The sequence below is a fragment of the Phyllobates terribilis genome, unplaced genomic scaffold (assembly GCF_046119375.1).
Source record: "Phyllobates terribilis strain yellow unplaced genomic scaffold, ASM4611937v1 Scaffold_1__5_contigs__length_1240528914, whole genome shotgun sequence".
NCBI lineage: Eukaryota > Metazoa > Chordata > Amphibia > Anura > Dendrobatidae > Phyllobates > Phyllobates terribilis.
The window spans coordinates 1,211,375,490-1,211,447,578 of NW_027362761.1; positions in this window are offsets into that span (position 1 = coordinate 1,211,375,490).

Genomic DNA, 72,089 nt, shown 5'->3' on the forward strand with positions numbered 1-72,089 from the left:
GAGCTTGAGGGACTGGGGAGAGTGGACAGCCATTGACGTTGATAGATAGGTCAGGTGGGGGGGATGAATGAGATGGCGGAAAGATGATGAATTCTGTTTTATCCATGTTAAGTTTTAGAAATCTGTCAGAGAAGAAGGATGAGATAGCGGACAGACATTGTGGGATTTTGGTTAGTAGGGAGGAGATATCGGGTCCAGAGAGGTAGATCTGTGTGTCGTCAGCATAGAGGTGGTACTAAAAGCCATGAGACTCTATGAGTTGTCCCAGGCCAAAGGTGTAGATGGAGAAGAGTAGGGGTCCAAGGACTGAACCTTGGGGGACATCGACAGATAGGGGGTGAGATGAGGAGGTGGTGTGTGAGTGGGAGAGACTGAATGTCCTGTCTGTTAAGTATGAGGAGATCCAAGATAGAGCAAAGTCTTTGATGAAAAGAGATGAGAGAATCTGTAGTAAGAGGGAGTGGTCCACCGTGTCAAAAGCAGATGAAAGGTCTAGGAGGAGGAGGACAGAGTAGTGTCGCTTAGATTTGGTGGTTAGTAGGTCGTTGGTGACTTTAGTCAGGGCAGTTTCAGTAGAATGATGTGGTCAGAAGCCAGATTAGAGGCCGTCAAAGAGAGAGCAGGAGGAGAGGAGGGAAGACAGTTGAGAACGGACGTGTTGTTCCAGTAGTTTTGAGGTGTAAGGGAGAAGTGATATGGGGCCATAGCTAGTCAGTGAGGATGGGTCAAGGGGGGGCTTTTTCAGGATGGGCGTGATCAAGGCATGTTTTAAGCATGAGGGGAAGACACCAGTTGTTAATGACAGGTTGAAAAGGTGGGTAAGGGTTGGGATGAAGACTGTGGAAAGGTTGGGGATGAGATGGGATGGGATTGGGTCAAGTTCACAGGTGGTGAGGTGTGATTTGGAGAGTAAAGAGGAAAATTGGTCTTCCGTAATGGTGGAGAAGCTGGTTTTGGAGGAGGAGCATTGAGTAGGTGTGAGGAGGGGCTGGGGGACTTTAGACAAAAGCTTTGTCTGATGGTGTCAATCTTCTGCTTAATGAGGCAAAGTCTTAGGCTGAGATGAGAGGAGGGGGCAGGCGCTGGGGGACATAGGAGAGAATTGAAGGTGTTGAATAATTGTTAGGGGTTGTTAGACAGGAAGGATATGAGAGATGAGAAGTATGTTTGTTTTGAAGCAGTGAGTGTGGATTTGAAGGTAATGAGGGACTGTTTGAATGCGATCAAGTGCTCATTGGAGAGGGACCTTTTCCATCTACGCTCACCACCCTGGAGGCACGTCGCAGCTCTTTGGTTAGGCTGGTATGCCAGGGTTGCCTGTTGATTGTGCAAGCTTCGGTATGTGTGAGGGGGCGACCGAATTGAGAGCTGCAGCTGTTGTGGTGTTGTATAGAGCGGCAGCAACATCCACGTCATGTAAGGAATTGATGTCTGTAAGAGGGAGGAGTGATTCAGAGAGAGTGTAGATCAAGGTGTTTAAGATTTCTGTGAGGATATGCAAGTTTGTGGAGTGGGGATTGTTGCCCTGGAAAGGAGAGGGTAGAGAATGTAAGTAGGTTGTGGTTAGATAGTAGGAGAGGTGAATTAGAGAGATTAGATAGGGAACAGAGGCGGGTGAAGATGAGGTCCAGTGTGTAGCCATCTTTGTGGGGGCAGAAGACCATTGAGCAAGGCCGAAGGAGAAAGTGAGAGATAGAAGCCTAGAGGCAGCTGAGAGAGAAGTGTCAATGGGGATGTTGAAGGCACCCATGATGATAGTGGGGATGTCAGCGGAAAGGAAGTGAAGTAGCCAGGTGGTGAAATGGTTTTAGAAGGTGGTGGCAGGTTCAGGGGGATGGTAGATGACAGCCAGTTGGAGGTTGGAGGTGGAGTAGATGCGCACACAGTGCACCCCAAAAGAGGGGAGAGTAACGGAGGGTGGCAGTGAGATTTGGTTGAAGGAGCAGTTGTCTGACAGGAGAAAACCTACCCCTCCACCATGCTTGCCATTGGAGCGGGGTGTGTGGGAAAGGTGGAATCCACCATACGAAAGTGCAGCAGGAGAGACTGTGTCAGAGGAGGTGAGCCAGGTTTCAGTGATGCCGAGGAAGGAAAGTTTGTTATTGGTGAAGAGATCATGGATGTAGGAAAGTTTGCTACAAACAGAGCGAGCATTCCATAGAGATCCTGATATTGGGGCTGGGGATGGGGGGGCTGGGCGGATGTGTATGAGGTTAGAAGGGTTGTGAGAGTTTGTGATGGATCGTGGATAGGAGGTGGAAGTGACTATAGGTATGTGGTGAGGAGGGCCAGGATTAGGGGAGATGTCAGCAGCATTGAGGAGTAGAAGAGAAAGTGTTAGTAGGCGGGAGCAGGAGAGACCATGAGATGGCTGTCTGTGCTTAGAGACACAGGATTGAATGTTGTGGAACAGATATGAGAAGGAGGTGACATGAATGGGGAGAATGGAGGGAGATATGAAGAGTTCGTTGCTGGGTGTAGGTGGTTGTAAAAAGTGAAGGATTATAAAAGAGAGAGTGAAAACAAAGACAAACATTGTTTACAGTGTCCAAGTATCCAGTTACCTTCAGTACCCTTCAGCTTCAATTCAGGAATAATTCAGATCTCACACTTAAGCAATACACACTAAAGGCAATGCACAGTAGACTACCTGCTCCATATCTGCTTCCCGGTGTCCTGTCTGTCTGTGGCCTCCAGTGCTTCCAATATCTGCTCCATATCTGCTTCCCGGTGTCCCGTCTGCCTGCATCCTCCAGTGTTTGCAATATCTGCTCCATATCTGTTTTCCAGAGTACCATCTGTCTGTGGCCTCCAGTGCTTCCAATATCTGCTCCATATCTGCTTCCCAGTGTCCCATCTGTCTGTGGCCTCCAGTGCTTCCAATATCTGCTCCATATCTGCTTCCTGGTGTCACGTCTGACTGCGTCCTCCATTGTTTGCAATATCTGCTCCATATCTGCTTCCCGGTGTCCCGTCTGACTGCGTCCTCCATTGTTTGCAATATCTGCTCCATATCTGCTTCCCGGTGTCCCGTCTGACTTCTTCCTCCAGTGCTTCCAATATCTGCTCCATATCTGCTTCCCAGTGTCCCTTCAGACTGCTTCCTCCAGTGCTTCCAATATCTGCTCCATATCTGCTTCCCAGTGTCCTCTCTACCTGTGGCCTCCAGTGCTTCCAATATCTGTGTCATATCTGTCTTCTCTAACTGCGGCCTCCAGTGCTCATATCTTCTTCCTGATGTCCTCTCTTACTGTGGTCTCCAATGCTTCCAGTACCTATTTCCAGCTGCACCGCTGCCCATGGGCCTTGTGCCCACCCGTGCCAAGGACTTGGAAGAGCCACCTCACTAAATGATCTGAAATATATAGCATTGCATTAACAGAGTCTAACATTTTGTCTATAAATGTATAGCATCATTCAAAATAGTTGGTATAGGCCACTAAAAAAAATAAAAAAATAAAAATGTACTGTTTTTTATTACATTTTGCAAAAAAAAGACAAAACTGCTAAAATTGATTTCTCGTCTGCATTATAGACTTCATCTATAGTAGACATGTCCAAACATGAAAGGGTAAAAGTGAACCAAAATCATAATTTGTCAGTGCAAATAGTGGCAAACTATAAAGTCAAATTTTCCAAATTGAATGTTGGGCTTCTTAACTGGAGCAGTCCTATAAAAGTCAGATAAGTCCTTCTCCAACTTAAAGGGTACAAATATGGTTACTAGTGCGATTGTTTTATATGCACAAATACCTAAATCACCTGGAGAATAGAAATAAAGGTAACATCTGCGTGACAGTGTGGCAAATCAGGGATGTTCATGGGCGAAGCCGATTTTTTGTCGCGAACAAGCCGAAACCCCAAACACAAACTCGAATTTTGAAATGCCAAACAAATTCGCTCAACACTAGTGGTCGCTACGCGAAATCAATACTCTCTAGGCGCATGTCAAGGTCCTCTCACCCAGTCAACCAAAACAATTATTTGACTAATGAGGGGCAAGAACCCTGAAACAGTTAACTACAGAAGTCTTTTCTTATTGAGGAAGGACTTTGGTTTGGTCAAATATCCAAAATCATGTGGCAAAGTTTGTTAAAGGGTCAATGTTGACTTTTACAGTTTCTACGTCAATGAAGTAAATTGTTTTCTGGAAATGTTAATATTGTTGATATTTCAGCATAATATGGGGCAATCCTGTTCTTGTGAAATCTTAAGTGTTTATGATAAACTATATGATTAAGGTGATGTAAGATGTAACGTGGCGTTCCGTCTTGGAGAAAAGTGCATGTTTCTGCAAAATTGTACAAATCCATCCAAGTGAGAACATCAGTTAAGTCTTTAATCTGTCGAAGTACATGAAGCTTCTAAGCCTTTCATGGTTTCTTCAGTGTGTAGGCTTCATGTTCGGTGCAACCATCAATTATCTCATAAGTTTGCGGTTTTGTTTAGAGAAAAAAGAAGTCATATTCATGGCATTGTTACATTTCATTTCCACTGTTCAATTCTCCTATTCCAGTTGGATTAATGCTGACTTGGATTAGCAAACTGCTAAAGAATGTTGGCCACCGAATTTGCTCTGTAATTTCTTGCTGTGTTCTGAAGTCTTAACTATTGGTTGCAAACCACCTTTGGAATTCAATCTTGAAAGCTTTTTTTTTCACCCTATTCCCAACAAGTGCACCAAGGCCAAGCAGAATGAGCAAGAAAGCAACTAAAAATACCACAGTTCAAGAGGTCAACGGCTGAGAAAACACTAAAATGTCCATGGAACTCATGATGCGCTACTCAAGTAATGCCGAGATGCCGTAGATCCAAGTCGTAAGTATAGGGTTGTCTTCCAACTAGCATTATATTTAATATCTCTGTAGTCGGATTCAAAAATTACATCTTCTTTATTAGACATGGAGCCATATGGATTGCATAGAAGACTTGGAGTGCAAAAGAAAGGCTCCTCAACAAGCAAAGGAAAAGAATAAGAACTGTCATTGGTAAACTTTATTGTCAATGTTTTTGAGGATCCTTAGTTATTTTTTCAGAAACTTTTCATAGAGGGTGCATTTTTTGTTATAGTAATCCACCGCTAAAATAGAACCTTTTTTAAGAGCAGAGGTTGACATCTATCGCTGGTTAACCTGGCAGAGCATCCATTCACTACTAAGTGTCATGCGTCTGGATTCAAACCCTTGATCCTATGTTCTGTGGTCTGCGTCTCTTACGCTGAGCCATAGCAGATTCACCTATTCTTTGGATATTTTAGTTCTGTTATTTTTGTTTCTGTCGGTTTTTTGGTAACAGGTGTTTTTCATTTACTCTGTCTGTCTGTCCTACCACCTTTCGGGTGCAGTTTTATATACCTTCCTCTGTTGGTGTTTACTGCTGGTAATAGTCTTTACTTCACACACAAGCTCAAGCTATATCGGCTCAGCTTTTAAGGAAGATACATAAAACTGCCACTAAAAATTAAATTTTATTTCAAATCTTAAAACCGACAGTAATAAAGGAAATTAAAAAGCAGAGGCCTTCGGGTTCCATCCATCGAATATTTCATGTAATATTGACAAAGAACACAACTCGGTCACAGACCTGAATGAGGTTCCCAAATTAGCACAAGTATATTACAGAGTCTAATAAATTACTACATCAATTATAAAAAAGTGTACCAGCAAAGAGATCTCCAAAACAGAAAGAAGAAGAATAGCTCTTGCTACTATGCCCAAATTATGGACTGCTTAAAGATGCTGGATCTGATTGTCCCCCAAATAAATATGTAAAGTGCAAAGTGCATGTGTAAAAGAAATCTCTTGTCTTATATAGGGACAATTAGATACACTGTGGTAAGCAATGAATTAATGAGGGCTATGCATGTATACTTACATGAAAAGGACTGGTATAGAACCTGCATACCAGTCCTTTTCATGTAAGTATACATGCATAGCCCTCATTAATTCATCGCTTACCACAGTGTACCTAATTGTCCCCATATAAGACAAGAGATTTCTTTTACACATGCACTTTGCACTTTACATATTTATTTGGGGGACAATCAGATCCAGCATCTTTAAGCAGTCCATAATTTGGGCATAGTAGTAAGAGCTAGTCTTCTTCTTTCTGTTTTGGAGATCTCTTTGCTGGTACACTTTTTTATAATTGATGTAGTAATTTATGGGGCTCTGTAATATACTTGTGCTAATTTGGGAACCTCATTCAGGTTTGTGACCGAGTTGTGTTCTTTGTCAATATTACATGACATATTCGATGGATGGAACCCGAAGGCCTCTGCTTTCCTTTATTACTGTCGGTTTTAAGATTTGAAATAAAATTTAATTTTTAGTCGCAGTTTTATGTATCTTCCTTAAAAGTTGAGCAGATATAGCTTGAGCTTGTGTGTGAAGTATTGTGAACTTGGGAAGCATTTATATTGACCTTTGTAATTTGTACTGGTGATAGTCTTTGTTGGATTCATTCACTTTGCTGTAGTTTATGTTGGTTTCAGTTGTTTCATGTGTGATTCTTTTATTTCTTAGGGAATTGCTACTCTAGCGATTCCCAATGGGGCGCCATTGAGTTATTTTGGGGTGCCACTGTAAGGCAGTGATTAATCAGGGTCAGAGGAGGACTTTTTCCCAGTCTGAACAGGGATCTGTCAGGTTAAGGTATTTGTCCCCCTGGTTTGTACGCTGTTACGAGGTAACATTTTACAGCGAAGAAGGTGAGCTATTACACAAACTGTGGCAAACAAAAACTTTTTGAAAATAGAAATGGGTGCATTAGCGCATGACTTTGAAACTCACTCTTTCTCTTGAAAGAGAGGTTTCGCACGCGGACACAGTTGAGGTTTGCATTACATCAGATTTAGAATACCTTGTGAAAGGATGAATGAGATTTATGCTAAAGTGGTGTTCTTTTGCTATTAAACTAATCTGAAAAAAAACAAAAAAAAAAACAATCTTTACCACCAGAATCCATACCCTGCTCCAAATCTGACAATGAAAATTTTAAGTTGGCTCTTGTTTCTATGAGATCAAAGAATTTTCCTCCTACTGCTACATGTAATTAATGCATAAAAGTTTCAGTACTTTGAAACATTATTACTTTTGCAAATATAAAGATACAGAATATTTTGTTATGCCAATTTTCTGATATTTATTTAGAGGAAACTTAGCAACAATTCAAATAACTAAAACCTGTCTAAACACTATTGCGAATTACAGAAATTACTCTACAACATTTGCTCCTCATTCAGTGACAACTTTTTTGCTCGTCTCTTGTCCTCCTGGATCGGATCATCTGTTACAATTTTCCAACATTGATCTGCAAGCATTGATGGATTCCAATTTCCTTGATATCTTTTCTCCATAGTCGCAATATCTTGGTGAAATTTTTCACCTTTCTCGTCATTCGCTGCTCCGCAGTTTGGTGGAAAAAGTCTAGATGCAAATGTAAGAAATTAATCTTTTTAGGATATGTTACAGCCAAGATATGTTTTGAGGAGATTTTCCACCAAGTCTTCATAGTTATCGCTCTAGAGTTTCCCAAAAAAATTGTTACCACTAATGTAAAGGCTACCCACGCAGCCCTGCAACAAACGGCAAAACTTCTCTTCTTGAAGAAGCTTACAAATCTGAGGACCAATAAAGACTCCTTCCTTTATCTTTGCTTCATTCAAACTGCCTTGTCAAAAGTCTTCATTAGGCCCAACTTGATATACAATGATGGTAATAAAATTTTATGTGGGTCACCAAGTGCTGGATGCCGGACATTGTAACTCCCTGGCTGAATTGAATGTCACAGAGGCTAGTCTCTTATTGTAGTGATGTTCTCTTGAATGACTATCCCACTCACACAGAAAGCAGCAGTTGTTTGTGTGTTCACCCTGGAGACCAAGTAAGAGGTCAACCACCTTTAAGTTACCACAGAGGGGCCACAAATGTTGGCCATAGTTCAGGTCCCTCAACAGCTGTTTCATGTTGTCATAGGTTTCTTTCATGTGGACGCATAACCAACTGGAAGTGAAGGTAGCGTACTGCCATTATGCAGCAAGACAGCTTTTAGGCTTGATTTGGATGAGTCGATGAAGAGTCTCCATTCCTCTGGATTATGCGTTATCTTCAGACCTTTCGTTAAACTGTTGACGTTGTTGCCACAAGATCACCCTCCATGAAGAAGTATTGGACAACATCTTAATCACGGTTGCGGAACAAAGAAATCCGAACATCGCATGCTAGGAGTACCCGGGAACCTAAGAGCTCAGCCTTACTCTTGGGAAGATTCAAATCTTTAAGAAGATGGTTCAGTTCACTTTGTCTTATAAGGTTTGATACAGTTGAGTTTGCTGACAGAAAGTATGAGCCGTGAGAGGAAGATGCTTCATGACACCAAGCGCCCTCTTCTTCCTCACTTGACTCGACTGAAAATATTTCTGGTGTTTTGGAACCAGTAGTTCTTCTGTATGTGGTACTGGGTGTATTGCAGATGGAAGGTTTGGATACTGTAAAGTCCATCTCTTCTTCCTTGAAACTTCTTTCTTAATGGGGACACCATGCAGGAATAGCAATTGGTCATGTCATCTGTCTGCTCTCTCCAGATCATTGGGACTGTAAAAGGCATAGATTGCCTCTTCCCATGCAACCACTGTGTAAGATGTGATGTACATCTTCTGCAGCATATGTGTGGAGTCAAACTCTCGTCCGGATCTACTATTCTGCTAGCAAATTACAGGTTGTAGGCTTTCCTTATCATAGTAGTCAAGTTTCGCCTTTCTAACGCAAAAGTGACTTCTCCGCTTATGTAGCAAAAACTATCCGCTTTGTTAATGCAAGATCGATGCATAACTGAAAAAAACATATAGAAACATGTCAATATGCTACAAAACTAAGCAAAGAAATCTTAAAAGTGTATACTTTACTCAGAGAACATTTATAAAAGTAGGTGATACAACTGTAATTAGGATGACCTCATCGGAACTGAGTTGGCGGTTTTGGATTGGTCACCCTAAGATGATAGAATTCTGAAGGCTCAATAGTCTAAATAGATGATATAATACACGAACTACTAACAATGCAATAATGATGAGGAAATAATAACACAGCACACAAAACCACTTTAAAAATTGAACTCCTATTAAAATTACCAGGAGTAGTCCACTAAGCTGACCACACTACCCTTTGAAGTGATTTTCTGAACTGGTCAAAACTTGTCAGAAGTCAGAAAACCTAAGACAAAGGGGCCACTGCATCAAAGTGCTTACGTCAGGAAACTGGGGTAAAAAACTTTGAATTAGATGTAAAATGTTTGTGCACCAAGAAGTTCTGAAAAAAATATTGCTACCTTTGGTGCTTTCACACTAGTTTGATTAAAAAAAAGTAAAAAATAAACCAAAATTACGGTCGTGAAGCTTGAAATCTACGTGGATCCTGAAGTTTTGGCCTCTGATTTATGTGAGGAAGCGGGATACAGATCTTGTGCAAATAAAATGAGGAGAGATAACAGAGCACCATAGTTCGCCAACAAAACTTCTGTATTCAGCTACCGCGTATGAAAATGATCATACTGTATCAACATAACAAAGCAACGTTGGCCCTAAGACTGGAAATAATGAGTCCAGCAAAGTCACGATCAATGTCTTAGCCAATGCAAAGTCTACTACAGCCAAAAAGATGGCTGTCATTGTGTATAGAATCCATACTGTACATAGCTGGGACACATCCAGCTTTCATTAAATCTTTAATAAAATTGTAAAATAAAAATCATAAAATGAAATTATTTCCATTCCAATATTTATCCAATGCTCACGAATTTGAGCACAATTATAGATTTGCTTTCCAGAATACCCCATATTCTAAAATGGTAGTAACTATCCCACTGTATCTAGTTGTACAGAGTTTACTTATTACAAACTTAATAACACTTCAGTGCCCCATATCTGAATAGTTATTTCCTGCCCAAGACAATCCCCAAAGTCCACAGGTATCTTCTGCGCCACTTGCTTGTTGGCACTGCAGAATACAGCCAGGTCCTTTCCATATTACAGCGCTAGAAATCCAGCTATTTATCTGTTGTTTATCTGTCACACAGATTGCATATTATTGCGCTGCAAATACTGCCATCTCTGGCCTTCAGTAAAAATTAGTTTCAGTGTGTCAGTGAAGCAATTGACATCAGTTTGCTGTTCAAAATAGTTACGTACAGGCCAGGTATTTAAAACATTTAAAACTGTGGTTTGTCCATCACACGGATCACATATAAGTTCGCACCAAATTCAGCCATTTGTAGTGGACGTGGAAGATATTGTCCTCCATTTAAAATAGGCAAGGCACGTGGCAAGAGACGGGGAGCTGGACGTGATGGTGCATGCAGAGGCCAAGGCCGCGGGCAAGCTGAAATTGTCCAGAACAAACACCCACATCTTCTTGCTCAACCTTCCTGTCTCAATTAATAGGGGACTACAGAACACCACTATTGAACACAGAGCAATGTGAAAAAGTTATTGGTTGGATAGCAGATAATGCTTCCAGTCACTTAGCCACCACCACCACCACCCTGTCTTCCACTCGGTCAAATCTCAGTAGCCGTGAGTCTGGACCGCATATTCCTCACCCTGAACCTTTTTCCTCCCACAATGCCGAGTGCCCAGAGACAACTGATCCCACAATTGGACACTCTGAAGAGCTGTTCACTCTTCCATATATAAATTCGGGTCAACTTTAAGTGGTGCAAGAGGAGGTCGCATGTAGTGATGCCCACATATTTGAGCAGCCACGGTCACATGAAGGTGATGGTGGGAAAGTGTCACAAGAGGTGGACGATGATGAGACACAATTGCCAGAAAGTCAGGAGGAGGACCAGGGTGCGGAAGTGAAAGACGAGGTGGTGGATGATATAGTAAATGACCCAACCTGGCAGGAGGACATGCAGAGCGAGGAGAGCAGCACACAGGGGGAGGGAAGCAGAGCACCCCAACAGACAGGAAGAAGCAGTTTGGTGGCCGCAGACAGAAGGCAGGCAACCGTTCCCCAGTGGCCAGTACAACTGTTTGGTCTTCCCGAGTCTGGTTGTTTTTAAAGACCTTGCTATGACCCCAAAAAGGCCATTTGCACCACCTGCCAGGCCAGCATCAGCAGGGGTAGAAAAACTACCAGCTTGACCACTACCAGCATGATTAGGCACATGGCAGCAAAGCACCTGACTTTGTGGGCCGAACCCCAGGGTCCAGGAATAGTGTCTGCGGGTTGCACCACTGCTACTTCTGCTGTTGTGCATGCAAGCCAATACCCTGTCCATGGTGCATGCGAAGATGCCTCCTGACCTGCACCTCTCATTGCACACTGTCAAGTAGCAGCGTTCAGTTGTCCATACCCCAGTCCTTGGAACGCAAGTGCAAATACGCAGCCAACGCTCCACACGCCACGCTACTAAATTCCCACATTTTGCGACTGCTTGCTCTAGAAATGTTGCCTTTTAGGCTCGTGGAGACGGAAGCATTCCGCAACCTGATGGTGGCGGCCGTCCCTCGGTACTCGGTCCCCATCCGCCATTATTTCTCCTGGTGTGCCATCCCCACATTACACAAGCACGTGTCCCAAAATATTAGCCGTGCCCTCAACAACGCAGTTACCGGGAAAGTCCGCCTAACCTCAGACACGTGGACAAGTGCTTGTGGGCAGGGACGGTACATCTCACTGACGGCACACTGGGCTAACATAGTGGAAGCCGGGACCCAGTCGGACCTTGGGATGGAACATGTCCTCCCAACGCCAAGGATTGTGGGCCCTTGGTCAATCAGGATTGCACCCACAGTCTACAGCTCCTGCCCCTTATCCTCCTCATCTGCCTCCCCCTTCTCTTCAGCCTTCATCTCCGAAATGACCACATCACTCACAAACTGGAAGCACTACTGCACTGCCTCGGTCAAGCGGCAACAGGCTGTTGTGGACAGCTATGAAAGAGCAGCCAGATCTGTGGCTCACACCACTGGACCTACAGCCAGGCATGGTAGTGTGTGACAATGGCCAGAACCTGGTGGCGGCTCTGAGGCGAGGCGAGCTCACACACGTACCATGCCTGGCCTATGTGCTTAACCTCGTGGTTCAGTGGAGCTGCCAGATCTGCTTGTTAAAGTACACCGCCTGTGTGCCCATTTTAGAAAGTCACCTTCCGCCGCACTTACCGTGTTTCAGCATCGAATGCAGGTTCTGGCTCATAGACTGATGTGAGATGTCCCAACGCATTGGAACTCTACACTGCAGATGTTGGGAAGGATTTGTGAGCAGAAGAGGGCAGTTGTTGAGTACCAGCATCAACAAGGCCATCGGAATTCAGTTCAGACTCCACACATAAGACCTCAGGAGTGGACATGGATGTCAGACATATGTACCATCCTCCAAAACTTTGAGGACTCCACCAAGATGATGAGCCGTGATGATGCCATAATTAGCATCACCATCCCACTTTCTGTCTTCTGAAACATTCTCTGCTCACAATCAAAGAGGATGCATTGCAGGCGGAGCACAATGAGATGGAGCAAGGAACCATACAGGGTGATTACACACAGCCCAGCCTCATCTCATCCCAATGCGGATTGGGTGAAAATGAGGAAGAGGAGGAGGAGGAAGGACAGGAGCTAGTTTCATGCGCTATAGACAGTACTACCTGCACAACTGTCATACCGTCTGTTCAGCGTGGATGGCCTGAGAACAGAGTGGAGGAGGAGGGGGAGAGCATGGTCACTCATCCTCTTGGTGAGGACACGTAAGTCTTGCCTGTTAGTTGTCTGGCACGCATGGCTGAATTTATGTTACCCTGCCTTTCTCATGACCCTCGCGTTCTCAAAATTTTGGGTGACAGTCATTACTAGTGTTGAGCCACCCCCGTAGTGTTCGAGTTCGGTTCGGTTCGTCGAACACCCGTGTGTTCGCCGAACTGTTCGTCGAACTGTTCGTCGAACACCTTCGAACACCGTTAAAACCAATGGCAGGCAAACAAAAACACATAGAAACACATAGAAAACACCTTCAAAGGTGTCCAAAAGCTGACAAACTGCTCAGAAGACACAACTAACACATGGAAAAGTGACAAGTACATATAGTCATGCGAAAAGAAAAGAGGTGGAGGAGTAAAAGGAGGGGGAGACACAGATATAGGCATGTCATGCCCTTCTAAAATCCAAAAAGTGAGAAGCCGAGACGGCCAGTCCGCTCCTGCCCGTGCCACCTCCGTGTCGCCGGGTTTGTGCCAGAGCCGCGGTGAACCCTGATGGCCAGCCCCCCTCTCCCAATACTGGTGCCTGTCCGCTGGTGGGTCGAGAGAGCCCCCCTGTGGTGGAGGCAGCTCTAAGCTTTTTAATTTAAATTGTCCCTCTAATTTGAATGAATACACTTTAAATCCATTTACAAGGATCTATTGGAGGGCAAGTCTCATGCCAGCAGCCGCGTAATTCCAGCTCCAGTAGCGTCCACTAAAGCTGCTGCAGTTAAAAAGCTTTTATAAGGATCGAGCTCGGCTGTCCACCGCAAGGCATCCTAGTGCCAGTCCCAGCCCCTATGCCTTGGGGTGCCTCCTGATGCTCTTCACTAAGTATCCCGTGGTCCCGAAGCATTTCCTTTGAAAAAATTAAGTGTCCAAACTACAGGTGGTGTAGCTTGCTTAACAGCCGGGATAATCCGCTGACTAGCAGACACTGCTACTAGGCACAAAGTATTTCCTGGGCTAGATGCAGTTAAAAATTTGTAAGTAGATACTCTCGTTGGATGCTGAGAAAGCATTCCATAGAGTCTCCTGGCACGCCATATATGATTCTCTTAAAAAGCTTGGGGTAGGGGTCTAGGGGACCCTTTTATAGCCAAAATCACGGCCCTGTATCACAATACGTCACCTAGGCTGAAGATAAATGGAACTGTAGCACCGAGGGCTCGGTTGCTACAGACGTATTGCACCTCACCCAGAGGTGTGATATCTCACTCTCAGATAAGGATGGAGTGTGGATCAGGACCCGACACCTGCATGCATTACACCACATTGCCGTGGGGCAGGGCGACCAATATGCCCCTGAGATGGGCACGACAGTCCCTGTCCCTGGCTGGAGTGGGGGGAGGGAACACTGAGGAAGGGGAACCCTGCAGTGCAGGAGCAGGGAGGAAGCAGTTCCTGGGTGCAATGAGAAGGGAGTATAAAAGGTGGGCACCATCTTAGTTCAGTGCAGAGAAGTCTGAGCAGAAGTGGCAGGGAGCAGGGGCTCTGCATGAGCTCTGCTCCGGAGGCGGGCCTAGTAACAGAGGCCCAGGCCTGCAAGAGGGAGAAGGAAGGAAGAGGAGCGGAGAAGGCTACAGGAACGAGGAATGAAGGGATCCCAGGGGTGCGGACGGGCGAGTCGCCACCGCACGCCCGAATCCACCTGCGTGGAGGGGTCAGGCCAAAGGGGGAGACCGGTCCCCGAACTAGTGGAGGCAGGAAACGACCCTCAGCTAGAAACCGGAGGCTCTGACATTTTATGTGGCGCAGCCCCTTGCTCCACCCGCTAGGAAGGCACCACATAGGGTCAGGGAAACTGGCGCCAAGTTTACCAAGAGGAGGCCCGAGGCAGCCGGACAGAAGTGTTGGTAAGAAAGGCCAGACAAAGGACACACAAAGGGGGTCCTGTGAAGCGCTCCAAAGTTATCTGGGAGTTGTCTGAGCCCCTCACCTGGTGAGCACAGTACGACGTGGGCAGCCGTTACCTGCAGACGTGGTCTGGATAATAAGAACTGTGAGTAAAGGCCCTGAACTGCATCACTGACTCCGTGTCGTTACTGCTGCTGCCCTGCACCATCACCCCCATCCTCCGCATACACTGCCCTGAGGCTATACTCCTCCCGTGGGGAGTTATGCTACGCTCTGCTGCACCCACAACACCAGCCTTAGCGGTCTGCCCTGTAGCGGCGGTTCACTCTGACCGCAATCCACGGGTGGCGTAGTCGGACATTTAAACATCAAAACCACATAAATAGTTCCGCCACTGGTTTGACCGCCCTGAGCCACGGAACCGGATCGCCGCCACGAAGACTACAACCACCAGCATCCACCAAAAAGGGTCCGGCTCCGGGTGTCCCAAGGCCCAGGGGGTGCGTCAGAACATTTTCATCACCTTTCACAATCACCAATGGGACAAGGCAGGGATGTCCTCTGTCCCCTCTCTTATACATCCTAGTGACGGAGCACCTGCTCTCATCAATTCGCCATAACCCCAATATTAGGTGGATTGAGGTGGGAGGCACCGAGTACAAGTGCTCTCTATTTGCTGATGATGTCCTAGTATATATCACTCAATCACATATATCCATCCCTGCTGTTATGGCTGAAATAGATCACTTTGTTACATGGTAAAATTTTAAAATCAATGCAGCGAAGTCTGAGGCCCTCGATGTCTCCCTCCCTAAATCCATATAGGATTCCATCCAGTCCAACTTTCCCTTTGCCTGGCCCTCACAGGGTATCAAATACTTAGGAATTCCTATTCATAGAGACCTCTCCCATCTATGTTATCTTAATTTTGGGCCCTTTATTGAACAATTCCATACAGACCACGGTTGGCAAGTTAGAACTGTAAGATTCACTACGTGAACCACTGGTGTTTTGTGGAAAAGCACATGTACACCGCGTTCCAAGTTATTATGCAAAAAGTGTTTAGGAGTGATAAGGGAAGAATTTGTTTGTTTGTCAGTTAAACTCATTGATGGTGATGTGTGTCAGGGCTCTTTATATCACTGTAAGCAATTGCAGACACCTGTGCTAATTAGTTTGGCAGGTGTGTCCAATGAAAGGCAAGACTACTTAAGAAGGCTCTCTCACATTATTAAGCAGCCTACATTTTCTGCCAAAATGGGAAAGAAAAAGGATGTGTCGGCTGCTGAGAAGCAACAAATTGTGGAGTGTTTAGGTCAAGGCATGACTACAATCAACATTGTGCGATGATCAGGATGAAGTGTCTTGGCAATCAAGAAGTATGTAGCTGATTCACAGTACACACGTGTGCGTGCTGATAAGGGCAAATTGAGGACTCTTTCCTACAGGCAATTACGTCAGGTTGAAAGAGCAGCGGCAAAAAAGCCTTGTCATAGCAGCAGACAAGTTTTTGAAGCTGCTTGTGCCTCCAACGTCCCCCGAACAACAAGATGCAGGGTCCTTCAGAGGTTTGCAGCTGTGCATACGCCATCCTGTCGACCTCCTCTATCCACTTCACACAAGCAGAAACGGCTCCAGTGGGCCAAACATTACATGAAGACTGATTTCAAAACTGTTTTGTTCACGGATGAGTGCCGTGCAGCGCTCGATGGTCCAGATGAATGGAGTGGAGGATGGCTGGTTGATGGACACCCCACGCAAACACGGCTACAGCGCCAACAAGGAGGAGGTGGAGTAATGTTTTGGGCTGGAATCATGGGGAGAGAGATTGTCGGCCCCTTTAGGATCCCTGAAGGCGCTAAAGATGAACTCCATAATGTATGTGGATTTTCTCAAACAGCACTTCCTGCCATGGTTCAAGAAGAAGAACCGTGTATTTCACAGCAAGATCATTTTTCTGCATGATAATGCACCATCTCATGCTGCACATAAAACATCTGCATCTCTGGCTGATATGGGCATAAAAGGGGACAAACTTATGGTGTGACCCCCATGCTCCCCTGACCTCTACCCCATTCAGAACCTTTGGAGCATCATTAAAAGGAGTGTCTATGATGGCGGGAGGCAGTTCACATCTAAGCAACAGCTCTGGGAGGGTATTCTGTCCTCATGCAAAACAATTGAAGCAGAAACCATCCAAAACCTGACAAATTCAATGGACGAGAGAGTTCAGAAGCTCCTTTCGAACAAGGGGTCCTATGTGAAAATGTAACATCACCTAGAATAAAGTTTTGAGTTGAAAACTGTTTGATTTCAGTTTCTAACAACCTGCTAATGCTTATAATTTCAAAAATGACCATTTTTTTGGTCTTTATTAAAATGAAAAGGTTGATCGAAAAGTTTGGGGGATCTAAGAGTGTGGCAACCCAGTAGTCATGATTACTTCGAATTCTGACAATATGAGGGTCATGCTGCAGGTAGTGCAGCAAGAAGGCACTTATGTGTCTTGCGCATCTCGGAGCCCCAAAATTATTTTCCGGGCTAGATGCAGCTAAAAATTATTTTTAATTTTAAATCTGGTGAAGCTTATTATAGATGGCCTAATAGGATCAGTGCTGCACACTGCTACAAAGCCCAAATTATTTTCCAGTCAAGATACAGATAAACATGATTAGTAATTTGAAAGCTTAAAACGGTTGGTAGGGTGATTTTAACCAATCATCAAGCTTTTACTCTCCCCAGGATGACACAGGGGTAGAAAAGTCGTTTCGGATCCATGATTTGTTCATCTTTATGAACGTGAGTCTGTCTACATTATCAGTGGAGAGCCGCGTGCGCTTATCTGTCAGCACACCACCAGCAGCGCTGAATACACGTTCAGACAGAACGCTTGCTGCGGGGCATGACAAGATCTCCAAGGCGTAAGTGGCTAGCTCCGGCCATTTATCCAGATTGGAAGCCCAAAAAGAGCAAGGGTCCAGTGACACAGTCGTGGCTTCAATGTTTACTTGGAGATACTCCTGTACCATCGTCTCTAGGCGTTGACTATGTGTCAGACTTCTTGTCTCCTGTGGCCTTGCAAAGGATGGGCTAAAAAAGTGGTGAAATGATTCCGCAAAATTGATGTTACCAGCAGATACTGTGGTTCTGTTACGGTTTGAGTGCTGAACACTTGACGGTCCCACGGTTGGCAAGTTGGAACTGTGAGATTCACTACGTGCACCACTGGTATTTTGTGGAAAAGCACATGTAAGATTCTGCAACAGTCTCTGCTGATACTCCTGCATGCGTGCATCCCTTTCTATGGCAGGAATAATTTCTGCAAATTTACTTTTGTACCGGGGATCTAACAGTGTGGCAACCCAGTAGTCAGGATTATTTCAAATTCTCACAATTCGAGGGTCATGTTGCAGGTAGTGCAGCAAGAAGGCACTCATGTGTGTTGCGCATCCAGGAGCACCAAGTCCCTGTTGTGTTGGTGGCGAGGTAACAATCATGCTTCCTTCCTCTGTCCTCTCACCCCAACCTCGCACAACAGAAATGTGATCAAGGTCTCCCTCATCTGATGAGTCTTCCATCAGTTCGTCCTCCACTTCTTCCTGGGCTCCTGCACCTTCCTCACTAGTTTGGCTGCTACCATGCGCCCTGGTAAAATCATCTCCCCCACCCTCACATGCCTGCCGCCCTGGTGCTGCCGACCGTCTGGACCTTGCAGATGTTAGCCCTTCCGCATACAACTCCTCCTCCTCTACTTCCTCCACCTCCTCTTGTGCCACCACCTGACTCCGAATTCTGTTTAACATGTGCTCCAGCATGTAAATCACCGGAATAGTCATGCTGATAATGGCATCGTCAGCACTAAACATCTTCGTCGCCATTTCAAAACTGTGCAGAAGGGTGCATAGGTCCCTGATCTGAGACCACTCCTCCAGCGTGATTTGCCCCACCTCTGAATCTCGTTGGCCCAGGCTATACGTCAGAACGTATTGCACCAGGGCTTGTCGGTGCTGCCACAGTCGCTGCAACATGTGCAGAGTTGAATTCCACCGGGTAGGCACATCGCATTTTAGCCGGTGAAGTGGCAGGCCCAACGACTTCTGTAGAGATGTAAGTCGCTGAGCTGCGGGATGCGAACGGCGGAAGTGAGCACACAGCGACCGTGCCCTCTGCAGAAGGCCATCTAGTCTGGGATAGTGGGCTAAAAATTGCTGGACAACCAGGTTCAACACGTGAGCCATACAAGGCACGTGTGTGACATTGCCCTGGCGAAGGGCTGCACCCAGGTTTGCAGCATTGTCGCACACGGCCTTCCCTGGTTTCAGGTCCAGTGGAGACAACCATTCATGAAATTGGTTCTCCAGAGCTGACCACAACTCCTCAGCTGTGTGACTCACATTTCCCAGACATTTCAATGTAAAAACCGCCTGATGACGTTGAGCCCTACTGCCAGCATAGTAAGGAGGTGTGCAGGATCCCTTCTGCGCAGTTAGAAAGCTTGTGGCATGACCAGACAGGCTTTGGGTGCAGGTGGAAGACCGAGAGGAGGTTGAGGAGGCAGAAGCAGTGGAGGAAAAATGACATAAAGAGGATTGACGCACAACTCGTGGGGACGGCAAGACTTGGACAGCAGCCCCTTGTCCTGCTGTCACCATAGTTACCCAGTGCCCAGTCAGCGACATGTAACGCCCCTGTCCATGCCTACTCGTCCAAGTGTCTGTGGTGAAATGCACCCTGTCACACACAGAGTTTCTCAAAGAAGCGGTGATGTTGTGTGCGACATGCTGGTGGAGCGCAGGCACACCTTTCTTTGAGAAGTAGTGCCGACTGGGCATCTGGTACTGGGGCACTGCGACAGACATAAGGTCTCGAAAATCCTCTGTGTCCACCAGGCGGAAAGGCAGCATTTCTGTAGCCAAGAGCTTGCAGATGGTGAAATTCAACCTCTTAGCTTTCTCATGGCTAGGAGGAAATGGTCTTTTACTTGTCCACATCTGAGGGACCGAGGGCTGGCTATTGTGCTTAGACGGGGTTGATAAGGGTGTCCCCGGCAAACTGCCGGTCTGTGAGGAAGATGCAGGCGGACATGTTAGGTTGCCTTGATCCAAAGGTGGTGCTATCGATGTCGGACAGCGCTCAAGACCAGCTGGTGTTACCACCTCCAAAGAAAATGATGACCTGCCAATCACGCTGGCTGTTGCGGGTAAAGAGGTGGCAGGTCTGCGCCCCAAAACAGGTGTGACTGCTGTCCCCCCAGTCACAGAGGATGAAGAGGCCGCGGATGCACAAGATATGGCAGACGGTGGTTGGCCCGGCCGGCTAGACCGCATTGTAGCACACTGAGCTTCCCACTGCAACTTATGCTTCATGTCCATGTGCCGGTTCATGCATGAAGTACTCAAACTATGTATTTTTTGGCCTCTACTTAGCTTTTGCTGACAAATGTTACAGATAACACGAGTTGGGTCATCTTTATCGATCTGAAAAAATGCCCAGGCTATGCAAGGCTTAACACCCATGCGACCTGAAGAGCCACCACGACTTGTGGTGAGAGGCAGAGTTGTGTTTGAGGATGCAGTTGTTGACGTGCTTCCAGTACTACGTCTCTGTCCAGGAAGGCGCAACCTGACCTCGTCGTCACTAGCATCTTCCTCCACCTCCTCTGCTGACCTCATCTCTTGGCTGACTGTGGGTTGACAGTAAGTGGGATCTCCGACCTCATCATCATCACCCTGTGCGTTATCACACCCGTCGTCCTCAGAGCCAACCTGTTCCTGCCCTGACAAAAAACTAAAGTTGTCGCTCCAATCAGGTATTTGAGTCTTATCATCGTCTTCCTCATTGTCTCCACCAACAGGAGTTACAGTTTGGGAATGAGGGTCTACATTATGGTCAGAACCTTCTGCGTCTGGTCCTGGATCCGACTCATAAAGATTCTGGGCATCAGTGCAGATCATTTCCTCGTCTGGATTCACAGAAGCGCTGGAGTCGACCTCTGATTCCCAGGCTATAGTATGAGTAAACAGCTCTGCAGACTCAACCATCTGTTCTACCTCATACTCAGACGGGCAGCTGGAGATTTGGGAGCTGTGAGGAAGCAAGTGCGATTTGGGTGACACCTTTGAGGACTGGAGTATTTGTGATGTTGAAGTTGATGTGGAGGAGAGCCCACTTAAAGGAGCACTTGATATCCGTTGAAGCACCTGCTGTTTTTGTGCCTCATCTGGAATTTGTAGCGATTGGCGTGGCCGTAAGAAAGGGATCTTATCACATTGTCCGCTAAAAGAAGTAGACATTTTAGTTTGGCTGGAAGATGGTCTTTCTTCTGCACCTACCCCACGGACACAACCTTTTTTCCCCTTCCCAACACGCCTATTCCCCTTTCCACCAGCAGCAGGCCTTTTTCCACTCATTTTGGTGGTTAACTAATTCACAACTCTGGAGTTGTTTGCACAAAAAAACAATGGATGGTAACCGAGCAGAGCTGAGTGGCCAAACTGTGGTATTAGGCCAAAACTATTGGCTGGGTTAGATGCAGAAAAAAATTATTTTTAATTTGCAACCTGATGGAGGTCAGTATAGATGGACTAATAGACCAAGTCCCACACACCGCTAGAAGCCCAAATATTTTTTCAGAGCTAGATGCAGAAAAAAATTATTTTTAATTTGCAACCTGATGGAGGTCAGTATAGATGGACTAATAGACCAAGTCCCACACACCGCTAGAAGCCCAAATATTTTTTCAGAGCTAGATGCAGAAAAAAATTATATTCAATTTGCAACCTGCTGGACGTCAGTATAGAAGGACTAATAGAACAAGTCCCACACACTGCTAGAAGCCCAAATATTTTTTCAGAGCTAGATGCAGAAAAAAATTATTTTTAATTTGCAACCTGATGGAGGTCAGTATAGATGGACTAATAGACCAAGTCCCACACACCGCTAGAAGCCCAAATATTTTTTCAGAGCTAGATGCAGAAATTTTTTTTATTCAATTTGCAACCTGATGGAGGTCAGTATAGATGGACTAATAGACCAAGTCCCACACACTGCTAGAAGCCCAAATATTTTTTCAGAGCTAGATGCAGAAAAAAATTATTTTTAATTTGCAACCTGATGGAGGTCAGTATAGATGGACTAATAGACCAAGTCCCACACACTGCTAGAAGCCCAAATATTTTTTCAGAGCTAGATGCAGAAAAAAATTATTTTTAATTTGCAACCTGATGGAGGTCAGTATAGATGGACTAATAGAACAAGTCCCACACGCTGCTAGAAGCCCAAATATTTTTTCAGAGATAAATGAAGAAAAAAATTATTTTTAATTTGCAACCTGATGTAGGTCAGTATAGATGGACTAATAGACCAAGTCCCACACACTGCTAGAAGCCCAAATATTTTTTCAGATCTAGATGCAGAAAAAAATTATTTTTAATTTGCAACCTGATGGAGGTCAGTATAGATGGACTAATAGACCAAGTCCCACACACCGCTAGAAGCCCAAATATTTTTTCAGAGCTAGATGCAGAAAAAAATTATATTCAATTTGCAACCTGCTGGAGGTCAGTATAGAAGGACTAATAGAACAAGTCCCACACACTGCTAGAAGCCCAAATATTTTTTCAGAGCTAAATGAAGAAAAAAATTATTTTTAATTTGCAACCTGATGGAGGTCAGTATAGATGGACTAATAGACCAAGTCCCACACACTGCTAGAAGCCCAAATATTTTTTCAGAGCTAGATGCAGAAAAAAAATATTTTTAATTTGCAACCTGATGGAGGTCAGTATAGATGGACTAATAGAACAAGTCCCACACGCTGCTAGAAGCCCAAATATTTTTTCAGAGATAAATGAAGAAAAAAATTATTTTTAATTTGCAACCTGATGGAGGTCAGTATAGATGGACTAATAGACCAAGTCCCACACACTGCTAGAAGCCCAAATATTTTTTCAGAGCTAGATGCAGAAAAAAATTATTTTTAATTTGCAACCTGATGGAGGTCAGTATAGATGGACTACTAGACCAAGTCCCACACACTGCTAGAAGCCCAAATATTTTTTCAGAGCTAGATGCAGAAAAAAATTATTTTTAATTTGCAACCTGATGGAGGTCAGTATAGATGGACTAATAGACCAAGTCCCACACAACGCTAGAAGCCCAAATATTTTTTCAGAGCTAGATGCAGAAAAAAATTATATTCAATTTGCAACCTGATGGAGGTCAGTATAGATGGACTAATAGAACAAGTCCCACACACTGCTAGAAGCCCAAATATTTTTTCAGAGCTAAATGAAGAAAAAAATTATTTTTAATTTGCAACCTGATGGAGGTCAGTATAGATGGACTAATAGACCAAGTCCCACACACTGCTAGAAGCCCAAATATTTTTTCAGAGCTAGATGCAGAAAAAAATTATATTCAGTTTGCAACCTGATGGAGGTCAGTATAGATGGACTAATAGAATGATGCTATGCCCAAAAGATTTTACTTCACTAGGTGCAGTAAAAAAATTGGTATTCTATACACAGGTGGTATATCTTGCAACACAGATAGGCTACTCCACTGACTAACACACTCTGCAATAGGCCAAAAAGGATTAGCTTTGCTAGATTCAGCCAAATGCTGTGAAAAAAACTTGCACAGCACTGGCACAGACCTGCCTGGCAAAAACTGATAGGAACTGATGTAACCTAGTCCTGAAAAGGACTCCAATTACAATTAGTCTTTACTCCCACAATCTATCTATTTAAGAGCACAGACCTGCCTGATAAAAGTCGTAGGAAATGCTGTAACCTAGTCCTTAAAAGGACTGCAATCACAACTATTCCCTACTCCCAAGCTATCTGTATATTTGTGCGAAAATTGGCTTGAAATTAACAAGGTATAGCGCACACAGCAACAGCGGTGCCGTCTAACATGCAGCTGCAGCAGTGAGAAAATGGTGGCGACGGGGAAAATGGCTTGGTCTTATAGGGCAAGGACATGTGACATACACTGCCAATGACACATGCCCTTGCTTGTGTGAAAAAAAGCACTTCGCTCCGTGTGTGCGCTGCTGATAGGCTGACAGATTGCACCTCCCCACTGCAAATGCGGGAAAGAGGAAAAAAAATGGAGATCTTTATTGTTCCTGCAGAGATCCATCCCCTGACCCTCCCCCCACCCCGCTGTACACTCAAACTGCGGATTAACATTAATTTTCATCATTACTGAGAAAAAATCCAGTTATGATTTTGGTGCACGAACAGTTATCGAACATAACCTCGAACAGCCGAATTTTTCTCAAATTGTTCGTGTTCGCCGACCGGCTCGAACACCGCCCAAAACAGCTCGAATTTGAGATTGGCGAACAGTTCGAGTAGAACAACGCTCATCTCTAGTCATTACTGATTGGTGACACTTCAAGACCCACGCTACAAGGAGAACTTTATATCTCTTATTCCTGAGGCGGACAGGTCTACAAAAATGGGGCAGTACCAGAAGGTCCTTGTTTCGGAACAAGGAGTGCAAAGTTTGGGAAGATGCTGAGGGAGTACCTTGCCGACCGTACCAATGTCCTCTGTGATTCCTCTGTGCCTTATAATTATTGGGTATCCAAGCTGGATACGTGGAATGAACTGGCTCTCTACACCTTGGAGGTCCTGGCCTGCCCTGCCGCTAGCGTTTTATCAGAGCGGGTTTTTAATGCCGCTGGTGGAATTATAAATGATAAGAGCATCCGCCTGTCAACTGAAAATGCTGACAGTCTGACTTTTATAAAAATGAACAAGGGCTGGATTGGGCCAGACTTCTCAACACCACCGAATTATAGCAGCGTAACATAAATTCAAATCCAGTGTGTTTTTTTAGGAGGTGTATTCCCATGCACCTTTTCACACCCACACATGGGTATACGCTTCATGATTTGGGCTATTTGCTCTTGTCCTCCCCCTTCTCCTTATCCTCATCCTCCACCACCATATCACCAGGGTGACCGTGGTCCGTGATGCAACACCCACATAATTTTTTCAAAGGATGATTATGATGCCTGTAAAAATTTTTTTTATACAGTATGTTCATGTATATCCCCCAGGGGTAAATGTTTGTCAGCCCATACACTTAGTGCATGGGCATTACAAGTATAGGAGGCCCGCTCCTTCCTAATGAGAACATTTTTTTATGAGGCCCTCCTCCACATCTCTTCCAAGGGGCATTGGAGTGCCTCCCAATTTTTGGCAGCCCTCGCATTCACTGCATAGGCCAACACTATGGGAGACCCACTTCTTAATAATGGGAACATTTTTTCATGAGGCCCTCTACATCTCTTCCAAGGGGCATTGGAGTGCCTCCCAATTTTTGGCAGCCCTTGCATTCACTGCATAGGCCAACAGTATGGGAGACCCACTTCCTAATAATGGGAACATTTTTTCATGAGGCCCTCTTACCTCCACGTCTCTTCCAAGGGGCATTGGAGTGCCTCCAAATTTTTGGCAACCCTTGCATTCACTGCATAGACAAACACAATGGGAGACCTACTTCTTAATAATGGGAATATTTTTTTTCAGGAGGCCCTCCTCTAAGTCTCTTCAAAGAGGTATTGGTGTGCAAATTTTTGGCAACCCTTGCATTCACTGCATAGGCAAACAGTATGGGAGACCCACTTCCTAATAATGGGAACATTGTTTTCAGGAGGCTCCCCTCTAAGTCTCTTCAATGGGGTATTGGGGTGCGTCCAAATTTTGGCCAGACCTGCCACTGACTGCATACGCAATAACAGTATAGGAGACCCAATCTTTAGTAATGGGAACAACAAAGCATAGCTGGCTGATGGATCTATAAGAATAGTGAGGGCAGACTGCTGGCCCTTTAAGAATGGTAAAGGCCACCTGATGGCCCTATAAATATAGGCGTTGTGACTTTCAGAGTCCCTCCTTCATAAATGAAACCGGATGTGTCTGATCATGTCTCACACACCACATGGCCAGATAAGGTTGTAAAATGTTAAAATGACATTTCCTGGTGAATGCATTTGTCTTGGTTGAAAGCAATGCAAAAGTGCAAAAACGCATCAAAAATGCTACGTGTGAACATAGCCCAAGGTGTGAAGGAGTATTTTTGGTTTTAGTTGTTTATTTTGCCTTATATACAAGTCATTACCCTGGAAAGGATGTTCCTTAACATACAGTACAGACCAAAAGTTTGGACACACATTCTCATTTAAAGATTTTTCTGTATTTTCATGACTATGAAAATTGTACATTCACACTGACGGCATCAAAACTATGAATTAACACATGTGGAATTATATACTTAACAAAAAAGTGTGAAACAACTGAAAATATGTCTTATATTCTAGGTTCTTCAAAGTAGCCACCTTTTGCTTTGATGACTGCTTTGCACACTCTTGGCATTCTCTTGATGAGCTTCAAGAGGTAGTCACCGGAAATGGTTTTCACTTCACAGGTGTGCCCTGTGAGGTTTAATAAGTGGGATTTCTTGCATTATAAATGGGGTTGGGACCATCAGTTGTGTTGTGCAGAAGTCAGGTGAATACACAGCTGATAGTCCTACTGAATAGACTGTTAGAATTTGTATTATGGCAAGAAAAAAGCAGCTAAGTAAAGAAAAACGAGTGGCCATCATTACTTTAAGAAATGAAGGTCAGTCAGTGCAAAAAATTGGGCAAACTTTGAAAGTGTCCCCAAGTGCAGTTGCAAAAACCATCAAGCGCTACAAAGAAACTGGCTCACATGAAGACCGCCCCAGGAAAGGAAGACCAAGAGTCACCTCTGCTTCTGAGGATAAGTTTATCCGAGTCACCAGCCTCAGAAATCGCAGGTTAACAGCAGCTCAGATTAGAGACCAGGTCAATGCCACACAGAGTTCTAGCAGCAGACACATCTCTACAACAACTGTTAAGAGTAGACTTTGTGCAGCAGGCCTTCATGGTAAAATAGCTGCTAGGAAACCACTGCTAAGGACAGGCAACAAGCAGAAGAGACTTGTTTTGGCTAAAGAACACAAGGAATGGACATTAGATCAGTGGAAATCTGTGCTTTGGTCTGATGAGTCCAAATTTGAGAACTTTGGTTCCAACCACCGTGTCTTTGTGCAACGCAGAAAAGGTGAACGGATGGACTCTACATGCCTGGTTCCCACCATGAAGCATGGAGGAGGAGGTGTGATGGTGTGGGGGTGCTTTGCTGGTGACACTGTTGGGGATTTATTCAAAATTGAAGGCATACTGAACCAGCATGGCTACCACAGCATCTTGCAGCGGCATGCTATTCCATCCGGTTTGCGTTTAGTTGGACCATCATTTATTTTTCAACAGGACAATGACCCCAAACACATCTCCAGGCTGTGTAAGGGCTATTTGACCAAGAAGGGGAGTCCAGTCACCAGACCTGAACCCAATCAAGATGGTTTGGGGTGAGCGGGACCGCAGAGTGAAGGCAAAAGGGCCAACAAGTGCTAAGCATCTCTGGGAACTCCTTCAAGATTGTTGGAAGACCATTTCCGGTGACTACCTCTTGAAGCTCATCAAGAGAATGCCAAGAGTGTGCAAAGCAGTCACAAAGCAAAAGGTGGCTACTTTGAAGAACCTAGAATATAAGACATATTTTCAGTTGTTTCACACTGTTTTGTTAAGTATATAATTCCACATGTGATAATTCATAGTTTTGATGCCTTCAGTGTGAATGTACAATTTTCATAGTCATGAAAATACAGAAAAATCTTTAAATGAGAAGGTGTGTCCAAACTTTTGGTCTGTACTGTACATAATGTGGATTATCTCCTGAAAACAAATGAATCAAATGAAACAGTTTTTTGTATAGAGACTCGTGTTAAATACAAAAGAGCAAATGATAAACAATAATTTGAAACCGAAAACAATGGGAGGGAAAAATAGAAAAACCTAAAGCTCGCTGTGACACTAGTATTGGCACCTTTACATTAATTTAGTATGGAAACACATTTTGACTCTCCTGTGGTAAATCACAGAAAAGATTCATCTGTGATTAGTTGTCGGTGCCCATGTGACATGAATTAGTCAATGAATGATGACTTCAGTGTTTTAAAAAGCCACATGGTAGGACCTGTTTCTTTGTCACAATGATGAAGACAAAGGAACTGTCTGAGGACATCAGAACTGCTATTGTTAGCAAACACAAGACTTCCAAAGGGTATAAGGCCATCTCCAAAGAACTTGGCATCCCAGTCTCAACAGTTTGCAATGTTATTAAGAAGTTTGCCTAGCATGGAACCGTCAAGAACCTCTGTGGACGTGGAGGAAAGAGGAAAATTAACAAGAGATGTCTTCGAAGGTTGTTATGATTGGTGGAAAAAACACCACATCAAACATCCAAAGACCTGAAGGCCAACTCAGAACAGTCTGGGGTCATGGTTTCAACAAGAACCATATGCAGCACACTAATACAAGCAGAGTTTTATGGGTGAAGTCCAAAGAAGAGACCATTGCTGAAGAAAAGACATAAAAAGGAACACGTGATCTTTGCCAAAGAGTACCTTGACAAACAAAAATCCTACTGTGAAAATGTTCTGTGGACAGATGAAACAAAAATAGAGCTTTTTGGCAATGGAAAGCAACAATTTGATTACAGACCGCGAAATGAAGCTTATAAGGAAAAGAACACCTTACCAACAGTTAAGCATGGTGGAGGATCCATAATGATGTGAGGCTGTTTTGCTGCATCTGTTACTGAAGTTCTTGACTTTATCACAGGAATCATGAAATCAGAGAATTATCAAGAGATTTTAGAGCGAAATGTCTTACCCAGTATAAGAAAACTTGGTTTGTTGGTTTGAGTCAAAAATCATGGGTCCCCCAGCAACACAATGACCCAAAGCACACATCCAAAAGTACACAGGAATGATTGAAAATGAAAAAATGGACTGTTTTAAAATGGCCAGCAATGAGTCCTGACCTCAATCCCATTATAAATCTTTGGGGTGAGATGAAATCTGCCATTGGTAAAAAGAACCTGCAAACATTCAAGAGCTTGAACAAACTGCAAAGGAAGAGCGTGAGGAAATTCCATCTGAGAAGTGCAAGAAGCTTATAGATGGCTACAAGAAGCGCTTGGAGGTTGTCATCAATGCCAAATGTTGTGCAACCAAGTATTAATTAGGGATGCCTTTATTGCTGCACATGCTGTTAATTCTGTTTCTTCTTTGAAATTGCAACAAGAAAATTGAAAAACAATGTTTTATTGTTGTATTACTTTGGACCACTAATTAAAAAATCCTGAGGCTATAACTTTGGTACATTTCCATTTCTTTCTGAACATATTGTAATCTATGAAAAAAATGAAGATAATGGTGAGCAGCACTATACATAATGAGTAAGCAAAATATTAGCAAACATTGATTGTTCAATGACTCTGTCCCTGTCCTCCAACGATAGCAACACAATTACCTGTAGGAGCTGATATTATAGGTAAACAGCAGTCATTCAACATTTCACAAACATCAATTCAAGAGTCAACGTTCAGACTCATATGAACAATAGTGTATGTTTCCTGGCCTGCTGAAAATATACGTCTGGCATAATTAAGATTAAATGTTCTCTATGGTCCGTGAGAAACCCAGGACCCACTGTTGAAACATCCAAGTAGGTCTCAGACCCAGCACCTTTGTGGTTAGCCGAGATCTCCCTGGGGAGACAGATGTAGCCTCCATTGCTTGGTGTAACCAATTTCAGCTGAGCAATCTCTGCTGCACTGCAAACTCTACTAGCAAGCGGCTGTGCTTGAGCCTGTGGGTGTGCTCGTGGTATACTCATGGAGAGCATCCCCACACTACCATGTTGTCAATGCTGCCAACTATGGCATGACAAGAATAGATGCAGCCTTTCTTATTATGTTGCACATATCACAAAGCTTTATATGTTAAGTTAAGAAATGCTACATGTATAATTGGGTCAACTTTTAGGGTCAATACCTTAAAAGTGAAAATATACTGCTCAAAAAAATAAAGGGAACACTCAAATAACACATCCTAGATCTGAATGAGTGAAATCTTCTCATTGAATACTTTGTTTTGTACAAAGTTGAATGTGCTGACAACAAAATCACCCAAAAATCATCAATGGAAATCACATTTATTAACCAATGGAGGCCTGGATTTGGAGTCACCCCCAAAATTAAAGTGGAAAACACACTACAGGCTGATCCAACTTTGATGTAATGTCCTTAAAACAAGTCACAATGAGGCTCAGTATTGTGTGTGGCCTCCACGTGCCTGTATGACCTCCCTACAATGCCTGGGCATGCTCCTGATGAGGCTGAGTATTGTGTGTGGCCTCCACATGCCTGTATGACCTCCCTACAATGCCTGGGCATGCTCCTGATGAGGCTCAGTATTGTGTGTGGCCTCCACGTGGCTGTATGACCTCCCTACAACACCTGGGCATGCTCCTGATGAGGCTCAGTATTGTGTGTGGCCTCCACGTGCCTGTATGACCTCCCTACAACGCCTGGGCATGCTCCTGATGAGGTTGTGGATGGTCTCCTGTGGGAATTCCTCCCAGACCTGGACTAAAGCATCCGCCAACTCCTGGACACTCTGTGGTGCAATGTGACGTTGGTGGATGGAGCGAGACATGATGTCCCAGATGTGCTCAATTGGATTCAGGTCTGGGGAACGGGCGGCCGGTCCATAGCTTCAATGCCAATGTAGCACCCTGAGGGCTCGGTTGCTACAGGGGTATTGCACCTCAACCAGAGGTGTGGTATTCCACTCCCGGGTAAGGATGGAGTGTGGGACTGAGCTCAGCTAGCTGCATGCACTACACTCATCCCATTTCCGGGGGACAGAACTACGGTACTCCCACCAGTTAGATGTGCAGGTACGACAGCGTCTGTCCCTGGCTGGAGTGGGAGGGGGGAGGAACATCCCAGTAGTGTAGGGGCAGATAGGGGAGGGGCTCTGGGCATAGAGGTAGGAGCCCATTGGGTGCTAGTCACCTGGGCTCACACATAGAGGGAGTATATATGGTGGGCACCATCTTAAGGACAGGGTCAGTTCTGAGGGAGAGTTCAGCCAAGAGGGCTGACAGGGAGCTGTGGCTCCGGCTGGGCCCAGCTCCAGGGCCAGGCCTGAAGCAGAGAGGAAGAGGAAGAAAGGCCCAGAGACATAAAACCAAGAGGGAACCCTGAGATCCCACGAGTGAACTAAAAAGGGTGAAGGGTTGGCAGAAGAGGGCACCGGATCCCAAACTGACGGAGGCAAAACATCCTTAGTCAGGAACCGGAGGTCGTGGTCAAGTTTTGCCACGACCCTCACCACATTCACCAGGAAGGTACACCACGAGTAGGGTCAGGAAAGCCTTAAAAGGTTTTACCATCGAGAGGCCTGAGGGAACCGGACAAAGGTGGATCCCTGGTGGGGACGGCCAGAGAGAGAGAGAGAGAGAGAGGGGAGCTCAGGACCACGCTCCGGAATTGCCTGGGGGTTAGCCGAGTCCCGCACCTGGTGGACGCAGCACAGCTCGGGTGGTCACTCCCGGCCGAAGTGACTGAAGTAACACCTGTGAGTAAAAACCCTGAAACTGCATTATACGTTTCTGACTCTCCTTGCTGCACCATCACTACCTCCATCATCCACATCTGCTGCCCTGAGGCCATACCCCTCCCGTTGGGGGTTATACCATCTACGCTGCACAATCATACCACCGGCCTCAGCGGTCTGCCCTGCAGCGGCAGCTCCTTCGCTGCATTCAACGGGTGGCGTAGTCGTACAACATCTACCGCTAATACATGGCCGCTTAGTTTGACACCCTGGGCACGGACCGGGTCACCGCCACGAGACTACAACCCTCAACAGATCCGGCTCCGGGTAAGCTCCCGTGCGCACGATGCCGCGCGACGAAGGCCCAGGGGCGCGTCAACTTTGGCGTAGTCGGCAGGATTACGTGCCCACAACTACCGGGTACTGCGTGCCTGAAGAAAAGTTTATATGTACTGTAAGAAGAAGTCTCCCGCCAGTTCCGGAGGGTCCCCGCCATCGGACGCCATCTCGGATCATTTCCCGCCGGTTGCCCGCCATCTGCAGCCTTTTCCCGCCATCCACGGAGTTTCCCGCCATTGGGAGACGATTCCCGCCATCTGAGACGATTTCCCGCCCTGGCAGAGCGGACGCCATTATGGGCGTGCCAGAGGGTGGCAAGAGACCACCTCCCATCGTGGGCCTGGTCCCAGAAGAGCGCCAAAAGCGGAGACCGCCCCCACCAGCAGAGACTGCAATGGTAGAGATGTCCATCAGCGTGGGGGGGCTGCCCCTGGAACTGACAATCACCAAGTTGCCCCGGGACCACCCAAAAAGTGGGTGGATCAAGAACAAAAGAGAGAGGATGGGTGCAGCCTGGAGGAGTCTGGAGAGATCGCACCCGGAGATGGAGGGAGAGTCAGGCAGCACCGACCCTGTGGTCAGGAGCCTGTTGCAGGCCGCCACCCCAGAAGGCCTGGTGGAGATTCTGGCACAGCTCCCCCGAGATCGGGAGCATGCACAGACTGCGCTGGAGGGCTTGGCTCGGAGGATGGCCCGAGTGCAGCGAGAGGTGTTGGCCGAGTGGAGTAGAGAAATGGCCCTGCAGGCTGGAACCCGCCAGCAAAGGACGCCACCTGAGACGAGGAGTCTGACAGCCTCTGAGGATGGTGCAGGAGGGACGAAGGCCGGAGACGACGCCGTGGAAGGAGCTGAAGAGATGGAAGCAGGTAAAGGGGATGTCACCACCCCAAGCCAAGTAGCCGTGAGCCTGCCCCAGCTCCCCGTCGCAGAGCCCGAAATCCCACCGACCGTGCCCGTTACTGCACCGCCACCGCTCCAAACTAGGCCTCAAGCGGCAGGAGCCGCGGCCGCGCCCTCTGTGACGTCACGCACCTCAATCCAGAGCGTGGCCAAGCAGGAAACGCCACCGGCCTGGTCACAAGGCCGAGTACCCCCGGGCGCCGCTGTCTCCAAAGTGCCCTCTACCTCTATCATGCCACCGGCCTGGTCGCAAGACCTGGTGGACCCGGGCGCCGCTGTCTCTAAAGCGCCCTTCACATTCAGGATGCCTCCGGCCTGGACGCATTGCCAAGAACCCCCAGGCACCGCTGCCCCCACAGCGCTCTCTACCTCCACAGTGCCACCACTGGGCGAGGACCTGTACGCGCAGCACACTAGCCCGGACGGGCTGCCGTTCGAATGGCCACCGGAGTATACCAACCCACGACTCCGGAGGGAACGGCCCTTGTGTGAACCCCTAATCCCAGCTCCGGCGCCTGTCAAGATCGTCCCGCTCCCGTTGGAGGAGGCCCAATTCGAATGGGACCCCACCGGAGAAAACCTCATTGGGTTTACCCACGAGACCCGGGCGGCCGCAGCCCAGCGTGCGGAGTGCTGCCGGCAACAACTGGAGGTCTTCGACAGGGAACGGCGAGAGAGGCGGGTCCGTGAGGAGCGGCTGCAAGTCCAGAGTGCGGAGCAGAAACGTCGGACCCGGCGAAACCCCCGTGCAGCCCACGGTCCCCGCGCCACCGGGACCATAATCAAGTTCCAACTGGAGCACGGTTGGGGCTTTATCCGGGATCACAGAACCCCCGGCGACGTCTTTGTCACCCGCAGAGATGTCGAGAGTCATCTGCCGGAGGGACACAGAGGACGTGACCTTTACCCGGGTGACGAGGTCACCTTCACCCGGCATCAGTGTGCTAAGGGACCATATGCTCTTCATGTGCACCGACTGACCGAGGAAGAGCTACAGTGCGAGGAGGAACAAGAGGACCCGGACGGGTTTGAAGACTACCCGCGGGAAGGAGCAGGAGGACGCCGTTACTGAAGTACGGTAAAGTGGAACTGTAAATGGTTACCCGTAAGGGTACAAGAACTGCTGCTAAATAGAATATGGTCCCCGTTGGGACTAGTGACTTGTTCCCGTGTGTCCCTATCCCTAACCAGGCTGAGGACTGTGAGCATCCATCCCTTTTTCCCCACTGGCCGAGGACTGAGAGCGGCCACCCTGTAAATAGTTGCGCTTCCTAAGGCGCCCGCTACCGGTTTTTATAAGGAACTGTTTTTGTGACTGTTGCACTTTTACCTGGTCACAAATTGCACAGTGGCCAGAAGTAAAGATAATATTGAAAGTTATATGCTGCTAGAGTAATAATGTGAAGATATGTGTTATGTGCCAAAAGAGTTCCGGTGGCATTAGCCAGATGTTTTATTATGACTAAGGAAAATGTTTTATACCTGTAACGTTTAGAGAGAAAAGTACCTCCCATAAAGGGATGAGTTATGGTTAATGTTTTATATGTAAGTGCACTTTAATATTTTTGTATGTTTTATATTGTTTTACTCTTTTACAGCCCGAGGACGTGCTGTGGTTTACCAGGGGGGAATGTAGCACCCTGAGGGCTCGGTTGCTACAGGGGTATTGCACCTCAACCAGAGGTGTGGTATTCCACTCCCGGGTAAGGATGGAGTGTGGGACTGAGCTCAGCTAGCTGCATGCACTACACTCATCCCATTTCCGGGGGACAGAACTACGGTACTCCTACCAGTTAGATGTGCAGGTACGACAGCGTCTGTCCCTGGCTGGAGTGGGAGGGGGGGAGGAACATCCCAGTAGTGTAGGGGCAGATAGGGGAGGGGCTCTGGGCATAGAGGTAGGAGCCCATTGGGTGCTAGTCACCTGGGCTCACACATAGAGGGAGTATATATGGTGGGCACCATCTTAAGGACAGGGTCAGTTCTGAGGGAGAGTTCAGCCAAGAGGGCTGACAGGGAGCTGTGGCTCCGGCTGGGCCCAGCTCCAGGGCCAGGCCTGAAGCAGAGAGGAAGAGGAAGAAAGGCCCAGAGACATAAAACCAAGAGGGAACCCTGAGATCCCACGAGTGAACTAAAAAGGGTGAAGGGTTGGCAGAAGAGGGCACCGGATCCCAAACTGACGGAGGCAAAACATCCTTAGTCAGGAACCGGAGGTCGTGGTCAAGTTTTGCCACGACCCTCACCACATTCACCAGGAAGGTACACCACGAGTAGGGTCAGGAAAGCCTTAAAAGGTTTTACCATCGAGAGGCCCGAGGGAACCGGACAAAGGTGGATCCCTGGTGGGGACGGCCAGAGAGAGAGAGAGAGAGAGAGGGGAGCTCAGGACCACGCTCCGGAATTGCCTGGGGGTTAGCCGAGTCCCGCACCTGGTGGACGCAGCACGGCTCGGGTGGTCACTCCCGGCCGAAGTGACTGAAGTAACACCTGTGAGTAAAAACCCTGAAACTGCATTATACGTTTCTGACTCTCCTTGCTGCACCATCACTACCTCCATCATCCACATCTGCTGCCCTGAGGCCATACCCCTCCCGTTGGGGGTTATAACATCTACGCTGCACAATCATACCACCGGCCTCAGCGGTCTGCCCTGCAGCGGCAGCTCCTTCGCTGCATTCAACGGGTGGCGTAGTCGTACAACATCTACCGCTAATACATGGCCGCTTAGTTTGACACCCTGGGCACGGACCGGGTCACCGCCACGAGACTACAACCCTCAACAGATCCGGCTCCGGGTAAGCTCCCGTGCGCGCGATGCCGCGCGACGAAGGCCCAGGGGCGCGTCACCTTCATCTTGCAGGAACTGCTGACACACTCCAGCCACATGAGGTCTGGCCTTGTCCTGTATTAGGAGGAATGCAAGGCCAACTGCACCAGCATATGGTCTCACAAGGGGTCTGAGGATCTCTTCTCAATACCTAATGGCAGCCAGGCTACCTCTGGCGAGCACATGGAGGGCTGTGCGGCCCTCCAAAGAAATGTCACCCACACCATTACTGACCCCCTGCAAACCGGTCATGCTGAAGGATGTTGCAGGCAGCAGATCACTCTCCACGGCGTCTCCAGACTCTGTCACGTCTGTCTCACGTGCTCAGTGGGAACCTGCTTTCATCTGTGAAGAGCACAGGGTGCCAGTGGCGACTCTGCCAATCCTGGTGTTCTGTGGCAAATGCCAAGATTCCTGCACGGTGTTGGGCTGTGAGCACAACCCCCATCTGTGGACGTCGGGCCCTCATACCACCCTCATGGAGTCAGTTTCTAACCGTTTGTGCAGACACATGCACATTTGTGGCCTGATGGAGGTCATTTTGCAGGGCTCTGGCAGTGCTCCTTCTGTTCCTCCTTGCACAAAGGAGGAGGTAACGGTCCTGCTGCTGGGTTGTTGCCCTCCTGCGGCCCCCTCCACGTCTCCTGGTATCAGCCCCATGCTCTGGACACTGTGCTGACAAACACAGCTGCCCTTCTTGCCACAGCTTGCACTGATGTGCCATCATGGATGAACTGCACTACCTGAGCAACTTCTGTGGGTTGTACTGTAGACACCGCCTCATGGTACTGTACCTCTAGGGGTGAGAGCAATGCAAAATGAAAAAGTGACCAAAACAACAGCCAAAAAGGATGAGAACAGAGAAATGGTCTGTGGTCACCACCTGCAGATCCACTCCTTTATAGGGGGTATATTGATAATTGCCGATCATTTCTACCAGTTGTCTGTTCCAGTTGCACAACAGCAGGAGAAATTGATTCACAATCAGTGTTGCTTCATAACTGGACAGGTAGATTGCACAGAAGTGTGATTGACTTGGAGTTACATTGTGTTGTTTAAGTGTTCCCTTTATATTTTTGAGCAGTGTATATTAAAGGCATCGCACTTCCTTCCCCTTGTAAAAAAAAAGTAGTACTCCAGCACTGAAATATTTTGAAAGTCAGATGGTTGCCTCAAGTATATTTTATTAAATCTGGCAAGTGGATAACTGATATTGAAGCTCATCCAGAGAATGCCAAGAGTGTGCAAATCAGTCATCAAAGCAAAAGGTGGCTACTTTGAAGAACCTAGAATATAAGACATATTTTCAGTTGTTTCACACTTTTTTGTTAAGTATATAATTCCACAAGTGTTAATTCATAGTTTTGATGCCTTCAGTGTGAATGTACAATTTTCAAAGTCATGAAAATACAGAAAAATCTTTAAATGAGAAGGTGTGTCCAAACTTTTGGTCTGTACTGTACATGCAACCATCTGAGTTTACAAATAATTTAATGGCAGAGTACTATTAATGATTCACAATACTAGTCATGGCTACAAATGATCGCATCGATTCGCTAGTTTCGACAAATATGAAAAATTCCAGTTTGATTCACTCAAAGTGCGTAAAAAATGCCTTCCGCCATACTATGTGTTGCAGAAAATTGCATCAACCACAGAAGTCTCACATGAAGTCAGGCCCAGCTGTGCAGGCTTCCACATTATGATTTACAGCTGTCACATCACATGGCATAGTGCAACCAATCAGGAGGAGCTTTACATTTTTTTTTACATTTTTTTAATTTATTCTTAATGGGCTAGAAAGCAGCATCAAGTCACAGCAAAAAATCTTAAATCATTGTCATTCGGTGTGTTTGCTTGTCACATTACTGAGTTTTTGAATTTCTTGTGCAATCATATTTGTGTGAAAGGAAGAATACATTTTTTTTAAAATACTAGAGAAAATTCCATAAAATACAGACATTTACCTGACACTGTGTACCCCACAAAGTGTGTGTGTCACAAACATTTTTTGCACGCCTGTTTTACTAGTTAAATTTGACAACCATATACGCCACTATATTGCAGCCTGCTGCTACATTTTGCTTTCTGTACATGTACCTCCCAGTTATTTCTTATGTCCTTTTGGCAAGGGCTGAACAATTGAGATTGAAAAGATTGTAAAAAGTTAATTATAGTGTTGTACAACATGTGTGATAAAATGAAAAGTGTCTTGGGTAGTCAAAAAGAGGACAAACCCATACCATGGCTAAGAATGAGGGGGTCGCTAGCAACAACAGAAGCTCCACCACTGGCACCAGCTGTCTGGGCGATAGTGTTACTGAAAGCAGCAATAATAAGCCTCCTGTGCCTCTGTCAAGCATATTAGTGGGGTGGAAGTTGAAGGTATTATGAAATTTATGGCACATCACTCGTCTCAGTCACAGCAGGACAATGTTACCTCTGACAGCAACACCATCAGTTTGAGTCTGTGTTCTGCACAAATTATTAAGAAGGTTAATTTTTGGACCATTTTTTAACTTAAAAAAACATTACTATTATGAGATCGCTTTGACATTACTAAGGCTCAGAATGTGTGAAAGGGGTTGGATACAATCCTAGGAGAACTCAAGTGCACATATTTTCAGAGCAATTGGAGAACCTGCGATTCAAATCGAATTTATTTGCTTTAAAATGATTTTTTTTTAAATATTAATTAAAACCTGGTGAATTAAAGTTTTAAAAGATCTGATTATCTCTAGTCATAGCCCACTCTGAAGTCACCTCTCAAGGCAAGAGTGACTTTCAATAGCTTTTACCTGTCAATTTACTCAATCTCTTGGACATCTCTGGCGTGATAATCCTCTTTGCAATCAGCACTCACAGGAATCCTCATAGCAGTAAATCTGTATGATCCCTTTTGCTCTGACAAAACCTCCCCTTACAGCAACTAATCTTCACCATATTAAGGTATGCACTCCTCACTCACAAGCCTATTTGATTCCTTCCCAATGTGGTGGCACTCCTTATCCTTTTTTTCTGTGGTGGTTGTCTTAGACAGGTGGGCCGGTCTCCTTCACCTGAGATAGATTACACTAATATAAGTACAAGCTGGAGTTTCCGGATTTGTTCTTCTATGGCCATGTCTACAGCACTGGGCCAGAACACTATGTATAAGAAGTACTGCTCACCCTCACTTCTAGCTAGCTATGATGCAGACAGTCTCTGCTGCTGCACAGCTTCTTCTTTCATAAGCAAGGCTGTATGCCTGTGTGTTACAACATCAAATATCATTTTATATGGTATTTGCATATACTGTATATATAAAACTATATATAAGTATATATATATAAAACTTTTGCATCGTAAAGCAACACCTCAGATAACCAGGTGGTAACGCCACTGCAACAGGGTCACTCATAGCAATAAACAAAGCATAAGGTGATTGTAAAGAGTCCAGGCCAACATTGGGGTCTAGCTGGCATTAACACTGGAGTAGTTAATATTTGGAAAAGAGAGGCAGACTCAATTTCACTGTTCTTACAGACACAGGTTTGTACTCATGGAGTATTGTGCTGGAGCACCGGTTTATAAATATGAGTACCGGGCTGACTGTGACGGGGCAGTTTTCATGTGGAGTAGTTTTGCGTCTTAAGAAGAAAATTATGATAATTTGGCTCGTTTTATTCAATTACTTAACACTGTTTCTCCAGTAAATCACATTTTTTATTTTCTTTACATCTTTATGACATGAGTTGGTGATTAAAACTTTGGAAGGACTGGAGACATCTTGGTAGGCACAAGGACTTGTCACGTTGTATTTGTACCGCGATCCTGATGCTTATGAAGCTTATTACATAGAACAGTTTCTTGGCGTGCCGTCTCAGATCTGCTGTTGAGATTTTCTCGACATATTGTGATTGCATCTTATACTTTTAAACATCTGATTTGGAAAATTATGCAAGAGTAATAGAAGGCAAACAATGGCCGCTCGGAGCCAATTGGATGAGAGCTGCGATTGTTATAAATTACTGTTGATTGAGCACAGAGCTCTGTGTGTTGAAGGGACGAAAGAGAAGTATTTGAGCTGGAAGAAATCAGCGGACCTCAATTAAATAGATATTTACATTTTTTAGCTCAACTCTATCTGATGACAAGCCGTGTCTATTCCAGTTACTTTATGAAAATATCTCTAAGACTGGATCCTTTCTTTACAAATTTCTGTGTTTAAGGCCACATATGTATGTGAACTCATGTATAAATGTATGTCTGTGGGTATGTGCACTAATGTATCAGCTAATGTGTAAGTGCATGTATCAATAGATGATTGTGTGTATGCAAGTGTGAGCAAATATGTGAATGCATGTGTCAATGAATGTGTCTGTGTATGCATGTGTCAGGCAATGTCTGTGTATGCATGTGTCAGGTAATGTCTGTGTATGTATGTGTCAGGTAATGTCCGTGTACGCATGTGTCAGGTAATGTCCGTGTACGCATGTGTCAGGTAATGTCTGTGTATGCATGTGTCAGGTAATGTCTGTGTATGCATGTGTCAGGTAATGTTCGTTTATGCATGTGTCAGGTAATGTCTGTTTATGCATGTGTTAATGAAAATTGTGCGTATGCATGTGTGAGTAAAGGTGTGTATGTGTATGCATGTGTCACTGAATATTGTCTTAGTTTACTGTATGTATTTGTTAATACTTTTGTGTGTGCTTTTGTCACTGGATGTGCATATATACATATGCAAGTGGATATATGTGAATGCATGTGCCAGTGAATGTGTGCATGAATGTATGTTTGTTTATGTTTCCGTCAGTAACAGTCTATGTAAGCATGTGTCCATGAATTTGTATGCATTTGTCAGTAAACATCGGCATATATATGTGTCAGTAGATGTCTATGTATCCATTAGTGATGAGCGAGCATGCTCGCCACTGCTCGGTACTCGCCCGAGCATCTCAGTACTCGAGATGCTCGGGCGGGAGCTCGGGTCCCCGTCCTGCATGTCTGGCGCTATTTAGAGCACCAATCATGCAGGGATTGTCTGCCACTCACTGTAATGTCACAGCCATGGTGGTTGTGGCATTACAGTGGTTGCCCAAATCGATGGGAACAATGCGCACAGTGAAACATGAAAAGCCGGCAATTCAGCAGCGGCATACACCGGTACCCCACAATTTAGAACAGAAGAATAGAACATCACTCATAGATTAGATAGATAGAAACATGTCAGTCAAATATATAATAAGTACAGTGACAGTGTTGGTTACTGTACTTGGTATTTAGTGTTAAAATAAAGGATTTATTAAAAAAAAAAAAATAGTGTTTTCATGCACCCGTCTCTTTAAAAAAGCCAGCCGGCAATTCATCAGAGGCATACACCGGTACCAGACAATTTAGAGCAGAAAGAATAGAGCATCACACATAGATTAGATAGATAGAAACATGTCAGTCACATATATAAGAAGTACAGTGACAGTGTTGATTACTGTACTTGTCATTTAGTGTTAAAATAAAGTATTAAAAAAAAAATTGTCCTGGGGTTCCCCATAATTTTAGTCTCTAGCGGAGGTTAAGCAGATGGCTGGGGCAGATGTTTGAAGCCTGGGAAGGGGTAATACCCACGGAGCTTCCCAGGCTACTAATATCAGCCCCCAGCTGAATACCTAGCCTTTACTAGCTATTAAAATGGGGGACCCAAGAAAAAAGTGATGTGGGGTCCCCCCTATTTTAATAGCTAGCAAAGGCTAGGCAGACAGCTGGGGGCTGATATTAATAGCCCAGGAAGGGTGCCATGAATATTGGCCCCATCCCAGGCTAGAAACACCAGCCGTCAGCCGCCCCAGAAATGGCGCATCCAAAGGATGCGCCAATTCTGGCACTTAGCCTTGCTCTTCTCACTGCCCTGTAGCGGTGGCAGTGGGATAATAGGCCTGGGGTTGATGTCAGGTTATAATGCCAGCTGACATCAAGCCCAGGTTAGTAATGGAGAGGCGTCTATAAGACACCCCCATTACGAACCCCATAGTTAAAGTTAAAAAAAAAACACAAACACCCAGAATAAAGTCCTTTAATTGAAATAAACACACAATTCTTTATTGTTCTAAATTAAACCATACTTAACATCACGCCCATTCCAGCTGAAGCCAACGATCTCCTGCAATAAAAATAAAATAATAAACCAACCGCATCCTTACCTTTCCATGGTTCCCAGGACGGCTCCAGCTCTGCTACATTCACATGACAGGCTGGATTGCAGCAGAAAGCTGCCATCCAGCTTGCCATGCCGCAGACACTGAGAAGCGCAGGCATGCTTGCGCTCCACAGTGTTTGGCTGTGATGGCATCCAGATGAGCCGAGTTCATGTCCAATGAGCTCAGCTCACCTCATGCACGTCACTGACAGCGTGGGAGAATTCTCCTGCGCATGCGGTGAGCGCAGGAGAATTCTCCCATGCTGGGATGGCATTGAGATGACAGGCTGGATTGCAGCTGAGCTCTGCCATCCAGCTTGTCATCCTTCAGAGACACTTCAGAGCGCAGGCATGCACCAAAGTATTCCAATGTGCTCGACCCGAGCTTCGAGCACCCGAGCATTTTAGTGCTCGCTCATCACTACTGGTTACCTATCCTGCATGACCCAAAGGTTTAGTGAGGGCCAAGGAGGAGAATAACGCAGGTTTTCTTATTTGAAGTGGTTTGTCCCACCTGCATGAGATCACCACCATTAGAGAAACAATAACAGTGCCCCTATGTTAGTGGCAGCCAGTGTCCACATAACAGTAACATCAGATTTTTTATTAGTGGACATCTTTTTTAAGCCTATTCCACTACCATTGGCAGAGGGAAACTGGTGAAATGTTGTCTCTCAATGTGTTGAGTGTTCAAAAACGTCTCATTAAACTGTCTCCGAGCTTTCACTTCTATACAACCTCCATTAGTTAGATTTTCATTCACTATAGGAATATTTCCATTCACTGACAGCAAGTACACAGCAATCGACAGTGCTGAGATTTCCAAACACCCACAATGCTAAACAGAACCAGTATAAATAAATTATTCCGAGCTACCATGAATATTTATGCCGTGCGGAGTCTTAGGTACATCGTGTCCCCTGGATGTTCAGCTGACCCCTCAATGACACAATGCAGATTTTTATTTTTATACGGTGGGAAAACTTTTCAATTCTTCCTACGTCCCGGGGACTATGAATTCAAGATGTCTGATGAGTTATGCCAAAGATATAAACAAATAAAGAGCGGGTGTCTTCTTGTGCTCCGAGCGAGAGGCGAGATCTTCTCCATAGTTCCTGTAGTTTTGGGCTTTTCCTTGGAGTAGGAGAATAAAATGTCATCTCCAGCGTTCAGCAGCTGATGACCCCGGTGTAAACCCCTCTCTCCGCTTTGTGTAAATCATACCTAGGACATTCGTCTTTGCCACTTTTTCTATGTCTCATCCATATCTGAGCCTTAACTTAGCAAACACATGACTCACACAACACATATGGCAGCCACATGATCCGCAGCGTTGAACTTCTGTCACTCTCTCTGAGGTGGTTAGGAAACACAAAAAGAGGAGAAAAAGTTCCAGAAATCTTAACAATGTGGGCTGAAGTTTACTATGGTCTGTGTACGCGAGTCACGGAGAGGTTACGGTAGCATTTACTGTCCTATCTCATCTTATTCTACTTGACTAAGTGACCTTTAAAATAATGAAGATCTGAAATAAAGGGCTTACAAAAACCATGAGTGGCCAGGATCTGACTGGTATACTTGGGACTCTCACCTTTCATTGGTTGGAAAAGAGAGGTGGCAGCGCGTGTGCGGAACGCCCCATTCACTTCTATGAAAGGTCCAAAAATATTTGCGAATGCTTGCTTTGCTATTTTTGAAACTCCCAAAAATGTGAGTAGAGATGGAGAGAAGCTCTTTTATTTGATTGAGGACATTGTCTCTCAAAAACAGGGATGTGCCTTTAAATATAATGTAACTGTATGGGGACTCAACGATCTTGAGGACTATCATTCATCCTCCCATACTTGCCATGACAGCACCGTGTAAATAAAATAAAATGAGCTACTCTCGGCTTGCTACATCATAGATCGGTGCTCATTATGGGCATAATATTTTACTGTGTATATAGGGCTTCATGAAAGTGTGTGACTCACGCTCGCCTTCTGTAAGCCTTACCCTGGGAGATGGGGGACTCCAAGCCGGGTCCTGTGATGTAGATGGGGTGCAGCCGTGGCCCGGACTCGCTCCGTGCCCAGGGCCGTTACACTAAAAAAAGAGATGGTACGGGATTATCCGGGTTGAGTGGCTGATCTCGACTACGCCACCTGTGGCACCTGGTGAAGGCAACCAGCGCTGCTGCAGTCCGCTGAGGCATGGTGTTATCGCAGCCGTCGTTGTTACTACTCCCCACAGGCGGAGCAGGGCCTCAGGGCAGAGGGACAGAACGGAGGGGGTAGTAGTCTAGGAGGTCTGTTGCTGCATAGTGCGGTGTAGTGCAGAATAAGAGTCCGGAGGCTATAGGGGTTAACTTCCAGGGTTTTTACTCACGAAAGAGATGGCAGTAGGAAGGCATTTTCCCTGCTCCTCGCGGAGCTCTGCGGTCACCAGGACGAGGGTCCGACAACCTCCATGTAAGTCCAGTGTTAAATCAGGACCCCGCAACAGAGTGTTCCTAGACTTCAGACCGGGTCCTTTCCTGTCTGTGTGTGTGTAGATAGTCCGGGTCTCCCTCTGAACTTCACTCAGAAAAAGGGTACGGGTGGCAGCTCCGCTCCTTCCGTTACCCGGTGGGATCCTCTGGGCCTACCCGGGCTTCCCTGACCAGGACGTAGAGTAGCAAGGTCAGGTGTCGGGGGCCGGTACCCCTCTTGCAGCCGGAATCCCTCTGAATATATCAGTATGGCGAGGACAGGTGGCGTATACCGCTCCGTCTGCATCCTCCCTGGGATCGATTTGCGGTGGAGCTACACTCCTAAGCTCCGGGCCTTCTTGGTCATGGTCCTTGACCGGGCTGAGACGTTCATTATCTGCAACCTGCCCCTCGACCCAAGGCCAGAGTACGAGGGCTGTGTCTCCATCCTCTGCAGGTCCACACAGGATCCACTCTCAGGGAGGAAGATCACATTACAAGAACAGTCAAAAGAACAATCAAAAGACAAAAAAACATGAGCCAAGATGGCTGTGTATTAAATATGAGTCCTCCACCCTCACCCACTAATTGGTTCCCCTATCTCTTGGTTCCCCAGTCTCCCAACTTCCAGTAGGGACAGCACCTAGTGCCTTTTAGCCCCCTCTGGTGGGAGAAGTGTGGTGTTGGATGTGAAGGAAGGGTCCTGGCCATCGCACTGTTCTTACCTCAGAGGAGGAACACTACACCCCATTAGAGAAGTGCAGCATCCCTGTGGTGGTCGAACCCTCAGGGGCACCACAAAAGCAATTGAAACAGAGGGTGATGACACCTACAAGATAACCAACCAAAGAAAAAAGCCTTTCATTGTAGACCACAATTGTCAAATCTTTTGGGTTGTTTGGGAAATTGAATAGAGCTCCCAGACAACTGGAGGACAAGGCAAGTCTCCCAATCTCCTGAAACGTCCCAAATAACATGTTCATGGAGGCTTCGCAAAATTTTAAAGGACCTTCAATGGATCTGACCAAGGTATGATGGTGAAGTGGCTGTGTCGTGATGGGTGCTTGGCCAAAAATGAGAGTCAGTGAGATCCACTTTGACCCCAATGTTAACTTTGAAAAGTTGGTAAGTATATCAACGACAAACCTGTATAGCCATGAGAGTGCTGTTGTTTCTACCTACCCTCTTCAGCTATGGAAACGTGCTGCTCCATATTATTGTTTGATTGCCCTTTTTAAGCTATTTTCTCTGTATTCCTCTATTTTTTGTGTAGAAGACTCTTGAATGCACATCATTTCCAGTAAATTTGAAATGAATGCCTTAATTCATACATGTCAAACTCTGGCCCGTGGGCCGAATCTGGTAGATGGTTTTATCTGGCCTGCAACACCAAAACCACCACCCCTATGTGGGACCATTATTCTGTATGGCGGACTATGTGAGGCTCATTATTCTGTATGACGGACTATGTGGGGCCCATTATACTGTATGGAGGACTATGTGGGGCCCATTATACTGTATGGAGGACTATGTGGGGCCCATTATTCTGTATGGAGGACTATGTGGGGCCCATTATACTGTATGGAGGACTATGTGGGACCATTATACTGTATGGAGGACTATGTGGTGCCACTATACTGTATGGAGGACTATGTGGTGCCACTGTACTGTATGGATGACTATGTGGGGCCCAGTTTTCTATATGGAGGACTATGTGGGGCCCATTATACTGTATGGAGGACTATGTGACGCCATTATTCTGTATGGATGACTATGTGGGGCCCATTATTCTGTATGGAGTACTATGTGGGGCCCATTATTCTGCATGGAGGACTATGTGGGGCCCATTATTATGTATGGAATACTATGTGGGGTCCATTATTCTGTATGGAGGACTATGTGGGGCCCATTATTCTGCATGGAGGACTATGCGGGGCCCATTATTCTGCATGGAGGACAATGTGGGGCCATTATGCAGTATGGAGGACTATGTGGAGCCATTATACTGTATGGAGGACTATGTGGGGCCATTATTCTCTATGGAGGACTATGTAGGGCCCATTATTCTGCATGGATGACTATGTGGGGCCCATTATTCTGTATAGAGAACTACGCGGGGCCCATTATTCTGCATGGAGGACTATGTGGGGCCATTATACTGTGTGGAGGACTATGTGGAGCCATTATACTGCATGGAGGACTGTGTGGGGCTGATTAATCTGCATGGAGGACTATGTGGGGCCCATTATTCTGTATGGATAACTATGTGGGGCCATTATCCTGTATGGAGGACTATGTGGGGCCCATTATTCTGTATGGAGGACTATGTGGGGTCATTATTCTGTATTGAGGACTATGTGGGGTCATTATTCTGTATGGAGGACTATGTGGGGCCCATTATTCTGTATGGAGGACTATGTGAGGCCATTATACTGTATGGAGGACTATGTGGGGCCATTATACTGTATGGAGGACTATGTGGGGCCATTATTCTGTATTGAGGACTATATGGGATCCATTATACTGTATGGAGGACTATGTGAGGCCATTATTCTGTATGGAGGACTATGTGGGGCCCATTATTCTGTATAGAGGACTATGTGGGGCCCATTATTCTGTATGGATAACTATGTGGGGCCATTATCCTGTATGGAGGACTATGTGGTGCCCATTATTCTGTATGGAGGACTATGTGGGGTCATTATTCTGTATTGAGGACTATGTGGGGTCATTATTCTGTATGGAGGACTATGTGGGGCCCATTATTCTGTATGGAGGACTATGTGAGGCCATTATACTGTATGGAGGACTATGTGGGGCCATTATACTGTATGGAGGACTATGTGGGGCCATTATTCTGTATTGAGGACTATGTGGGATCCATTATACTGTATGGAGGACTATGTGAGGCCATTATACTGTATGAAGGACTATGTGGGGTCATTATACTGTATGGAGGACTATGTGGGGCTCATTATTCTGTGTAGAGGACTATGTGGGGCCCATTTTACTGTATACTCGTTGGCCCCCGACTTTGTCCAAGTTTTTAATTTTTGCCCTCTGTGTGTTTGAATTTGACATCTCTGCCTTAATTGATTTGTTCATCAGATCTGAGGATGAGGATTTTTTTTTGGTTTCTTAAAACAATAAAGGGGTCCTCCAATAAGTGTTTTAATGGAGTTTCCACTGCATATACCAGACATGTTAGAAGAGTTGGGAAATCCTATTGATTCTTAAGCCTAGGTTTTGCTTTCGAAAAGTGGTGACCACTGATCTGACTTTCAAGGCATATCTATTGGACTGCCCCACCACCCTGACTTGAGATTGAAGGGGTGTCTGATTACCGTACAAGGTAACAAGGATCACTGCAAAATAATAGATAAAAGTGCTCCACTTATGAGAAAGCTGGAGGACCCTGTACTAATACATTGGTTATAACAGACTTGTAGTTCTTAATTTCTCCTGCGGGGGTGCTGTAATGAATTTAAACACTTTCTTTGAGTTTCCTTTGAATATTACTGCGGATTGCTGGTGGTCCCATTTACAAGACTTAGTAATCAGCTGAAGAAGGAATTGTGGTGAACCCCTTTAATTTATATTGAGCTGATACTCGGTCATCACCTCCAGCTAAATTTCAGCAGGATATGAGAAATTTACCATCCCGGTTGTAGTATTCAGTGTCTGGGGCACAATACCTGCATTAAGCGACCCGCACCATATAATTACTGTTTATTTGAGAAGGAGCCGGTTATATTTTAATCAGCCGCCATAGTTAATGAGCGGAGGATAGGAGGACGTATGGCTGCAGGCTGATTGTTCCCCTGTGTGTTTGGCATAAAGGGGCTTTACATGTATACCACCTATTAAGTCTTGATATATGACAACGCATAGGAGCTGATCAACCCTATTAAAAGCATATGGCTGAGTCACTGTAAGACGTACAAGTGATTTCTTCCAAGAAGCAAACATAGCGAGCTTTGTACGTTCTTAAGACTTAATTGTAGAAACCGCAGAAAGTGCAGAATGAACAATGAAAAGCTTTGTCCGCTGAGATGTCTCAGGGAACAGGGAAATAATTATGTTTTTGTGGAATTAATACATTTTCTGGATATTAATCAAAACTGAAGATCTGAAAAATATTAGAGGTTACCAACAAAAACAATCACATCCCCATCTGGCAGTCAAAGGGAAAGTCAAGGGGGAATCTTAGCAGATCTCAGTTACGTTGGTTATTTTTTTAGATCAGCTCATCAAAGGAGTAAATTGTTCTGAGTTACATGTGAAACCATTATTATTACGCAGGTACTGCCATGGTGGAGGATGGTATTCTGGATCTACCAGACATATCCTGTGATGAGTGACTCTAGATGAGACCAACTTTAATGGTTGTCTCATATTCAGTCATCAGGAGCACACCGCTCCCCTGCCTCCCCGCTTCCTGCTTTCTCCTGAAGATTGACAGTTCAGGCCAGAAGAATAGTTGCACCATTGGCTTGTGGATTGTTCTTTCCTTCTGCAGCATTGGAGAAGTGCATGGGCACTAAAGAGATCAAGGAGCTTCACAGAAGCTCCTACAAGCTCTATAGGAAAGAGCTTTCAAGCCAAGCACTGTGCTGCTTGCCTATGAGATCGACCTCTGCTGATAGACTGCAGAGGTGGCCAGTGACCTAGGCAATATCTATCCCATTTACTCAGGGTCCCCTACCAGTCAGTCTTCTTGCTGCTGATGGGCTGCAGCAATCAAGTGCTGAACCCTTGGAACAGGAAGCAAAGAGACTGAGGGAGACCCGGCCTCGGCTACAGAGAAGCGGTGCAGACAGAATTTTAGTTTTTTTTTAAAGCTCTGAGCTCATTCATTTATTTATTTTAAATGGGTTAAGAAACTTCTATAATGATGACATTTCCAGAAAAGTAAATGTAGGTCTAAGGATGAACCGCTCCGAGGACGTCTGATGGGAGGCACTTTTTGGTGTGGGACCATGGGATGAGCCCAGGGTTAATCATGGAGACATCTGCATCTGCCACATGACGTACGGATAGAGGAGCCGAAGCTTAACCCTATGTAAGGTCACCATCCCAAGAAGCCACACAATCTTAGCAAAGAAGGAAAAAGAGAATTGATCAAAAACACATTGGAACTGATTTATCAAAGCAATTATTGCAGGATTCTGGCATAAATCGCTTTGAAAAGTTGCAAAATTGCAAAATTTTTGCATAACGCAGTTGTGCACAAATTTTTGCAATTTTTAGCATTTCCATGCCAGTTTCACAAAGTTTCACCAAAATGAGCAGATCTGGAGTGGAAAAGGGGGCATGATGACACAGCTTGTCTAATTGATGACGAGCTGGGTGGCTCCTTATGCCAGATATCTGACTAGAGTAAGATAGGCGCACATGGAGGTGCACGGCACTTTTCAGACTCACCTGATTTATCAAGAGATGTGTACCTCTTAATGAATGAGGAGCATCTGACTTCAAAATGTCCCCTCATCAAGACCAGCGTGAGCCATACTGGTTCTTGATGAATCTGGGCCACTGTCTTGTGCTCCTTGTTGGTTGGTGAGGACCAAACTCAAATGTCTTATAGGAAGGGGATCTGTATGGATGTTTGTTTGGAACTGTTTACTTGAAAAGGTCACTGCTGATGGCACTGAGTGTCTTAAGTTGTATCATGTCAATAGAAGAAAAATAGAAGAAAAATTGAAATGCCGAGGTACTGTATTTGTAAAGCTTTATTGTCCAGTTGGACTGGGCTCCACAATGTCGCAAAAAGGTGGTGGTGGTGTGGTGGTAAGATAAGGTGGAGTCATTAGCAGCAGAAGGAGGAGGTGCCGATATCAGGAGGTGGAAGTCACAGAAGGTAAAAAGAAGTGCAAGTAAGAGGATATGGAAGTAATAGAAAGTGAAGCTAAAAGAAGGCAGAAGTAGCAGTGGAAACGGGTATTAGGAGGTGAAGGTACAAGAATCTGCAGGTAGAAGTTGGTGGAGATTACAGAAGGAGGGAGAGGTAGCCATAGATGTGGGCACCAGGAGGTGGAGATATTAGGTGGAGGTACCAGTAGGTAGTGGTACCAGGAGGCAGATGGAGATAGAAGCCTTTGGCTGATACTGTGGTTGCACTGATCTGCTCCCAATAACCAGTGACTATTGTTGGAAGGAGACATGTGTTCCCCATTATTGAGGATGATATTTCTGAAGACTATTAGCAATGCATCTGATTCCTGCAGGAGGATAATCTGCCATCTTAGAGACATTTCTCTTTGAACTTATCTAATAATTGGAGTCAGCTTGTTTTTCAAATATTTAACCCAAAATCAAAGCTTTCTATCGGAGTCACTTCTAATATTAATCCCATGTAGACATTTAACAAATGGCTTATGGCACAGGAAATCTCCGAGCCCTTACACACCTATAAGTGAAGACTGAACTTATACTATGCGGTGGGAGCGGGGGCATTCTAGGACATTTGTGATCACATAGTAAAAAATAAATGTAGGAATGACTATCTATATTATTATCTATATAGCTATCTATCTACCTATCTATCATCTAGCTATTTATCAATTTATTTTTACACATCTATTTTTTTATGTTTATATAAAGAACATATATAAATGACGCGCCCCTGGGCCTGCTGCTTCGCGCGGCATCGCGCGCACGGGGGAGCTTACCCGGATCCGGATCAGATGGGGGTAGTAGTCTCGTGGCGGTGACCCGGTCCGTGCCCAGGGGGTCAAACTAAGTGGCAGTCTATTAGCAGTAGATGGTGGATGTTGTTTCTGTGATCGACTACGCCACCCGTTGAGTGCGGCTCTGAAGCCGCCGCTGCAGAACAGTCCACTGAGGCCAGGTGTATAAGGATGTGCAGCGTGGTGGTACAACCCCCAACGGGAGGGGTATGGCCTCAGGGCAGCGCGAATAGATGATGGGGGTGATGGTGGTACACGAGCGCAACAAAGACAACTCGGAGTCTTGGTGGTGCAGTTCAGGGTCTTTACTCACGGTTACTCGGTTACTGCTCCAGGCCACCGCTGCAGAGGTGGCCGCCTGTGTCGCGCTGTGCTCACCAGGCGAGGGGCTCGGTCAACTCCCAGGTCTTTCCGGAGTGCTTTGCAGGACCCCCTTTATGTCCCCTGTTTCTGGTCTTCAACCCCACTAGTGACCACGCTTATGTCCAGCTGCCTCGGACCTTCTTGGTGGGCAAACGTTGGCCTGCGTTTCCCAGGTCCTATGTGGTGCCTTTCTAGCGGGTGTGGTGAGGGGCTGCTCCACATGTAATGTCGCAGCCTCCGGTTCTTAGTTGAGGGTAGTTTCTCTCCTCCACTATTTTGGGATCCGGTTCCCATCTTCTTGACCTGACCCCCCTACTCAGGTAGCGGCGGGCGTGTGGTGGCTTCCAGCCAGTCCACACCCCTGGGGTCCCCTCTTTCCTTTCTGGAGCCCAGTCTGCTCCTCTTCCTCCTCCAGGCTCAGGCCTCCTGACAGGGCCTGCCTGTGGAGCAGAGCCCATAAAGCAGCTCTGCTCCCTGTCTTCTCCTCTCTCAACTCTCTCTCTTTCCAAGATGGTGCCTCCCTTTATACTCCTGTACAGAGTGCACCCCGGATCTACTTCCCCCACGCACACACTACCGGGTTCCCTTCTCTAGGTGTTCCCTCCCCCCACTCCAGCCAGGGACATGCTCACTCGTGCCTGCATAACTAATGGGAGCACCGTCGAGCTGTCCCCCGGAAATGTGGTGTAGTGCATGTGGGTGTTAGGGTCCTGAGCCACACTCCATCCTTACCTGGAAGTGAGATATCGCACATCTGGGTGAGATGCAATACCTCTGTAGCAACCGAACCCTCGGGGTGCTACATAAACATATGAGAAAGGTCCACAATATTGGACTGAAATGTCGCCACAGCCACATGGGCTAATAAATTGGATATTTTTTATTCTCTATTTGGGTGCTGCCTCCATTTTTCGTGGATATTCATGGGTCTGGTGTATACCTGGGTGGCTGTGGCTTTCTGTTTAGTCACCTCGTGCCTTTGTGATACAGATACATCGGGATTACAACATATAAAAACTTGTAATTTTCTTCCTCACAGAAATTTTGTAGAATAGGAGCCCATAGCAGGCAATGTGCCACAGATAATACATCTGGACCACATGGATCTGACGCGCCCCCTGGGCCATATTCTTTAAGGGAATACCCGGAGCCGGATCGGATGGGGGTTGTAGTCTCCGAGTGGCTGTGACCCGGTCCGTGCCCAGGGTGTCAAGCTCAGTGTGTGGCAGTCTTTACTGATGTTACTAAAGTTCTTTATGTCGACTACGCCACCCGTTGAATTGCGGTCACTACGGCCGCCGCTGCAGCAGGGTCCGCTGAGGCTGATGGTGTTGGTGCAGCTTAGGTAGTATAACCCCCAACGGGAGGGGTATAGCCTCAGGGGGTCAGGTGCAGAGGATGGTGGTTGTGGAAGTGCAGGGATGATGGTAATGAGAGTCAGAGTCGGGTTGTGCAGTTCAGGGTTCTTTACTTACTGCAGATGTTCCGGTCACTCCGGCCTTGAGTGACCACCCGAGCCGTGCTGCGTCCACCAGGTCCTGGACTCGGCCAACCCCCAAGTAGTTCTGGAGCGTGGTTCTGAGCTCCCGTTCTGTCCTGTCCTCGTCTCTGGCCTTCCCCACCAGGGATCCACCTATGTCCGGCTCCCTCGGGCCTCTTGTTGGCGAACCCTTGCCTCTGGGTTCCCTGACCCTATACGTGGTCTGCCTTCTGGGTGGATATGGTGGGTGGCCGTGGCAGATGCTGCCCACGGCCTCCGGTCTCTGGCTGAGGTATGTTGTAGCCCCCCACCAGTTTGGGATCCGGTACCCTGTTGCCAACTCTTCACCCTGTGATTGTATTTGGGGTCTCAGAGTTCCTTCTTTCTTCCCCTCTGGGTCTTTCTTGCTCTCCTCTCTCACTCTTGGGCTGGGGCTGCTCTGCTCTTCTGCTCTCTTCCACTGCTCTGCAAAGACTGATGTCTCACTGACTTCTCTCAGACTGACCCTGATCTTAGATGGTGCCCACCTTAAATACTCCCTCTATGTGTGAGCTCAGGTGACCAGCACCCAATGAGCTCCTAACTTTACCCAGGCTGCTCCCCCTATCTGCCCCTACACTACTGGGATGTACCACCCCCCTCCCACTCCAGCCAGGAACAGACTCGGTCGTACCTGCACATTTCTAAGTGGGAGTACCGTTGGTCTGTTCCTCGGAAATGGGATGTGTGTAGTGCATGCAGCTAACTGAGCTCAGTTCCACACTCCATCCTTACCCGGGAGTGGAATACCACACCTCTGGGTTGAGGTGCAATACCCCTGTAGCAGCCGAATCCTCAGGGTGCTACATTCCCCCCTGGTAAATCACAGCACGTCCTCGGGCTGTAAGATATAAAAACATCCAAAACATACAATTTTTTCATATAAACATAATAAAACATATAAAACAACATATATTAGCAGCATCATAAAACTTTTCATATAAAACTTTCTCGTAGTCGTTTCTTGCTTCTAGCTCCTCCGGTCACTGTGCAACTTGTGACCGGGTAAAGCGCGACAGTCTCTTGGAGAAACACGGTTTCCTATAAAACCGGTAGGGGGCGCTTTAGGAAGCGCAACTATATACAAAGGGATATGGCCGCTCTCAGTCCTCGGCCAGGTATTAGGAAAGGGATGACCGCTCTCAGTCCTCGGTCAGTGGGAATAGGGACACACGGGTTAACAGTTCAATTCGCTGGTCCCAACGGGGACTATAATGGCAGCAACAGTTCACTGTGCCCCGACGGGCAACTATATACAGCTTCTACTCTGCTGTACTCAACGACGACGTCCTCCTGCTCTTTCTTTGTGATTCACTTTAGCTTCAGACCCGTCCGGGTCCTCTTGCTTCTCCTCACATCGCAGCTCCTCCTCCGTCAGGCGATGCACATGGAGGGCGTAGGGTCCTTTGGCACACTTGTGCCGGGTGAAGGTGACCTCGTCCCCTATATACAGGTCACGTCCTCTGTGTCCCTCCGGTAGGTGGGACTCAACGTCTCTTCTTGTCACGAAGACGTCGCCTGGGGTGCGGTGATCTCGGATGAAGCCCCACCCGTGCTGCATATTAAACTTGATCACAGTCCCGGTGGAAGGGGGACCATGAGCTGCACGGGGACTCCTCCTGGCCCGGCTCTTCTGCTCCGCGCTCTTTATTTGGGCTTGTTGTTCCCGGACCCGCCTCTCTCTCCGCTCCCTCTCGAAGACCTCGAGTTGCTGGCGGCAGCACTCTGCACGCTCCGCTGCGGCTGCCCGAGTCTCCTGAGTGAACCCCATGAGATCTTCTCCGGTGGGGTCCCACTCAAACTGTGCCTCCTCTAGCGGGGGCGAGGTCCTTTTTACGGGCTTTGGAACCGGAATCAGGGGTTCGTCTAGGGGTCTCTCTTCCCGGAGTCGGGGATGGTGAAACTCCGGTGGCCATATAAAGGGCTGCCCATCCGGGCACGTATGTTGGGCGAACAAATCTTCTCCCAGATGCGGCACTCTTGGTTTTATGGGCGCGGTGGTGGTAGCGGCGCCCGGGTTGCCCAGGCCTTGCGGCCAGGCCTGAGGCACCTGGAAAGTGAAGGGCACCGTAAGGACGGCGGCGCCCTGGGCTACTTGGCCCTGCGACCAGGCCGGTGGCTCCGCGGAGGTAGGGGGCGCTGTTGGTATTGCGGCGCCCGGGGGTACTAGGCCTTGCGACCATGCTGGTGGTACTTCCTGCTTGGTCACGCTCGGGGTCGAGGCGTGTGACGTCACAGGGGTCGCGGCTTCCGTTTGAGGCCTAGTCGGCGGCGGTGACGTTGCGGTTACGGGCACGGCAGGGGGTACTTCGGGCTCTGCGACGGGGAGCTAGGGCAGGTACGCGGTTTCCCGGTTTGGGGTAGAGACGTCCCCTTTACCTGCCTCCTTTCGTTCGGCTCCCTTCTCGGCGCCGTCTCCGGCCTTGAGTCCTCCTGCGCCATCCTCAGAGGCGGTCTGTCTCCTCGTCTCGGGTGGCGTGCTCCGCTGACGAGTCTCGGTCCGCTGGGCCATCTCTCGGCTCCACTCCGCCAACGTCTCTCGTTGCACCCGGGCCATCCTCCGTGCGAGGCCCTCCAGCGCAGTCTGTGCACACTCCCGATCTCGGGGGAGCTGTGCCAAGACCTCCACTAAGCCTAGTGGGGTCGTTGCTTCTAGCAGGCTCCTGACCAACGGGTCGGTGCTGCTCTGCTCTCCTCTCGTTGTCTCCAGCAGGCCTTCTGGAGTGGCGACCGGCAACAGGCTCCTGACCACTGGGTCGGTGCTGCCTGGAGTGGCGGCCCGCATCAGGCTCCTGACCACTGGGTCGGTGCTGCCTGGCTCTCCCTCCATCTCCGGGTTGGCTCTTTCTGGACTCTGTTCCAGGCTTCTTGTCTCCGGGTGCGCTCTCTCCAGACTGCTCCAAGCGACACCCATCTTTGCTCTCTTGTTCTCAGTCCTCCCACTTCGAGGGCGGTCCCGGGGCAACTTGGTGATTGTCAGCTCCAGGGGCAGTTCTTTCACGCTGACAGACACCTCTAGCATCACAGTCTCTGTTGGTGGGGGCGGTTTCCACTTTTGGCGCCATTTTCGGTCCTGGCCCACGATGGGAGGCGGCCTCTTGCCACCCTCTGGCACGCCCATAATGGCGTCCGCTCTTCCAAGGCGGGAAATCTTCGGAAATGGCGGGAATCGTCTCCCAGTGGCGGGAAACTCTGCAGATGGCGGGAAAAAGCTGTTAATGGTGGACAACCGGCGGGAATCGATCTGTGATGGAGTCCGATGGCAGGGACCCTCCGGAACCGGCGGGAGACTTCTTTTTGAGGTAAACTTGTTCTTTTCTTCAGGCACGCAGTACCCGGGTGTTGCGGGCACGTAATCCTGCCGACTACGCCAAAGTTGACGCGCCCCCTGGGCCAGTGTTGTTGGGGATACCCGGAACCGGATCAGATGGGGGGTTGTAGTCTCCGAGTGGCTGTGACCCGGTCCGTGCCCAGGGTGTCAAGCTCAGTGTGTGGCAGTCTTTACTGATGTTACTAAAGTTCTTTATGTCGACTACGCCACCCGTTGAATTGCGGTCACTACGGCCGCCGCTGCAGCAGGGTCCGCTGAGGCTGATGGTGTTGGTGCAGCTTAGGTAGTATAACCCCCAACGGGAGGGGTATAGCCTCAGGGGGTCAGGTGCAGAGGATGGTGGTTGTGGAAGTGCAGGGATGATGGTAATGAGAGTCAGAGTCGGGTTGTGCAGTTCAGGGTTCTTTACTTACTGCAGATGTTCCGGTCACTCTGGCCTTGAGTGACCACCCGAGCCGTGCTGCGTCCACCAGGTCCTGGACTCGGCCAACCCCCAAGTAGTTCTGGAGCGTGGTTCTGAGCTCCCGTTCTGTCCTGTCCTCGTCTCTGGCCTTCCCCACCAGGGATCCACCTATGTCCGGCTCCCTCGGGCCTCTTGTTGGCGAACCCTTGCCTCTGGGTTCCCTGACCCTATACGTGGTCTGCCTTCTGGGTGGATATGGTGGGTGGCCGTGGCAGATGCTGCCCACGGCCTCCGGTCTCTGGCTGAGGTATGTTGTAGCCCCCCACCAGTTTGGGATCCGGTACCCTGTTGCCAACTCTTCACCCTGTGATTGTATTTGGGGTCTCAGAGTTCCTTCTTTCTTCCCCTCTGGGTCTTTCTTGCTCTCCTCTCTCACTCTTGGGCTGGGGCTGCTCTGCTCTTCTGCTCTCTTCCACTGCTCTGCAAAGACTGATGTCTCACTGACTTCTCTCAGACTGACCCTGATCTTAGATGGTGCCCACCTTAAATACTCCCTCTATGTGTGAGCTCAGGTGACCAGCACCCAATGAGCTCCTAACTTTACCCAGGCTGCTCCCCCTATCTGCCCCTACACTACTGGGATGTACCACCCCCCTCCCACTCCAGCCAGGAACAGACTCGGTCGTACCTGCACATTTCTAAGTGGGAGTACCGTTGGTCTGTTCCTCGGAAATGGGATGTGTGTAGTGCATGCAGCTAACTGAGCTCAGTTCCACACTCCATCCTTACCCGGGAGTGGAATACCACACCTCTGGGTTGAGGTGCAATACCCCTGTAGCAGCCGAATCCTCAGGGTGCTACAGATCCATAATGTGACTGTGTACATGAGAGCTAACATTGACTATTTGCACATTCTGTTATAACGAAACACTAGTGATGACTACCTTCTGGTTTAGGAGGGAGGAAGGAGGAAGAAGGAAGAAGGAGGAAGGAGGGAGGATGGAGGAAGGAGGGAGGAAGGAGGAACGAGGGAGGAAGGAGGAAGGAGGGAGGAATGAGGAAGAAGGAAGAAGGAGGAAGGAGGGAGGAAGGAGGAAGAAGGAGGAAGGAGGGAGAAGGGGGAAGGAGGAGGAAGGAAGAAGGAGGAAGGAGGGAGGAAGTAGGAAGAAGGAGCAAGGAGGGAGGAAGAAGGAAGAAGGAGGAAGGAGGGAGGAAGGAGGGAGGAAGGAGGAACGAGGGAGGAAGGAGGAAGGAGGGAGGAAGAAGGAAGAAGGAGGAAGGAGGGAGGATGGAGGAAGGAGGGAGGAAGGAGGAACGAGGGAGGAAGGAGGAAGGAGGGAGGAATGAGGAAGAAGGAAGAAGGAGGAAGGAGGGAGGATGGAGGAAGGAGGGAGGAAGGAGGAAGGAGGAAGGAGGGAGGAATGAGGAAGAAGGAAGAAGCAGGAAGGAGGGAGGAAGGAGGAAGAAGGAGGAAGGAGGGAGAAGGGGGAAGGAGGAGGAAGAAAGAAGGAGGAAGGAGGGAGGAAGTAGGAAGAAGGAGCAAGGAGGGAGGAAGAAGGAAGAAAGAGGGAGAAGGAGGAAGGAAGATGGAGGAGGAGGAAGGAGGATGGAGGAGGAAGGAGGGAGGAGGGAGGACAAACGAGTGAGGAGAGAGGAGGGAGAAGGATGAGAGAGGAGGATGAAGGAGAAGGAGGGAGGAGGAGGACGGAGGAGGAAGGAGAAAGGAGAGAGGATGGAAGAAGGGAGGAAGAGGAAGGAGGAGGAGGAAAAAGGAGGGAAGGATGGAGAAGGAGGAAGGAAGATGGAGGAGGAGGTAGGAGGAGGAAGGACGGGAGGCACAAGGAGGAAGGAGGAGGGAGAAGGAGAAAGGAGGAGGAGGGAGGATAAGGAAAGAGGATGAAGGGAGGAGGGAGAAGGGAGGAGGGGAAGGAGGGAGAAGGAGGAGGAAGGAGGAGGAAGGAAGACGGAGGAAGGAGGGAGGAATGAGAAGAAGGAAGAAGGGAGGAAGAGTGAGGAAGAAGGAGAAGGAGGAGAGAGAAGAGGGAGGACAAAGGAGTGAGGAGAGAGAGGGATGGATGAGAGAGGGAAGGAGGAGGGGAGGAGGAAGAGGGGAGGCAGAGGAAGGAGGGAGGAAGGAAAAAGGAGGAAGGATGGAGAAGGAGGAAGAAAGCTGGAGGAGGAGGTAGGAGGAGTAAGGAGGGAGGAGCGACAAGGAGGAAGGAGGAGGGAGAAGGAGAAAGGAGGAGGAGGAGGAGCAAGAAAGAGGAAGAAGTGAGGTAGAGAAGGAGGAGGAAGGAGGAGGGAAGAGGAAAGAGGGAGAGGGAGAGGAGGAGGAGGAGGAAGGAGAGAGTGGAGGAAGGAGAGGAAACCAAGAAGAAGGAGGGGAGAAGAGAAGGAGGAGGAAGAGTAGGAGAAAGAGGAGGGAAGAGGAGGAGGGAGGTGGAGAGAGGAGAAAGAGGGAGGAGGAAGGAGGAGGAAGCAAGTAGGATGAAGGAGGAAGGAGGAGAAGGAAGGAGGAGGAAAGAGGAGGAGGAAGGATGAGAAAGGAGGAGGGAGGAGGAGTAGGTATTGTCCAGGCTAATATATACTGCCCTTATAAAGTCATAAATAATGCACTCCACAAGCATGTAAGAGGCTTCAAGGTGTGTGTGTGTATATGAATGGTTTAATAAGATGAGATGTATGGCAAGCCCTATTAAATATAATTAGGATCTTATGGTGCTTGGCAATACCCATTCAGAGATTTTGTAGGGATAATGGAGTAAGCAGATGGCAGCTGAAGAACTTTACTCGCAGGAAAGCAATGAGCTCTATGATCATACAGTCTTACAGGAGGTAACTGGTTCATTTAAATAGAGGCAGGCAATTGATTCTTGTGAAAATTTCCTGCCACTTGTGACAGACTGCTGGCATTTTCTTCAGCAGCTCTTCCTTTCAATACTATTCAGCAGTTTGAGTATTGCAATATAAGCGATGCAACTCAAACTCTTTCAGTCCCTCGCACGCAGACATCAGTCTATTAGCTGTCTCTGGTGTGGCACTCCTATTTCCACTTGTGTAACATCTTTCAGACTAATTTGGTGTGGCTACTTCTCATCTATCACAGGCAGTTATCTCCTTACAAGCAGTAAGGAATAAGGTTATATTCTCATTTCTGCTGTGCTAATCCTCTCTCTATTCTAATGGTGGTTCTCTGATTCAGGTGGGCTGATTTCCTCCATATGGGACTGACTTGACTAAAGTACAGGCTGCAGCTTTATTATTCTACGTTGGACCTCACCTCCACTGCTAGATTCCTAACGCAATGAGAAATTTCCAGGGACCACCTCCTCCTATGCCATTCTGTGCAGTCCATGAGTTTGACCTTTACAGGTAGGAAACTTCCGCCTTCGCTGCTCTTTGATGCACTAGTTCAGGAATTTCCTTACCCGGGTGAGTATCTCCCATATAGTCTCGAGCAATGATGTCATCACATGCAAGTTTCGCTCATCAAGTCTAATGTCAGTCACAAATCTGTAGCATCACAAAGATAGTAAAGTTTTATTATCCGCACATTAATATAACATTACTGAAACTTATCTAACATGACATAGCATCAAAGTTGCATCATATATATCGAAATGGTCGAAACATAACTTTGGAAACCAATTATTATTTCCACCGAAACAAGGTCAACAGTAAGCCATAGTAGCCCGCAAAGAATATGACAGCCCCGGACATAACCGTGGGGTTGATGTAATATTAGAACTTTTTGTAAGACAGCAATTAATCAATTTTTACCCCTGTTACCAGCATATAGGCACCAGCTTTAGTTCTTGCCCAGTAATAGATTAATTTCACCTTGGAAATATTTTGATTTGTAGAAAGGACTTAAAAATAAGAATTGTCTGGCACCAACCACACATGTAAGACCTCCGAGAGGGTCTACTCTAATCACACCCCATAAAAGTGACAGAAGCATCGGCCAAAACAATGGAAAATCATTCATGAGCAGAAATCAGATTTTTTTTTTATCAGCTTTGCGAACACATCAGCAGCACCTCATGCAGGTGAACGGCAAACTCATTCTTTGGGTTCTGTTTCATGTGCGGAGCCGTCCTCGTAAGAAAATAGCTGAAACCAGACACATGGCTAAATGTTTATGTCAAGCAACCCACATAGATGCACGCTAAGCTAGGACAACCCAAGATGTGTCCTTCACATGTGCAACCCTATCACTGCCTCTTCCAAGACCGAGACACTCTAGTCATCCTCCTGTCTTACATGTTGGAGTTCTCAATCAAAATGAATATATACAGTATATATCCAAATAAAAAAACAAAAACATTTAAACTCAATTAATTCATAAAAATACCATCAGGAATTCCTGAGAAACTGATATTGCATTTTCACTTGCTCGGAAGCCACTCACTGGGAGGGTGCTCAAAGGTCCATTGGTGACCTTGGACGGTCAAGGCATCTGCTATAGCGTCTTATACTGTGATCTGTCATTATTTGGGTCAAACCTTTACTATGTGGCTCTTTTATGACCCTAAGTGACTGGATATGTCGCCCGTCTCATGAGGCGGCATTCTCATAGCAAACACCGTAGCGCTTGGCTAAACAGGTCCATAGTCGGGACAGATAGCTACCACACCAGGGATAAAGAGACAACCAACATGCAAAAACATTGGAACTGTGAAACAAAAAAAGTTACAACTTATATTTATATTGGAAAATGTTTGTTATTATTTTGGTAAAAAAAACAATGTACCGAGTAGCTGAACACTTTGCATCATAAATTCATCCTTATCCTTTGTACGAATATCCAGCTTTTTCTTCATTATTAAAACCCCATCTCCTGCATGCAGACATTAATATTGAATTTAATGAGTTCCCAGTAGAGAGAAACATAATATAGACTTAAGTGGAAATGGGGAAAATGCTATGTATCCTCGATTTGCTTAAGAAAAAGAAAAAACGCTATTGGCTGATATCAAAGGGACTGAGGACTGGAGTCAGTGTGTCTGGTCTGAGAAAACTCGAGCCGTAAGATCCGTAGAAGAAATTCTGCACTGGGGAAATCTTACCAGGTTCTGCTACTCTAAAATAGGGAGGGTTCGTATGGGAAAATCCCATTGCACAAAGAGTATAAAAATTTGGCTCAGTTTATATTAAAACTGGAAGCTACTGTTGTTTGTGAGAACTGTTGGAAACCCATTTTTATTAAGTGTGAGAGCAAGGCTTCTAAAGTCTTATGTGGCTCCTTGTACATTAGAAGCGAGCTCACTGCTCATATCCAAGTAAATACGAGCATGTCGTAAAAGCAAAGGGCTCTTCCAATGCAGTTCGCTCAGCCCCAGTCATTGCTCTGTCACACACTGTTCCCATCGAAATCCTATGGAAAGCAATCATTTGATCTCCGGCTTTAAGAACCAAGTGGATAAACCTCCATTTTTGGCTCATGTACTGGAAAAGGATTCATGCTCGGTAATCCTATTGTTTCTCTTTCCCTCTACCTGATTGTCATGCCCTGACTCTCTAAGACCCCTCGCTCACGCTGAAGGCTCCGAATCCATTAATATCACATTCTTATACAATCAGCGCACCCACAAATAAATCCAAAGATCCATTTGCGTTGGATGCATTTGGCAGAAGGAAGAACGAAGGTCTCTCTGATTTAAAAAACATCGTCTACGAATAACACGCATATTTTCAGAAAACACCATCTTTTTATTAGTCTTCTTGCTTTTTTTTGCCAGTTAACTCAGTGAGACGGTGGCGTCGGTCCAAGTGGAAGCTCAGTCCAAGTTCATCTCGAAATTCCAGTAAAACAAGATAAAGAAAAATATTTTTATTCTGCCCTGAGAAAATATTGGAAGTGAAAAGTGATACGAGATGCGCGATACTCGTCACCTCAAATGTAATTTCTTGGTAATTAAAGCTAATGATTACAACAAAGTTTAATTATATCGCGTAGAAAATATTTTGTCTGGAATTGGAATCACTCTTAATATTGTTTCCATCATACTTTACACCTGGTGGATCACCAGTCAGCTTGTTGATGTCGATTGCAATCTTATGTTGGCCATACACATTAGATAATTATAGAATGAAGGTTGAATAAACGTTGAACAAACAACAACTTGGTGACCGATTCATGCGCTGATATCACCATAAATATATTAGTCCAAACAGGCCGGTGATTGACTATACTCTTTAGGTAACTGTTGATCAAGTGTTGGATCATCAGAGAGCCACCTCTCCAGTCACACCCATACCCATGAGATAGCTGTTGATCAAGTGTTGGATCAGCAGACAGCCACCTCTCCAGTCGCACCCATACACATAAAATAGCTGTTGGTCAAGCATTAGATCAGCAGACAGCCACCTCTCCAGTCAAACCCAACACATGAGATAGCTGTTGATCCAGTGTTGGATCAGCAGACAGCCACCTCTCCAGTCACACCCATACACGTGAGATAGCTGTTGGTCAAGCATTAGATCAGCAGACAGCCACCTCTCGAGTCAAACCCATACACGTGAGATAGCTGTTGATCAAGTGTTGGATCAGCAGAGAGCCACCTCTCCAGTCACACCCAATAAACGTTGAACAAACAACAACTTGATGACCGATTGTTGCGCTGATATCACCATAAATATATTAGTCCCAACAGGCCGGTGATTGACTATACTCTTTAGGTAACTGTTGGTCAAGTGTTGGATCATCAGACGGCCACCTCTCCAGTTTCACCCATACACATGAGATAGCTGTTGGTCAAGTGTTCGATCAGCGGACAGCTACCTCTCCAGTCACACCCATACACATGAGATAGCTGTTGGTCAAGTGTTGGATTAGCAGACAGCTACATCTCCAGTCACACCCATACACATGAGATAGCTGTTGATCAAGTGTTGGATCAGCAGACAGCCACCTCTCCAGTCACACCCATGCACATGGGATAGCTGTTGGTCAAGTGTTGGATCAGCAGACTGCTACATCTCCAGTCACACCCATACACATGAGATAGCTGTTGGTCAAGCATTAGATCAGCAGACAGCCACCTCTCCAGTCACACCCATACACGTGAGATAGCTGTTGGTCAAGCATTAGATCAGCAGACAGCCACCTCTCCAGTCAAACCCATACACGTGAGATATCTGTTGATCAAGTGTTGGATCAGCAGAGAGCCACCTCTCCAGTCACACCCAATAAACGTTGAACAAACAACAACTTGATGACCGATTGTTGCGCTGATATCACCATAAGTATATTAGTCCAAACAGGCCGGTGATTGACTATACCCTTTAGGTAACTGTTGGTCAAGCGTTGGATCATCAGACAGCCACCTCTCCAGTCACACCCATACCCATGAGATAGCCGTTGGTCAAGTGTTGGATCAGCGGACAGCTACCTCTCCAGTCACACCCATACACATGAGATAGCTGTTGGTCAAGTGTTGGATTAGCAGACAGCTACATCTCCAGTCACACCCATACACGTGAGATAGCTGTTGGTCAAGCATTAGATCAGCAGACAGCCACCTCTCCAGTCAAACCCATACACGTGAGATAGCTGTTGATCAAGGATTAGATCAGCAGACAGCCACCTCTCCAGACACACCCATACACGTGAGATAGCTGTTGGTCAAGCATTAGATCAGCAGACAGCCACCTCTCCAGTCAAACCCATACACATGAGATAGGTGTTGATCAAGTGTTGGATCAGCAGACAGCTACCTCTCTAATCACACCCATACACATGAGATAGCTGTTGGTCAAGTGTTGGATCAGCAGACAGCCACCTCTCCAGTCACACCCATACACGTGAGATAGCTGTTGATCAAGTGTTGGATCAGCAGACAGCCACCTCTCCAATCACGCCCATACACGTGAGATAGCTGTTGATCAAGTGTTGGATCAGCAGACAGCTACCTCTCCAATCACACCCATACACATGAGATAGCTGTTGATAAATTGTTGGATCAGCAGACAGCTACCTCTCCAGTCACACGCACACACATGAGATAGCTGTTGGTCAAGCATTAGATCGGCAGACTGCTACCTGCACACACACACACACACACACACATACACATGAGATTACTGTTGGCCAAGCGTTGGATCAGCAGACAATTATGTCTTCTTAACTCTCCATACACATGATTGACTCTGCCAAAAGCTGAAGCCAGACACCTCTGGCAGCTGCTTACCTCCATTGAAAACAAAAGGATTGAGTATTGAAATACCAACTGTCCGATCCTTCTCTCCCCTGGCATCTGTTGGGGAAGGTTCTGAAGCCCCCATAAACATTGGGGGGCCATTTCAACCAATATCTGCTAACTCAATGGGTTCATCTTTAAGTTTTACTCAACAAATGACCATTAACAAAGTCTACTGTCTAGTTAAAAGTTTACATCAATCCTTTAAAGAGCCTTGCCATGTGATTTGGTGCTAACTTGATGCTCTACGCAAGGAGAAAAGTTACTGTAATCTGCATTACTGCCATCTCTCTGGGCATGCGCAATGCACCAATAAAGTTGTTGTGCAGACATCCGGCTTATTGAGGATTGTCAGGGAGGCAGATATTTGCAAAGAGAGTGGAATGATTAGTCTGGAGAAAAAAATTCCCCGCAACTAGTCATGCAATAACTACCATATCACCAGTGCACTTATAAAATTGTTTTTAGGCAGGGGCGAACATATCATTGGTGAAAACAGGGGCCGAAAAACTAAGAAAGCCCATTTTCACCTCCAAAGCAGTTGTAATTGTACATTATGTTGAGCAATTGGGCTGCAAAGGGCCCATATATTCTTCTTGCACAGGGGTCCATATCTGTCTGTGTCCGCCAGTGCTTTTTGGCATATGCACCATATCTGTCTTTGTCCGCCAGTGCTTTTTGGCATATGCAGTAATCAGTAAGACAATTAAAAGTGCTTGTTAGGAAGCGTATAAAGGTATCAATAAATACCTGGTGACTACAGAGAAGCTGTAGTGTGCACAGTGACATATGACAACGTTTCAGAGTAAAACATGCAGAGCCGGTGTCTGATTCATGCTGCCCGATCCAGCTCGCGGGTTCACTTTAAACAATGTTGTGATAAAGTTCAGTGTCCCTCAATGTCCCATAACAGTTCATTCTGGAGCGACTACTGCAGATTGAAAACATTTCAACTTGAAATTATCACTTTATGAGAAACTAGTAATTGGTTCTGATTCTGAAGCCTCAAAATGTCATGAAAAATAAGAAAAAATGTAATTGGAGTGAAAAATAAGCAGATGAAGCTTACATATAACACTGAAGAAGAGTTGCTGGAAATTAGAAATCACCTCTATGTTGGGAACAGAACCTCCTGTACACAGAGTACCAAAGAAAAACCATGGTGCCGCCTTAACTTTGGTTGGACCATCTCCTCAGACACATGTTCCTCAGATCTGGACTTTCTCTGACATGGTAGGGTTTCAAGTTGAAATTGTCCAAGAAAGAGCCGTGAAGACTGTGAAAATATTTTCGAGAAACTGAAACATTACACTTTTGTTCTGAAAAATGACGATATCCTCAAAAAAGCTTTTTTTTTTTTTTTTAATAAATATATGGACACGTCAATTGGAGATGAGCGAATCGATTCAATCAAATTCATTACGAATTTCACCATTAGCGTAAATTCCAGCAAAATGATGGCAAGCCAGGAAGGTACCATAGAAGAAATCTAATACTTACCTCTGCATGGCCCTACCTAAATCTCTCCTGTCGCTGATCTTCTGATCAGCAACTTTGTCTTGTCTTCAATCTTCTATTTTCTTCTGTGTCTAGGCCTCTGGTGCTGTCATTCCCTACTAGAACACATCGTTACATCGGGCCTAATGCACATTACTGATGTTGATAGTGCTGCACACAGTCACTTGGTGCATTATGCACGTTGTTAACCTCAATGACATGCATCACGCCCAACATAATGGCTTGGGAGCTAGTGAAGAACTGGTAGTGCCGGAAGTCCCAGGAATTGTAAAAAGATAGGCATAACAGCCAATCAGTGTTATAAGAAGGATCAAGCAGATGTTTGAACTGCAAAGAGCATCATGCCATATAGACCTCATTGGATAGCATGTACACAAAGTCCTACCCATGCAATCAATAGCGCGAGTCGAGAGAAATGGAGCCGATATTTAACAAAACTGCAGTTTTGGAGTTTACAGTAAAACTTTAGGCTTGCTTGGTTAGATGGTAAATACATTTTGGCAGATGTCCCATGTGGATTTATGGAGTGCTGCCTCATTCTGATGGTGTATACTCAAGCGCTTTGACATCACAGTGGTGGAAGCTTCCTAGAGGTCCATGAATAAATTCGGTGCTTTTTAGAGATTGTTCTTATTGTGGAAATCCAGATGTAGAAAAGGGTGTCCATGTGAAAGCCTCTGCTCTCAGGATGAACTTGCTGGGTCTATCTGGCATTTGCTAATTATACTGATTGAATGAAGAACAAATAACTTAAAACATTTTTTTACTTGGGGTGTCTTTACTTTTCTACATTACTTATTTTCGGAAAACATCCTTTGACCGGCCAACTATTATAATAAAAAAAATTATGTGCATTTTTAGGAAGTTGACTTGAGCTTTGGAAGGCCACATCTGCCACATGGACCACCATCCATGATGCTGTAACAAGGTCTCTAGCTTTGCTGGTTTTAATTAAACTAATTAATGATGAGAATTAATATTGAGAAACGAGAATTTCCAAGAAAACTTCAACTTTCCTTAATTTAGTAACTTGCTTTTGTCACCTCAGACAGAGTGATCTCATTTGAGAATGCCAAGAAGAAGACAAAATTGGGCAAAATGACCAACCCTCAGGAAACAAGCATTTCCTTAAGAGGAGAAGACATAAAAGCTGTGTTCTATTTCCAAAGATGCATAATGTTTATACTGTAGGTATTAAGACATTTTCAGATTCTTCAAAATTCCATTCAGCGTCTTTGTGGTTTGGCATCGTCTTACACGTTGATCCATGGCTTGCTCAGCTTACTAAGAAACAGATACTATGCTAACAACAAACAGAGATTAGTGGTTACATCTTGAAGAAGTTCCGAGTCCTGAAAATACAACATATTTGAAGTTACATTCAAAGGAAAGAAGAAGACAAAAATAAAACCACTGATGAAGTTAATAGCACTGATTATCTGGTGACATTCGCACTTGTCAAGGGGTAAGAACTTTCTGTCAGCAAGTGAACAATCATTTCTTGAAACTGACGTACTGGAAGTACAATGTAGTAAAAATGGATAAGCGTTTTGGTTTTGTTTCTGAGCTACTTTGATAAGGCCAAATTTTGGTGGCTAAATGACTACGAGACGGTCTATTGGGGTCTTCCTGGTTTATGGAAGGTCTTAAGGGATATTCCTGATATACTGCTGGTCTTGTTGGGTCAGATTGAGAGTCTTATGGGGTTCTCCTAGCACACAGCTGGTTTTGTATTGTGCCACTGGTAAATGGCTGATGTTTTAGGGTCTTCTTGCTAAATGATGAGTCTTGTGGAGTATTCCCAAGTTTTGTGGGATGTGTCTAGTATTAGATAAGTCTTGAAGGTTGATTCTGGTACACATAAGGTTTTTTGGGTGTTCCAGGTACACTGCTGGTCTTTTGAGACATCCCTGATATAAGAACGAATAAGTCCAGGTCACCCTCATTCAATGTCCATCAGGTTCGGAGCAGGGAAACGTCTTAGCCAAGGCGTGGTGAACTAAATGAAAACGATGATCTAGCTTCACAAACTCAAATGTCCTTTAATAGTGCAAATTGCCATTCAAGTGAAAAAAGATCAGATCCATCCATCCAGGTGGAAGAAGCAGACATCATAGATCTATGCGTTTCGAGTTTTAGACACTCTAGGTCAAGTACCCTTCTTGATTATACCAACCACTTTGCAGCCTGGCAATGTTGCATCCAGCGGGTGCCATATACACGAATTTCCAGCAAGGAGATAAGCATTGAGTGATATTAGATGTTGTAAGATCTTCCATTGACACATGGATGACCCCGATTGTAGCTACAGACGTTTGCAGACAGCGTGCTCTGTAATGTGACTTCCTGACATGCAAACACATCACAGGCTGCTTTCAAATATTGTCAGAAATAATGTGCATCTGTTTGCAATATGCTGACAACTATTTACAGCCACCGTGAGGTAAAGCGGCGGCAGAACAGTCTGTTGCATAAGATCCGCCATGTGACTGCAGAACGAAGCCTCTATTTGCAGTTTTATTGGAATAGATGAAATACCGCTGCTGTTACTCACAGCCAGTTAACCAAATGTCGATAAGGGTCACACAAATGTGTGTTTTGGACTCACGAGGAGCATCTTGCCTTTTTCACCCCAGCTATGATTTGAGGGCATTCGATGAAGATAACCCTTTACAGTAGTCCAAACTTTTCTGAGGTCTCAGCTTCTCCTGAGGTCATCTTCTTCTGAGGTGTCAGCTTCTCCTGAGGTCTCCTTCTTCTGAGGTGTCAGCTTCTCCTGAGGTCTCCTTCTTCTAAGGTCTCAGCTTCTCCTGAGGTCTCCTTCTTCTAAGGTCTCAGCTTCTCCTGAGGTCTCCTTCTTCTGAGGTCTCAGCTTCTCCTAAGGTCTCCTTCTTCTGAGGTGTCAGCTTCTCCTGAGGTCTCCTTCTTCTGAGGTGTCAGCTTCTCCTGAGGTCTCCTTCTTCTAAGGTCTCAACTTCTCCTGAGGTCTCCTTCTTCTGAGGTGTCAGCTTCTCCTGAGGTCTACTTCTTCTAAGGTCTCAGCTTCTCCTGAGGTCTCCTCCTTCTGAGGTGTCAGCTTCTCGTGAGGTCTCCTTCTTCTGAGGTGTCAGCTTCTCCTGAGGTCTCCTTCTTCTGAGGTGTCAGCTTCTCCTGAGGTCTCCTTCTTCTGAGGTGTCAGCTTCTCCTGAGGTCTCCTTCTTCTAAGGTCTCAGCTTCTCCTGCGGTCTCCTTCTTCTGAGGTCTCAGTTTCTCCTGAGGTCTCCTTCTTCTGAGGTCTCAGCTTCTCCTGAGATCTCCTTCTTCTGAGGTCTCAAAATGGTAATTTTCCAATGACTCAGCCCAATATTATACAATTCTGTGAATCATCTGTGGGTTAAAAATGGTCCACACCCCTAGATTAATTCTTCAAAATGTGTAGTTTCCAACATGGGTCACTTTTGTAGGTTTCTGCTGTTTTGGCATGTCAGGGTCTCTTCAAATGTGACATGACATCCGAAATCTATTCCAGCCAAAATTGCGCTCCAAAGTTCAATTGGCGCTCCTTTCCTTCTGAGCGCTGCCGTATGCCCAAAAAGTAGTTTTCCACCACATATTGGGTATTGGCGTACTCAGGAGAAATTACACAACAGATTTTGGTGTCCATTTTCTCCTGTTACCCTTGTGTAAAGGAAATATTTGGGACTAAAGCAACATTTTTGTGGAAAAAAAAAAATTTTCATTTTGACGGCTCAATGTTATAAAATTCTGTGAAGCACGAGTGCGCTCAAAGTGCTCACCACTAGTGATAAGCGAGCATGCTCGCTACTGCTCGGTGGTCGCCCGAGCATCGCACTGCTCGAGATGCTCGGCGCTCGCTGAGTATTTCTGGGTTGCTCGGGCGGGAGCTCGGGTCCCCTCCCTGCATGTTTGGCGCTCTTTAGAGAGCCAATGAACATGCAGGGATTGCCTGCTATGCAATGTAATGCCGTAGCCATGTTGGTTGTGGGCATTACAGTGATTGGATGGCCGCACAGCATCATCAGGTCTATATCAGACCAGCCGCCGTCATGCTCGTCACAGTCACTCCGGAATCAGACAGTGTAGGGAGAGATGCTGCTGCGTCAGGGACAGATTTGATTGTGTATTAGGTAGTATAGGGAGAAAAACGGTACATTACACATATCCATCTTAACAAACAGTCCTTCTGAGGACTAATCCATCTGCAGAGATATCAGGCAGGCAGTGTATATAGGCAAGCAGGCAGTGTATATAGCAGACTGCAGTGCATATAGCACAAGAGGCTCCATTCCAATTCTGCCTTCTGCTGCTGTTAGATATTTTTATACAAAGGCCCAGGTCTCAGGGGCCAGGAATACTTTTTTTGGGGATCTTAATCCTCATTATTTGCTTAAAAAGCAATCCAGAGAGCACCGTTTTTCTGCTCCATTTGCTTGTTGGCACTGCAGAATACAGCCAGGTCCTTTCCATATTAGAGCGCTAGAAATCCAGCTATTTAAAACTGTGTTTTCTCCATCAAACGGATCACATAAACATTTTCAGAAAATACTGCCATTTCTGGCCTCCATTAAAAATTTACTTCAGTGTGTCAGTGAAGCAATTCACCGCAGTTTGCTGGTCAAACTACTTACCTACAGACCAGGTATTTAAAACTCTGTTTTCTCCATCACACAGATCACATATCAGTTCGCTCCAAACTCAGTCATTTGTAGTGAGCATGGAAGATATTGTCCTCCATTTAAAATGGGCAAGGCGTGTGGCAAGGGACGGGGAACTGGACGTGATGGTAATGGTGCATGCAGAGGCCGAGGACAAGGCCGTGGGCAAGCCGAAATTGTGCCACAACAAACACCCACATCTTCTCGCCCAACCTTCCTGTCCCAATTTCTAGGGGACCGCAGCACACCACTACTGAACCCAGAGCAGTGTCAAAAGGTTGTTGGTTGGATAGCGGATAATGCTTCCAGTCACTTAGCCACCACCACCACCACCACCCTGTCTTCCACACGGTCAAGTCTCAGTAGCCGTATGTCTGGACCACATATTCCTCACCCTGATCCTCCTTCCTCCCACCATGCCGAGTACCCAGAGACAACTGATCCCACACTTGGACACTCTGAAGAGCTGTTCACTTTTCCATTTATAGATTCGGGCCTCTCGCCCGGTCCACTTGAAGGGGGCAACAGAAGATCGCGTGTAGAGATGCCCAAATATTTGAGCAGCCACGGTCACACGAAGGCGACGGTGGGAAAGTGTCACAAGACACAATTGCCAGAAAGTCAGGAGGAGGATCAGGGTGCGAAAGTGGAAGACGAGGTGGTGGATGATATATTAACTGATTCAACCTGGCAGGAGGACATGCAGAGCGAGGACAGCAGCACACAGGGGGAGGGAGGCAGAGCACCCCAACAGGCAGGAAGAAGCAGTGTGGTGGCGGCAGACAGGCAACCGTTCCCCGTAACACCAACACAAAGGAAGTTGCCAGTACAACTGCTAGGTCTTCCCGAGTCTGGTTGTTTTTTAAAGACTTTGCCGATAACCCCAAAAAGGCCATTTGCACCACCTGCCAGGCCAGCATCAGCAGGAGTGGCAAAACGACCAGCCTGACCACCACCAGCATGATCAGGCACAAGGCAGCAAAGCACCCGACTTTGTCGGCCAAACTCCAGGGTCCAGGAACAGTGTCTGCGGGTGGCACCATTGCTTCTTCTGTTGTTGTGCATGCAAGCCAATCCCCTGTCCATGGTGCATGCGAAGATGCCTCCTGCCCTGCACCTGTCGTTGCACACTCTCAAGTAGCAGCATCAGGAAGCAGTCCATGTCCTTGTCCCAGCGCAGCGTTCAGTTGTCCATACCCTAGTCCTTGGAATGCAAACACAAATATGCAGCCCACGCCCCACAGGCCACACTACTAAATTCTCACATTTCACGACTGCTTGCACTTGAAATGTTGCCTTTTAGGCTCGTGGAGACGGAAGCATTCCGCAACCTGATGGCGGCGGACATCCCTCGGTCCCCAGCTGCCACTATTTCTCCCGGTGTGCCGTCCCCACATTAAACAAGCACGTGTCCCAAAACATTAGCCGTGCTCTCAACAACGCAGTTACCGGTAAAGTCCACCTAACCATGGACACGTGGACAAGTGCTTGTGGGCAGGGATGGTACATCTCGCTGACGGCACACTGGGTTAACATAGTGGAAGCCGGGACCCAGTCGGACCTTGGGACGGAACATGTCCTCCCAACACCAAGGATTGCGTGCCCTAGGTCAG